The sequence below is a fragment of the Amphiprion ocellaris genome, chromosome 20, assembly GCF_022539595.1.
Source record: "Amphiprion ocellaris isolate individual 3 ecotype Okinawa chromosome 20, ASM2253959v1, whole genome shotgun sequence".
NCBI lineage: Eukaryota > Metazoa > Chordata > Actinopteri > Pomacentridae > Amphiprion > Amphiprion ocellaris.
In genome coordinates this window covers 27,000,018-27,066,575 of record NC_072785.1, presented here as the reverse complement: position 1 = coordinate 27,066,575, position 66,558 = coordinate 27,000,018, and the positions used below count along the sequence as shown (strand labels likewise).

Below are 66,558 nucleotides of genomic sequence, written 5' to 3'. Positions count from 1 at the left end.
GAAGGAACAGTTTTAAATACTGCAGTCCCACGATGACAAGAACAAAGTTTCTCAACAAAAACTAAATCTGCTGGTGGATTCCATGAAAGTCCTAATAAAGGATAATAAAGTGTGATACTAAAGGTTTGTGGCGCTAAAAATGTCAGAGTAAAGATATCAAGTTGAACATCTGGACGGAGGGTGATAAAAGTTGACCTTCTTTCATTTCTCTGGAGTCGACTCCATGGATTTTATGGATGGTGGTTAAAGACCTGCTCTTCTAGTCATCGTCCTTCTAGTCGCTCTAAAAAGTCAGTCCATCCTGGCCGATTTCAACACCTCTTCATGACAACTTGTTCTGCCTCCGACCTGGTGGAAACTCCAGAAACTCGGGAAAACCTGTGGAGACTCGAAGGACTCGTGGAGACTCGAAGAAACTCGTCGGGCGGGGGGAAGGTGTGGTGGGCGGTGGGGGGAGGTGGGGGAGTAGAGGGGGGAGGCCGCCACCCACCTCCCCGACCTACTCTCCGCCCTGACTCCACCCAGACTCCGCCCTTGGCTCCGCCCATGTGGTCACTTCAGGAACTTCGATGCCAAAGGGACGACGAATTTATTTCTTTTCATCTGATCTGTAGCTCAGTGAGTTAAGGATTTGCCTATGGAGCTGCAGGTCACTGGTTCAAGACCAGACACTTCTTAAATTTTCTCAAAAGTGTGACAAAGACAAAGAAAGAAAACTGCCACTGGCAGGTCTTGAACCTGCGACCCTCCGCTTGGTAGTCCTCTTCTTATCCTCCTGAGCTACTCGCTCAGATACTAATTCTTCTTTTTTTTGCGCATTTATCATCTATTTTTTGTCGTTTTCGAGTTTTTTTTTTTTACTTTCTCTTTTCTCGACCGTTTTTCTCAGGAGGTTGGACTTCAGCCTTTGTGCTGGAGGGTTGAACCCTCAGTTCCAAGACTTTCCAAAGCCTCCACACCTCCCGAGTCCTCAGGACCTGAGCTTTCACACAGTCTGAGGGCTGAAATTTTCTAAGTCCCACAGTAGATCTCTGTTAGTTTGAACCTTCACACAGTCTGAGGGCTGATATCTTCTCAGTTCCTGAGTACTTCTCTGTTAGTTTGAACCTTCAGACAGTCTGAGGACTGATATCTTCTAAGTTCCTGAGTAGATCTCTGTTAGTTTGAACCTTTCCACAGTCTGAGGACTGAAATCTTAAAAGTTCTTGAGTAGTTCTCTGTTAGTTTGAACCTTCAGACAGTCTGAGGACTGAAATTTTAAAAGTTTCTCAGTACTTCTCTGTTAGTTTGAACTTTATGGTTAACAGAAGCCTTAAAACTTGTGACCATGAGTCTTGATTTCACATTTAGACCATCCATCTGAGTTCTTCTCAGACCTTCACCTGTGGGTTTTTTAGAAATCCTCAACAAACTTTGATTCTCTTCACTGAACAGTAAAGTTTGTGGAGATCAGAAGGTAACATTAGTTTGATAAATGCCTTCAACTACTAGTAGACTTTATCTGGAAAGCAGTTTTCTCAAATGAGTTCTTAGTAAATCTGTCCATAATCAAACCAAGAACATAGAAAGAGGAAATGTTTGAAGAAACAACTTGATGTTTTCATTTCAGACTAGAAAACACTTTATCTGTTTTTGCTCTTTTGATCATTTTATTGTTTCTTCTGTTTAATTTGATCTTCTAAAGTTTAACTGGTGCCCTTTCAAAGGTTTTATCTTAAGTTTGATTCTTCTTAAATGTTTAGTTTTGCTGTTTTCTCACCTTTTATTCTGTTCTAATGTCTGATCTGATTTCGAAATGTTTTATCTTTTTAATGTTTAATTGTTGTTTTTTTCAAATGTTTTATCAGCTTGTTTGAAAAATTTCCTTTTCTTTCCCAATGTTTAATTTTTCGATTAAATCTGTAAGGTTTTTCTTTTTAAATGTTTTACTACCTTTTAATGTTTAATTTTCTTTTTTAATGCTTCATTGTATTTTCTGTTTAATTCCTATTTAAAGTTTTATTGTCTTTAAGATTTAATTTTCTAATTAAACATTTAATTTTTTAATTAAATGTTGTGACTTTTAAAGGTTTAATAGTCTAATTAAATGTTTTGTATTTTTCTAAATGTGTACTATTCTTCTTTAATTATATTTTTTAAATGTTTAATTATCTAAAATATTTCATCTTTAATGTTTAATATTTTTGTTTTAAAATTTTTGTTTAATTTCATAATTACATGCTTTGTATCTTCCATTTAATTATCAAATTAAATATTTTGTCTAATATAATTTAATTGTATTTAATGTTTAATTTTCTTTTTAAAAGCTTTATTATATTAAATGTTTTTTTTTCCTTTAATTGCTTCTTTTATTGTAGTTTATTTCTTTAATCTTTTTTTCTGTCAAGATTTTAACCCCAAACTTAAAAATGAAACAAACCCTTAAACCACAATGAAAATACTTCTGTTGTCATAATCATGAGTTAGTCAATTATTCAGTTTATCAATAAGCTTTATTTGTTTAGCACCTTTTACACAGATGACAAAACTAAACAAGCACAGAGAAAAAAAACTATGCTAAAACTATGATTAAAACTCAAAAACATTAAAAAAAAAAAAAAAGATTTAACATGGTAATAAAATATGTCGTGTCCAGGGGATGGAGGGAGTTTATTGAAGTCTTCTTGGGATCACATGGGAAATCATTTAAAATATAAACTTGATATTCAGTCTAAGGAAACTGCAGAGCGACAGAAGAACCAACAATATCTCCTGTTTTCTCCTTTAATGAGTCGACTCTTCTTGTGCTTTCAGACCAAAGAACTACAGATTATTCACAACCTGCTCAAACTCTTGGTACAGGACCTCACCACATGGGTCAAGAAGGTTTCTGTCTCATTTCTACTCTGAAGCTCACCTTCTCCTGCTCAAACTGCTGACAAATGTTTCTGCTGCTCTAAAGTCTGGTCTCTAGAACTTCCTAAAAACTCTCAAAGTCTCTTCTGCTGCAGGTTGCTTTGTAGAACTGTTCCAGAAAACCTCACTAAACCACATGGAGGAGCCTCAAGATAGTCGTCCAAATGAAACCATACAAAAACCAAACTAGCACAACCCAAACGCTAAAGTCTCCTGCAGCCTACCAGAGAACCTCTGAGAACAGAGAATCAGGACAGGAACTCTTACCTTCTGGACAACCAACGTTGCTTCACAAACAAGAATACAGAATGTGTCTGACCAGAAACCTCTGAAGACTCACTACAGCCAAGATAAAGACACAACTCAGCTGCACCAAATCCACTAATCACTGCACACATTAGCACCATGTGCTAACTGTGGCTGAAGAACCTCATTTACCAAGACAACTATCCAGTATAAAGCCCTAAAACACAGCAAGAAACACATTAAAGACGATTTTACTGCTGGAAGCTGCAAGCCAACGCCTAAAGAACAAACTGAAGCAATGGAGCCAAACCCGGTTCACTGGTGAAGAGAAGCAGAGGAAATGTTTGTCTGCAGCTAAACAAAGCAGGAAGACACTGAGCTGCTCAGGTGTTCCTGATAACACCAAGCAGCCACCTGGACAGCCAATAGGAACACAGCTTACTGGAAGTCCAGAGGGCTGGGTTAGTGAAGGAAGTTTAATTTAAAGTTGAAGCAGAAAGTTAACAAAGAAAGTTGAAAACCACCTTCTGATACCTGAAATCTCTGAGTTTTCACACAAAGAACACCTGAACATGTCAAACTGGTTCCATAGTAGAACCATCATTGTAAAAACGTCATAGTATGGTGTGTTGCTCAAAAAACATTAGGACCCTGGCTGTCAGGGGACAAACATGTAAGAAACATGAGAACAGAGAGAACCCAACCAGTAGGTCACAGTTTATCATCCCCCAGTCATCTCCTGAAGTCCATATGGTGAGAGACATCAGTATCTGGTTGTTCATTTACCAGAGGATGCTTATAATCATGCTGATGTGGTCTGTACTCTACAGTATTTTAGTGACTCAATAAATGCCTAAGTTGTTTTTTTTTAATGCTTTTCAGTTTTTAATAAACATTTAAGAGCCTATATGTAATCAATAAATGGCCTTTGCCTATCTTAAGAAAAATTCACTCAGAACTCTATGTTAACAGTACTAAATAAATCAATAAATACATGCATACACACAAAAATAGGTTAATACATTAACTGTAGTAAGATAAGATTTAGATTTTTAAAAAAAGTTGTTTATGTTTTTGCAGAATCCAGTATTGCTGACTGGTTGGTCGTTACATTTTATTAGTTTGATTTCACTGTTTAAAATGATGCCACCTCTTTTCAGACAGAACCTGTGATAATAAAACAATACAAAATTTTTAGTTCCGTGTTAATAAAGCACTTAAAGCTTTAAGTATGGCTAAATGCTTTTTTCAAAATTAAATATATCACTCCTTAGGTGGTAGTGGCCCCAAGTTCAGTAAAGTTGGAAAGATATTCACAGATTCGGACTTCCAGCATCAATAACTCATTAGATATAGGTTGTCAAAACATAAACGGTGCCTCTTTCCCATTGTTGCAAGGCAGACAATGTGCTACAAGCCCAGTTTTATCAAAAGTAGCTGTCTTTCAAGCTACAGGAATAACATTGGTGTCTATGGAGTGAACAGGGTCCGTCTGCAATTTGCAAAACCGCTGCAACAGTAAAGAGAGACAAATATTCAATAACTTCACTCTTATACATTGTAGTGTCACTAAAATCACTGCAGCCTTCAACTGGCTCCTGTTGACAAAGTGTTTTAACAGAAATGTAAATGCTGTAATGTGATTCTTTTAATGAACCATGTAACTTGAATGGATGTGATGCTGGTGTGACCACAGTGACACGTCTGATGTTGCTCACAGTGGTCCAAGGAACTACTCAGGGAGTTTGTGTGTTTGCTCACACTCAGGAAAAATTACAGGGAACATTGATTGCAAGCTTTGTCTATTTTCTCTAATCCCTACATCCCAGCTGGTTTTTGCTTCCGTACTAATAAACTGAGAAGGCAAAGCAAAAAAGGTGTAATCGCAGTGTTTGTGAGGCCTGTAGTTGTCAGTAACAGCTCAGTCTAACAGAGCAAAAGCACTCCATAAATACTGAGTTTAACATAACCGCAAAAGTCCAGTCAAGGTTATTTTTGTAGCATGTAAAAGTGTAGAGTCTACAGTGTAATTTATGATGTGAATTAAAAGGAGTAAATTACATATTATGATTAAAACTCTACAAAATTATACAGAATACTAATTTGCATGACTACATTAATAGTAAGGCTAAGATCCTGTGGAACACACATACATACGCTACCGTTCAAGAGTTTGAGGTCACTTAGAAATGTCTTTATTTTTTGAAAGAAAATCATTTATTTTCAATTTTCCAAGACATTAATCAGAAATACAGTGTAGACATTGTTAATATGGTAAATGACTATTCTAGCTGGAAACAGCTGATTTTTAATGGAATATCTCCATAGAGGTACAGAGGAACATTTCCAGCAACCATCACTCCTGTGTTCTAATGCTACATTGTGTTAGCTAATGGTGTTGAAAGGATAACTGATGATTAGAAAACCCTTGTGCAGTTATGTTAGCACATGGAGAAAAGTGTGAGTTTTCATGGAAAAAATGAAATTGTAAAAAAAAAAGTAAATTAAAAGAAAAGTGTAGACTATATATACTACAGTTCAAGAGTTTGGAGTCACTTAGAAATGTCCTCATTTTTGATAGGAAAACAGTTTTTTTTTCAAGATAACATTAAATTAATCAAAAATACAAACTTTTGAATGGTAGTGTAGGTGCATTTTTTTTGTGTGTGTGTGCAATTTTACATTTTCAACAGAACTGGATCTGGTTTAGAAAGTTTTAAAGAGCTGCTGAAAAGTAGTTCATTTAATCCTTGTGCATCCTTTTTATACTGTAAAAATGCAGCAAACAACTTTAAGTAGCAGAAGAAGAAAGGACAAGAAGAAAAACAACCAACTAATTTAGTTTAATGTCTACTTGAATGTTTAGTGCAAAAAAATAAGAAAGTTCTTATTTTACAATCCAACTCTGAATGCAAACGTGAAACTTCACTGCAAACAAAGAAAGAACCACCACCAAGCATACGGTGAGCAAGAAACACAAAATATTCTTTATTAAATATACAAAATTTGTGAAACAGAATTGCATCACGGATTGTAAACGTTCCAATCTCACATACTACCTTAAGCACATTCCACCAGCTACACAGTCCAGGACAAAATACAATCAGTAGAAACTTAAATAAGAAACCTTGTAAAATGGAAGACATGAACGAGGATGTTTATTTTTTGCACTCCGGAAAGTGCTGAGTCACATTTAAAAATGTCTCTACAGTCATCTACGCACTTGGTATTGCGATCGCACAGCAGAACTGAGATGACGAGATGGTTTTTAGATGCGTTTTGTATGCGTTGAGCTCACTGGCTAATCATCGTTGTGGTGTCAAAAGTAGGCCGAGTGCTGGAATCACAGAGCGATTAGAAAGTGCAGTACGGTGTAAAGTACATCTAACTATACCGAGATCAGACAGACGGGTACAGCAGAGTTTTCTTCTGACGATTAAGTAGTGCAAGAACATCCACAAATGCTGTTAAAAGTGGCATCATATCAGAATACTTTATGGTGTATCGATCTGCTCCATAGATTAAGTTTCAAGGCTTTGTGTTTTTTTTTTTTTTTGTTTTTATTGCATTTTTTTTGTCAGTTTTTTTTTTTTGGCATTTCACAGGAAATCACTGTAACTACTCAGGTTCTATTGGTATGCATACAATTTATTATTGTGCAGTGGCCTAAACAATATCATAACAAAGCTTTAGAAGAATTTTAAAAAAAAAAAACAAATAAAGGGAAAAACTTTCAGTGAACAGATGGCTTTTCTACTTTTTTTTCAAAACCTGCCCCGAGCCCCGACAAGTAAAATGAAGTGCGAGATTCTCGATGAACGGAACAAAAATAAGGCAGCGTTTGGCATTTCAATACGGCATATATGCTGTAAAATGCGGTATATATTCCTTTGTAACACCTGAAAGCAGTGGAAGCGATATGCGTGCTCGTGTAGAAGCGAGATGTGACACTGAAAGGAGGGAAGTCGAGTACCAGCATGTCGCAGGCATCTTCTCAACGATAACGCACATGTGGGAAGGCAAGAAGCATGAGATCAGAGAAGCTGCGATGGCTGATCTTGATACTGACTGGATACTGAGTGATACTGTCTTCACCTGATAACACCGTGACCCATACGACAATCGAGTTAGCTTATGTGGCTGAGCATCATGGGTAAAGTTTCAAGACATGCCCCGTCGAATGGAAAGAAAGGAAAGAGGAAGGAACGAGCGAAAGATTAAACAGCACTTGTAATGCGTCGAAAAAGTAAAAACCATTCACTTGCTGGCTAAGAACACTTTTGAACATTCGGAAGCTACGATCGGTTCCCAGTGTTGTGCACGTGACCAAGCTGAACTCTCACACAGCTCATTTTGGTTTGTAGGTTCGAAAACTAGTCAGAGCACTCGGTATTTATCATCAGGGAACATCTGTAGGGCGTCAATCCAAAATAGAACACGTATATCATGAGAAAAAGTGACAGAAGCACACCAGTGGATTTGCACATTTGTATTTGCTTGATATGAATTTTCCAAAATGTACTCAAAGATTTTACTTTAAATTCTAGTTTGTGGATCACCTCAGTCAAGCCTTTAAATCCTTTGCAGGAAACATTTTGTTGCCTTTGTTATGATATTAGTAATGTGTCACTATTGTATAATACAGTGGACTTCATTTTGAGGGCATTCTGACTCACCAGATGTACACTTTTGGGTATAATTCTGCCATTTCTGCTGCGCTTTTACACATTTTTCTGCTCCTATTCTGCTAGCACGCCACAGTTTTCAAAATCCCCTTTACTGCAGGTAAAAACCTCAGAGCAGCAACCAACATGCTGAAAATGACAAGTTTTGAAGACGATTTGGATCGTCAAATAACGCACGAGTGCTTGGGTTTTTCAGCGAATTAGCAGTTTCAGTCATTATTTTGCAGGGGCACCATCACTGCATCCTGGGCTTAGCTTCGCCCAAGACAACTGGGATTGATCAGTGTTTTTAAATCCTCCTCACTACATGAAAAACCTCCAAGCACCAACCTACATGCTTAAAATGGTAAGTTTTAACACTTGCACGTGATTTTTATAACTTGCTTGTAAACTCATTTTTTTTTCGTATTTTAATCATGTCTTAACTGTGTAATTTCATAACTGTGTTTTGTATTTGCTGCTGCCTATCTTGGCCAGGACTCCCTTGAAAAAGAGGTTCTTAATCTCAACGGGATCTCTCCTGGTTAAATAAAGAAAAAAAAAATTAAAAAATTAGGTGAAAAGCGCAGTACATCCTGGACAGGTTTTCAGTCTATGATTAATCTGTTAATCATAAAGTAACGAACTGACATAAAAAAAGGCAACAAAATGGTCACTGTGGAAGATTTTTGTCTTCAGCAGAACCTATGGTTGCCTTGAAAGAGGAAAATCAATCTAAAACCTATTGATATGCTGTAAAAACGACCAAAAATTGATCTGACAGTTTTAGTTCATGGACTACAACATGCATAATCACCTGAGTGGCTCCTCAGACTATCAGCTTTCCTCAACACTTTTGCGGAAGTGTTGTTGGATACACGGAATTCTGGACCGAAACCCTACAGTTTTCTCTCTTTTGTGATACGGTGACAGAAGTGACAGGTGAGGTGAAAAGGAGGAATCAATGTTTCTGCAACCAGGATCCCAAAAAATGGAAGCATCCGGGCCGTGAAGCCGCCACCTGGCTTTGTGAACCTGAAAACAACCTGAGGACGCGCTACATTCAAAACCCCCTTGGACTGAACCTTTTTTTAATTTTTTCTCAACATGTTTCAGTACAGTAAAGCATGCCGGCCGGAAAAAACGTTGCCTCGACATCTCTCAGTGCCTAAATATTTGTATCAAAAAGGACAGCATAGCAGTGAAAAGACTAAAGAGCTGTTGTGGAGGTTAAGAGTGAACAGATGCGGACTGAACTGCAAACCCTTGGAACCCCCCGACGTCGTCACTTGAACTTGGAGCGGACTTGCAAGAGGGTGGGCTTCTGCTCCATGATGCGCACCAGCAGCGTGTCAATGTAGTCCTCCAGATCTTTGACCTGCGGCTTCAGCCTCCTCAGCTCCACCTCACGCTTGGCCAACAACAGTTTCTGACGCTCAAACTCGGCCTTCTGCCTCTCCAGCTCGGCCTCGCGCTGCACCAGCAGGGCCACCAGTTCGCTGTGGGTCAGGTGGTAGTACGAACCCGCTCCTTCTGTCAGGGACTGAAGGGAAACAAACAAACAAAAGCAAAAATATATAAAAGAAACAACAACTGGTGCAGCCTGATATCCTTTTAATGCATTTAAATTTGATGCAAAAGACAGTAAATTCACATGAACTGGACAGAAGCGCAGTGAATACTCTGTAAGGCTGCGGCTAATTATTAGTTTCATAATCAACTAAAGTCGTGTAGTCAACAAATAAATCTCATTACTTTTTAATTACGACAAGCAATTCCAGAATCATTTGCCTGAAATCAAACCCAACTGAAATATACTAACATAAATTAAGAGCAATACATTATGAAGATATGCTTTCTAAAGATCATAAAAATACAACTAGCTGCTGTTCATATCAGCTATTATTAGTTATTAAATTTGACTTTTTAATTACCTTTTTACTTATTCCCTCATTGCTGTGATGAGGTGAGATGACAGAAGACATGAGAAAAGATGAGATGACAGACAATGAAAGATGAGATCACATGAGATGAGATCAGAGAAGATGAGATGAGAGAAGATGAGATGAGAAAAGATGGGAGAAAATGAGATGAGAGAAGATGAAACGAAGAGAAGATTGGATGAGATGAGATGAGATGAGAGAAGATTAGATGAGAGAAGATGAGAAAGGATAAGAGAAAATGAGATGAGAGAAGACTGGATGGGATAAGATGAGATGAGGGGAGAGAAGATGAGATGAGAAGATGAGATGAAAGATGAGATAAAATGAGAAAGGATAAGAGAATATGAGATGAGAAGATGAGATGAAAGAAGATGAGAGAAGACAAGATGAGAGAAGATGAGATGAGAGAAGGCGAGATGAGAGAAGATGAGATGAGAGAAGACGAGATGAGAGAAGATGAGATGAGAGAATCTGAAAGAAGGTAAGATGATAGATGATGAAAGAAGATGAGATGACGAGATGAAAAAAGATGAGAGAAGAGAAGATGGGGTGAGAGAAGATGAGAAAGGATGACAGAAGATGAGATGAGACTATTAATTCCTGGCACAAGATTTTCCTTCGGGATTAATACAGTTTTATCTAAACTCACAAGTAAAGTTTGCATCATTATTGCGTGCTTTTAGTAAATAGCACATCTGAGTTACAATAAATGGACAGCAATGAGGGAATAAGTAAAAAGCTAATTAAAAAGCAAATTCTAACTACTTATACCAGCTAATATAAGCAGCAACCAATTGTATGTTTCTGATCTTGTTTAAAAAAACATACCTTCATAATGTGTTACTTTATGTTAATAGATTTGAGTCAGGTTTGATTTCAGGAAGATGATTCTGGAATTAATGAAGGAGATTTTGTTGATGATTTATCATCGATAAACTCAGGAGTAAAGTTGCCATCATTGTTGCCATCAGAAATCAAAACGCAGCAACTGTGGGAAGCTAAACTAAGTAAGTGCATATCTTTTGCAAAATCTAATACAAACCTTAACACAACTCATGACCGCTGACCCATAAAATACACATTTATCCTGTTGTTTGCCTCTGTATGGCAGCACTGCAGTGTTACTCTTGAGTGGAAACCAGTTTCTAGGAGCTCTGCCAGTATTTGTAGTACTACACAGTACTATTAAAACATACCTTCTTCCTCTCTGTCTCGTGCTCGCTGATCTGGCTGCTCCTCCCAGGATTGATGGTGGATTTGAGCTTCTCCAGGCCGGTGGCCAGCACTGACCGCTTCTCCTCAGCCGGCATGGCAGTGGTCAGGGGCTTCACTAGGTGGGGGCTGGACGACAACAACAGGTGCACACAGTACACACAGTCAGGTATTACACTTCATACAACACCTGTCCAGCTGTTAGAGTCATACAGAGGAGTTTAAAGTAATAAAAGGTGAAAAGCCTGGTTGCCAAACTGGAGGTCCCTCAGTTTTTGGACATTTGAGGCTATAAAATAGTCAATCATATTCCAGGGAAGTACATTTTGGTCAATTCTGTCTAGGTTTCATATGAAATTAATAAAGTTTTTCTATTTAAAAAGTAGCACAAAAAAGTAGGGTCAGTCAAACAAAGCTGGTGGCTGTAGGTGACACTAAGAGCTTATTGTAGTTAATGTGGAATACATATATTTTAATATATGGAATAAAATATTCAAAAGATTTTAGGTATTTGATTTGTGACTTAGATAGGGTTTTGACCATATTTAATGGTCCCTGAACCTGCTCAGTTTCAGGAACCAGGTGACACTAGATGTCTCTGCACCTGTAACTGGAGTATTTGGATCATGAGATCAAAACTAAGCAAAAAAGGCTGTGAGATGTGGCTGAAAGCTCTGAAAAACACAAGTTAGATGACCGTAAATTCTAAATATTTTGTCACAGACTTATGGTCCCAAGGTTAAGATGGAACTGTTTAAATACACTGTAATATATTACTGTAAAAACACAGCCAAATTCAAACAATAGTTGCTTTTTTGGAGCCAAAGACAAGAATAACTGTAAACAGCAGGTTACTGTATCAACTGATGGTATGAACTGAACAAAAAGATCTAGTTTGTTTGCACAATTTTAGAATTAGATTCAAACTATTTACAATATTTAGAAATTATTTAGGCAGCTAAGAATATTATTGCAGTGTATTAACTTTACACTAATGCCCTGAGAAAGGCCATTTTTAATTTTTTTTTTCTTTTTCAAACATTATTTTTCATTTGTTTCTAAAATGTGTTTTTAAACTACAGTTTTACCTCACATAGCTGCCTTTGAAAGGGCATGAAAATGTAACTCGCCTTATCCTTTATCCCTTGTTGTTTTAGGTGTTTTGGTGCTATCTGCATTTTAAAATGTTAGACAGAGTTCAATTCTGGATAATAAAGACTAAAAACACGTGTTTATTATTTATATATGCCTGCAATTCACAGTTTTTACATTTTAAAATGATGTCATTTACAGGCAGCTACAGTTTATGTTAATTACAGTGGCAGCATTTACCTATATTTTTATAAATATACAGCATTTTACTGGAAAGTGTAGTTGCAATACTAAACAGTAAATCTTATTTTCTACTGCAGACTACTGAAATCAACTGTATAGTAATCAAAACACTTTAAAAATAAATACAGTGATAAAAGTAAAAAAGTGGCAGCTGTAGTCTCCAGTGTTGAACTGTAATTTTTGCAGTAAACTACGAAGTAACCTGCAGAAAAAAATAGCTGCAGTGTAATTTTACTGACAATCAGAGACTATTAGCATTCAAATGCTATTATTAAAACAAATTAAAATAAACCCTGAGTATCTCTTACAAATAACCACCAAACTACAAGCGTTTTTTGCTGTTATTATTTATTCATTTAGAGTTGAGATCCACATTTTTAAAAAAGGATTAAAACTGATTAAAATTAAGAAAGCAAATGTTTCTGCAACAGCAGATTAAAAGCACATTTTGCTATACAAAATTGTTTGAATATTTCTAAAATATCTGCATTTTTCTGGTGAAAAACTGCATTATTTCCTTCAGGCCTAAACATTCCTGAAATGAAGGAGTTGAAAAAGCTACAATTGAACTTTTATTCTGAAAATCACAAACAACACAACTGTAGTTTGTAAACAAACAAACATCTAAAAAAAATTGTTTTTCACACAGATGGGCTGAATGGTGCCACTGTTTATCTGTTTAATCAAATTAGCTATTCAGTTAGCTAATAACTGAAGTTTCATCTGAGACGAAGGCTCGACATTAAAACAGGAAAGAGAATTTCCTGTGTCAGTGACCTACATTTACAAGGAAATCTCATAAGACTCACTGCAGTCGCACGTATCTGTGTTTTAGGTTCACAGTAAGAAACTGTCCTGTGGACCTCCAGGACAACACCAGACATGAAACATGTCTTCCCTTTAAGACCAGAGGAGGTTATGCAGGTGTAAGAACCCTCATTAGAAGAAACACTGGTGAAAATTGAAGTGATCTTAACCCCCCCCAAGAGACTGAATTGCATGCATTGGTGCGATCAAACATGTTTAAAATGTGTTATTACCCCGAGGTGAAAAGGAAATGCCCTCAGTAACAAAACAACACCTTTTCTGTCCCGTAGAAAAACCACATTTCTGGCTGAGATATCTGGCAAACAGTTATGTGAGAGAGGGGGGAGGTGTGTATGTGTGTGTGTTTGTCAGGTGGGAGGGGGTGTGTGTGGTAGGAATCTGGGGCAAAATAATAACTGCTAATTGGCCGGAGGTTTAGTTTCCCACAGCCAGGACAACGACAAGACACCTGCACCAGACTCCTGTTAGCGCCGGCTAGCATGGTGTGTTTTCACAGAAACCCCCCAAGAACAGAAGCAGGCGGAAGCTGGAGCGGCAGGAGGAAGACCGAAGAGGCGACAGGGTAGAAACATTTCTGCGCTTCCCTTTTTCCAACCTTTTTCCTCACCAAGGCGACCTCACCTGTGCTGCCGATTGGCTGCCTGCTGCTCGGCCTCCTGCGGCATTGGCTCGGCGGCTTGCGGCGGCTGCGACCTCGCGGAAGCAAAGGGAGGGAGGACAGAGAGCGCTACGGGGGAGCTTTGAGGAGTTAGAGAGGGGGCAGAGGAGGTCAGAGAGGGGAGGTCGGAGGAGGAGGGTTCTTGTAGCTCACCTGGATCACTACCGAAAGACGTCAGGAGTTCGTTGAAGGCAGGTGCGAGCGATCCTTCGGAGTGGGAGCGATGTAGTGTAGCGTTTAGCGCCTGAGGGCATTTTGCATCAGCTAAGACGCCATGCTGGTTTGTTGCAACTCCTTCGCCCACGTGGGTCTCAGTTTGGCTGTTTTCTCCACTACATGCTGCATCTGTGGAATCTAAAGGGCCTGCAGCGACACCGCTAGCTGTTCTGATCACGCTCAACTCGCCACAGAGCGTCGAGTTCGCGGAGTGAAGCGTCTCACTGGGTTCTACGGAGGCCGGTCGAGACTCGCAGGTTTGGTAACCCTGAGAGTCGGTGCTGACGTACAGGCTTTGGAGGAAGCTGCTGGAGCTCTGGTCAGAAATCAGAGTGCCGTCTTGGCCAGAAGTGTTCAGGATTTGACTGATGCTGAGGAAATCGTTGGAAAGTGGTGAATCCTGCTGCTTCTTGACACCAGGGGAGGAGGTTGTGATGTGTAATGATGGCGGCGGTGTGGAGGAAAGTTCATCGTTTAGGCTTTTTTCTCTACTTTCATCAGAATTTGGTTGTGTTTCGGGGAGTTTCAGCGAGAGATCGGGGTGCAAAATGCTTGAAATGTTGAGTGTCTGAATATCTGCAGCTTCAGTTCTTGTCTCATCAGGGGGCAGATGTGAAATCTCCGTGGATCGTGGTGCGAAAGTTCTCTCCAAACCGCTCAGATCTGCAGTTTTCTGAGCATCATCAACTAAAGTCAGATCATTTGACCTGTCAGCGACGTCGTCCTCACACTCTGAGGGCCTTTCATTTTTCCTCACAGCTGACTCAGAGAATTTCTCAAAGCCCAGGATGTTGCTTTCAGCTTCCTCAGAGGAAGAGGATGCAGAGAATTTGTCAGAATGAGACGAGAGACATGAGAGGAAATCTTCTTCCACCGAGCTGCCGAGACCCGAGGAGCTGGGATCCGGAGAGCTGCTGTTTGGTTGTACGGACGGCTGAGTTTGATGCGTGTTAGTGAAATCATTAGTAGAGTCTTGTTTAGTTTCAGTGCAAGCTAAAGAGTTAGTGGAAGTATCTAAAGTCGTCTCAAAGCTTCTGTGTTCTGGGATTGTTTCGAGGAATTGTGGGAAAGCGTCAAGGTGATGTGCGGTCTTCATCTGGCTGGTGGATTTATGGGCTTCAGAGAAATCCCTCGTCCAGTCCTGGTGATGTAGCACCCCGTTCACATTGGTGTTTTGATCTGTTCTGGGCAGAAATGCTCCTTTATTATTGCAGCGTTCCAGCCGATGGTCACTGGCTCTGTTTTGCTGTGTTTTGCAGTCTGTGGTGAGATCCTCAGGAGACTGCAGCCTGCCAGCTGCAAACGCTTCAAAGGACTCGTCCCACTCTGAATTCACTTCCACAGACATAAAAGGGTTGGAGGACTTCTTGACTAGAGGCTTCTTGGCCTCCGTGGGAGCTGGAGGAAGGGGTCGCTCCCAAACTTTGGCCATCGCTCGGCTGTTTGAGTCAGCGATTGAGTCCTCTGCGGGGAAGAGTCGAGCTATGGGGGGCCGGGAACTGGAAAGAAAGGGCAGAGGAGGCAGCGGAGGGTTTAGCTGCTGAGTGGTTAGCATGTCCTCATAGAAAGGGTTGTGCTGCAGGAGAGAGAAGAAAGGGTTGCAGGGGGAGATGGGAGGCGGAGAGGTCTGTGAGGGGCAGAAGGGGTTAGTGTGGTGCAGAGAGGAGGCAGCTTCTACTGGGGAACCCGAGGGGAGGTGAGTGGGTGGAGGTGGAGGTGGGTGGGGGTCAGTGCTGGGCTCTAGTGTAGGTGACACCACCGGGCTGTGAAAGGAAGGACACAGTCCTGACGATTAGGATTGTTCACACAGATTATCAAAGCCTGCAGAAGGTTTTTCAGTCTTAAATCACAACTCAAACATACAGAATCCCATCCATCATCTATACACCCCTCAATCCTCATTAGAGGGCTGGAGTCTGTCCCAGCTGACTTAGGGTGAAGGTAGGGGACCTGTAGAAAACCCACGCATGCACAGGGAGAACATGCTAACTCCATGCAGAAAGATCCCAGGAAGGCCGGGACGTGAAACGGGGACCTTCTAGCTGCAAGGCGAAAGTGCTAACCACCAAGCCACTGTGCAGAAACATACAGAATGCTTCTATAAAATCTTTTTAAAAATTTCTTCAAATGCTATTTTCTTTGACCCTGGGCGGATATGTTGGTTAACATAGCTGAATAATATTCTTATTAATGCTCTTTCATTGTCCCTTAACACCCAAAAAGTTGCAGTTACTGAATTTTTGGCCACTTGTGCATTTTAAATAATAAAAATCCCCTAAGAAAACAGCTACAAAGACTAACATTACTGTGAAAATAACTGCAAATATCTGTAAAATAATTATATTTAAGCTAATTTAAATGTGGTAATTTTATAGAAACATATTGTAAAATTAGAATTTGTAAAAATATGTGAATTATTCACAGTTTTGGTCTTTTTTTTTTGCTTTTTTTCTGTAATTTTACTAGATATTACCTGTAATAACAGTCTTTTAATAAAACATAAATAAAGGCATTTTAACAAAGTTTTGTGTTGGAGTTTGCATTTTTACACATTTTGACACCTAGATTTTCTTTTTAAATTGCAAATACACTACCGTTCAAAAGTTTGGGGTCACCCAAGCAATTTCATGCTTTCCATGAAAACTCACACTTTTATCCATGTACTAACATAATTGCACAAGGGTTTTCTAATCATCAATTATCCTTTCAACACCATCAGCAAACACAATGTAGCATTGGAACACAGGAGTGATGGTTGCTGGAAATGTTCCTCTGTACCTCTATGGAGATATTCCATTAAAAATCAGCTGTTTCCAGCTAGAATAGTCATTTACCACATTAACAACGTCTAGACTGGATTTAAGATTAATTCAATGTTATCTTCATTGAAAAAAACTGCTCTTCTTTCATAAATAAGGACATTTCTAAGTGACACCAAACTTTTGAATGGTAGTTTATGTATCAGTTCCACACATCAATTATTAACCCTATTATTTTATCACAATATCTCTATAATAGTTCCTGAAATATTGTTGTTTAAACATAGCGTCAAATTTAAATGCACGAACAAACATGCTGAAAGTATGTTAATTTTGAAATGTTTTTATCTTAGTAAATATTTCATACATCAAGCTGAAATTTCAGAATTATCCTTATTAATATCCTCATTTTATGCTATGAAAATTTCAAGCAAATCCAATATAGGTGAGCAGAAATTTTCCCCAAAAAATCTGATGATTTGAGGTGACAAAACTCTATTTTACACCTCCACACAGATAAACAAACTTAAGTTTTGAAAAATCTACACGCCATTTGCATGAGGATTAGACGCCCAAACATAGAGGAATTAATTTTTTATCAGTGTAAACAAGGCCTTGAACTGACTGAAAAAAACAACATGGAACGTCCTCACACTCGTCATCCTGTGCATCTAAAACTTCGTGCGTCTCCTGTGTTTTTTCGTTGGCCCACGGTGTAATATTTTAGGAGAAAAGTTGATGCAGCTGGTTGGAGTGATTACTTAGTGCTACTGCTGCCAACTTGGCACGTTTCCCTCCGGCATCTAAGAGCATGTGGGGGTGTGTAGGCTGTGGAAACGTACAGTTACAGCGCTGGCACAAAGGCATTGTGTGTACTATGGTGGAGAACAGCTGACCTCACTTCAATCAGCAGCTGCTTATCGGGCCAATATTTTGTTTACGCTCCGTGGATGAAAATATAATGACCCTGACTTCTATTTTTTTCAGCCATGATTCAGTAAACTGCTTCAAAAATAAAAATTAAAACTTGTTTCAGGGATTTTTTTCGGAGACGTGAATTTAAGATGAATTCACTGCGGGGAGCAGTACAGGAGAAAGTAAAGTGCAGCAGGTGACACCTCCAAAGTAAATTACCCACTTAACCGTGTGCTCATGTCAGAAGTGGAAATAAAATTAGACGGAGCTTTCTTCTCTCTCTCACACACAAACACACACATCACAAACACTGACAAACACACAACCTGGAAGAGAACAGCTCGACGTTACAGCCGAAGCGTATTACAACATGCACCAGGCTTCAGGTTTGATGGAGCTGATCTCACACCAGCGGCTCCCCTCCTCCATCTGCATTGCAGATACCTGCTGTAACCAGAGACTGAGACCAGGAGGGACCAGGGCAGAGCTGGAGGCAACTTCTGGATGAGATGCTGGCAGACAGGAGCAAAACAACTAGCTGAAATTTAACCCTTTGTCAACGGGTAAGTTTTCAGCTGCTCTGATTTCAGTTTTATAGGAGAATTCTGGTATTACGCAATGCAAATACTACCCTCTAAAGCAGGGGTGTCAAACATGCAGCACGTGGGCCAAAACCGTCCCACCAGAGGGTCCAATCCGGCCCGCAGGACGACTTTGTAAAGTGTAAAAATTACAGAGAAGACATTAACTGCAAATTGCAAATTTGTAAAACTAAAAATCTGAAATCATTTCTAGACCACGACAAGTTGTTTTGCTTATAAAGTAAAATACCAGATTGCTCATTGTTCTTTTGTCATTTTGTGTCTAGTTTTTGTAATATTTTGTCCTGTTTTTGTTGTCGAAGTTTTGTCATTTGTCTCATGTTTTTGTCGTTTTGTGTTTCCTTTTTGTCTCGCTTGTGTTTTTTGTCTTTTTTTGTCACTTTGTGTTTTGGTTTATTCATTGTTTTTTGTATTGTTGGAGCCATTTTGTGGGGTTTTTTTTGTCTCGCTTGTGTTGTTTGTCTACTTTTTTGTCGTTTTGTTTCTCGCTTTTGTAATTTTTGGTCTCATTTATGTAATTTGTGTAGTTTTTTTGTCTCGTTCTTGTCATTTGTCCATTTTTTTTGTCACTGTAACTTTTTTGTTAAATTTTTTGTCTCTTTTTTTTGTTTTGTTTCATGTCATTTGTCTCATTTTTTTGTTGTTTTGCATCTTAATGTTGTAATATTTTGTCTTGTTTTTGTTGTGGCCTTTTTTAGAAAATTGTTTGTCAGACTATTGTCATTTTGATCATACAGTAAAATCTATATCATTCAGTTCCAGATACCTGTGACTAAATGTTTGTTGTAGATAAACTGTGATCTGTAAGTTGTAAATGATAAACTGAGGCGTAATGTTGTTGAAATTGAACTTATTTTTCTTCAGAAATTTTAGGTTGTTCAAAAATGCTTTGTAAGAAGGCTGTTCATTAAATGTGAACATTTTCAGAATGTGCTTTTCTACACTAAAACAAAGGAAAAATTAGGAGTTGTGGTTATTTATGGGTTGTAATGCTCTGATTTTACTAGTCAGGCCCACTTGAGGTCAATCTGGCCAGTATGTGGCCTCTGAACTAAAATGGGTTTGACTCCCCTGCTCTAAAGGAATAGCTAGATTATTATCAGCATATATATTAAAACATCAACAGCGCTATCATGTATGGTTGCTAATTATCTGAAGCTACAGCCAGGAGGTGATTAGCTTTGTGCAAACAGCTAGCTTGGCTCTGCTCTGAATTCTAAAATATACCTCCCAACTTGTGTTATATGTACACAAACAGACACGTAAGAAGGAAATTTCTAGTTTTAGGGGTGATTAGGAGGTTGCCAGGTTTGGTAGCACGTTCGTGCCTGGGCCAAAAACCTGGATATATCTGGCAACCTGCGCTGTCGCTGGAGTTACAGCACAGAAAGGGTGAGTGTATAAACGGATATTGGTTAAAAATAAGACAAAGAAAAGAACAGCATGTGGCTCGCTCTACAAATAACAAACGATCCTATTTATATTTCTGATGCAAATACAGTATTTTAAACAGGGATTTTGCCTCAAAGTAACGCTACACCTCTATTTTTAGGGAGCTTGTCTGATATTTTCTCCTTCAGGTGAGATCCAAAAGTGTTCCTATGAATCTATGAGTGAAAATAAAGTTGCATTCTGCTCAAATTCTGCAGTCAGTAAGGCTGGATAATGTACTGTTTCAGCATCAGAATTGCAAACTGAGCATGTGCAACAGTTATGTTGCAGGAAGTGCAATGTGCAGTAGGGAAAAAAAAAATAAATGCATCATGCTACAACTTTTTTTGCTGCTTCATACAAAAAGAAAATACACAGTTCTTATTTTCTAAGGCTAGTCCACAAGAAAATCTGTCTGTTAGAACTTAGTTTATTCTGATTTAAGGGTTCTAAGGGAGTTTTTTTTTCTTTACTGTTTTCACAAGACATGGAGTTTGTTGACAGGCAAGATCCACATGTTCACAGCAAAATGAGTCGTGTGGAAATATTTCAGCTACAGAAACGATTTGCTGACAGTGTTTTGTGATTGTTGCCGCCACACAAGGCAACACAACTAATTTGTTTGACTATTTAAATCAGCACCGCAAAGCCAAATCTGACATCCATCCAAAGCTAGACTATTCTGTGTGCCCTTGCCAGTATTACACAATATGAGAAAGGCTTCAGATGTCTATTTCAGCTTTTTTTTAAAATATTTTTTTATTTTCTATACAGATTCACTCCCCTGAAACCTCCACAATCATTCTAGAATGATTATTTATTTCTCAATAAAGTTAATAAAATCATCTGGATAGCAGAAAAATTATATTTGCATTTATTTTTCAAATTATTTCTCTTTTAAAAATAGAAAATCTGCATAAATTTCACTGTTATACAGACATGTTTGTGTTAAAAGTAGATAATATGGACAAAGTAAAATTGCAATGATTTTTGTAGTATTCTGTCTACAGTGATTTACACTAAAATTAAATGGATGAAAAAGATAAACTCTAAACTAAATATCACAATTTGCATTTTTTTCCAAATTATTTCACTTTCAAAACTAGAAAATCTGCATCATTTTTGATGATTATAGCGACATTTTTGTGTTAAAGGTAGGTATCATGGACAAAGCCAAATCTGAATCATTCTTGTCGCAACTTTGTTTACACTGATTGTCTTAATATCAACTAAACATTCAAATCATTGGGTGGACAAACTCTAAACTAAATATCACAATTTGCAGTATTCCTCCAAATTATTTCACTTTCAAAACAACAAAATCTGCATTGTTTTTGACGATTAAAGCAACATTTTTGCGATAAAAGTAGATAGCAAAGTAAAATTGCAATAATTCGTGTATTTTGTCTTCATTGATGTGTCTTAATATTAAGTAAAAATTCAAATTAAATGGCTAGAAAAGATAAACTCTAAACTAAATACCATAATTTGCAGTTTTTTTTCCAAACTATTTCACTTTCAAAAATAGAAAATCTGCAAAATTTTCACTGATTATAACAAAGACAAATTGCGATAATTTTTGTAGTATTTTGTCTACATTGATGTGTCCAAAGCAAACGGGTAGAAAAGATAAACTCTAAACTAAACATCACAATTTGTCTTTTGTTTCCAGTACCATGCAGCCATAACCTGCACTTCAAAAACATTCTTTCACGCCGTTATTTGTGCCAAAACAAAACAAAAGTATGCGGGTCGGATGCAATTAGATGCCTCAGTGTGTGACTGATGATGCGAGGAATCCAAACACACAAACTCTCAGCAGGCTCCTGCTCCTGTCTGACCTTCTCCATTCAAATTGGATTCAAACGATGTGTGATTAGTCTCCTCACCTGAGTTTGCTGTGTGAGTCTTTTGATCCGAACCATCCCTTGTGTTTCTCCTCGGCGGCTGCGGGGGCCTGTTCAGACTCATCCTTGGGCTGAGCTTTCCCGGCGGACTCGTTCCTGCCGTGGGAGAACAAGTTCCTCCTCTGCTTTTTCCCCTGAACCTCCGGCTCCGACGAAGCCGACGAGGACGAGGCGGCTTCGGCCGGAGCCGCTTCCCCGGCGTCTTCTTCGACCACCATCGGCCCGCTTTTCTCCAGCGCCGCCGCTATGGCAGCTTTCTCCTCTTCGCCGGGTTTGTCGAAGGACCAGCGGCGGCCGTCTCCCGCCGGGCCTCCAGGGAGGTCCGAGGAGGCCCGAGGGTTGAGGTTCTGCAGAGACATGGACAGAGGCAAAGACTTCTGCAACAGTCCCAAGCCTAAAGAACCCGAGGGTTTTCCTGAGCCTGGGTCCAGCGGCTGGACGTCGTAAGCATGGCTTCCGTTAACGCAAACAGTGGGCTGAGGCACTGCGATGGTGATCTCACCGGCCTCATCACCGAACTCACATTTGAGAGACGACGACTTGGGCGACGTGTTGGCTGTGTGCTCTGCAAAAACAAGAGGCAGGAACAGAAAATGAAAAAACTGAAAAAAAACTAACTACACTAAATTAAATTTGCAGGCAGTTGAATCAGGTGATAAAAGCCGGTAATGGCTTCGACTGACAATGTTGTGACTGATGGGTGTCTCCTGCAGACACGGGTGTAGGAATGAATGGAAATGGAGTAATTTAGCTCTCTCTGATTGCTGAATCTGTTCTAGAATAATGAGAAGTGTTGCTCGGTGCTTCACTCTTTAATCCTGTTCTGCAGTCAGGTGATTTAACAGTGCAGATGGCTCTCAGGGGAGCAAATGTCTCCATAAAGTCTGTACGAATGTCAGGATATGGAAAATGAGCCCACAGTGAGTAAAAATGGAACAGGAGCATAAATTAACGCCTCACCTTGAACTCTAGGAGGTGGCATTTTGCATGATTTCACTTTTCTTACATTATGTAAACTAATGATTGATTACTAAATCAAGAAAACATCGGTAGATGAACTATTTTTGACAGTAATTTCACGGTTAAAGAGACTGCAGGTTTGTCCCACAAGAGGGAAACCTGAACCTGTGAGTTTCCACTGTGAAGACAAAGATAGCAGACAGCTGTGAAACTGAGAACAAGTGCAGGTGTTTGAGTCATTCTCATGAGGCAAAGATCGACTATCGGCCTGGCTGATTATCGTAGCTGATATTTGGCATTTTTCTGCTTATCAGTATCGGTATTTTTATTAACTGATTTCTGATAAATTAAATAAGCTACTTAAGGTGTGATGCAGCCTCCTCTCTCTGTCTGTCGTCACTCTGTGGTCTTAGAAATGTCAGAAACTGCAAAAACTGAACAAGAAACACAAGCCAGGAAATTAGCTCCTCTCACAGTGGCTAAAGTTATGCGAACAGCTAGCAGCTAAGTCAGCAGGCTGATTAACCTGAAACAGAGTCATTTGAGAATGTCCAAATTTAATTGAAATTACATATTCAGTTACAGTTACCCTTATTAATGAAGAAACTGAGTTATGAACGACAGCTTCTCTGCTGTCAGATGCTGTTAAAAAAATAGATTTTATCAGCTCCAAATATCGGTTTTCAGCCTTTCTTGAGCACCAATAATTGGTATCGACCCCATAAAACCCATATCAATCCCTGACTCTCACCTGGGCTGTTGTCTGCAGTCAGGTTGCTGCTGTTACTGGGGGAGTTGGAGAGGTCAGAGACCACCACACTGATACCAGCTGTGGGACTGAGGCTTCCTCCTCTGGATGAAGACTCGCTGCTCTCCGAGCCTAAAGACGTGCTGGAGCGAGTGTCGGATGATTTCCTCAACTTCCCCCTCAGGAAGAAGGTCCTCATCTTGCTCCGCCGGGCCTCTCCGCCCTCGTCATCCTCGTAATCCTCCTCGCCGCCTCCGTCGCTCGGCAGTCTTTGGCGCATCCGGTACAGAGACCCGTATCCTCCGGGCAGGATGGCCGACGAGGAGTCCTCATCGCTGGACCTCCTCTTGCCCCTCATTCGCTCCTTTAGCTTGCTGAAGGTGGAGGCTCCCTTGTCCTTCATGACCAGGTCGTACATGCTGGCCGTCAGGTTGTTTCTGGTGAACTGGACGGTGACCTGGATGTCCCCTCGTTCCTTCTCCTTCTTCCCCGTCTTAGAGTTGAGTCTGTACCACCTGCAACCCACAAAAGTCCATTTACACAAGAGTAACAGACACACAGAGCATCATTTAGTGGTGAATGACTGATCATTTAATCATTAATTTTATCAGGTGCAATAGTCTCACCATCAATATCATGATGATCAAAGGCAATGCTTTTGTGCCATGCATCTGTTTACTTTCAACTTACTTTCTAGTATATGTCTGTTTGTTGTTATTTAGTTTACATTTTGCACTTTTTTCTATATTTAAGACACTATTCCTTGGTATCCACTTAGACACTTAACACATTAAGACACTTTGCGTTTTGGACTTTGCATTCTTGTTTTTGATTTCTATCTAATTACTAACCTCTCTGTAATTGTGTCTATTTCACTAAGCTTTGTTTATTGTACTCTGGCAAAACAATGTCCTTCAGGATGAATAAAGCTGAACATATCTTATCATAAGTTTGTGACAATTATGAAAAATGATTCATTTAAGTCGTTTATTGAGCAAAAAAGCTGAACAATTGCAAATTTCAGCTTCTCAAAAGTGAAAATGTGCAGCTTTTCTCTGTTTTATATCATTATAAATTAAATCTATAGATTCTGTTGCTCAAACACGTCAAGCACTTTTAAGTTGCAAGTTTAGTCTCTGTGATGCACATTTCTCCTAATTTTCTGGCATTTTATAGCATTTTAAGTTATTATCAACTTAATCAAATAGAGCAACAGCTTGATTGCTAACTAAAAAAACATTACTTGAGCATCATAGAAAGTTATTTCTACTCAGTCTGTACCCAAAAGCACAGAATTATAATAAAAATGAATAAATATTGGTGAACCATAGCTTTCTAAATGCCAAAAACTGTCAAACCTGCCACTAAAAAGAATAACATATATTAAAAGATAAACAAAAAATATGATTAAGTTTGGTGATTTTTATGTAAAATCCTGTTTGTTGTAAATGATGCAGAATTTTGAAGATATTGCTGAAAAAAACTTAAGTTGTAGCAGCCTTAATGTCCCACACGTGTCCAATACTTTTCTATAGATAATGAACAAAAAATTCCATCAAAGATTACCAAATACATGAGAAAATATCTCATTCTTTGATCAAAAAAGTCTAAAGAAATAAAACCATTTAACTAGAGGTTGACTAAAATTTCCAAGTTGCATTTTGTCAAAAAACATCCAATCACTGCTCTCTTACAAGTGCTAATAAAACTAAATAAATTAAAGTCTTGTCACTTTTAGATCAATTTAACAACTATGGTGCAACGTTTTCCCCTCAACTATAAAAAAAAAAAGCATCTCAAATGCAATCCGACACATGACTCTGACTGCCTACTTTCAAGTTCTGGAAGTCTGAAAGAATAACGTGAATTCTCAAATCCAGAGCAAAACTGTGAATTTGCAGCTTTTCTCTGCTTGATATCGTTACTAATTTGAGTCTGTTGGTTCCGAGTGTTGCTCAAACAAATCAAGCACATTTCAAACCAGTGGGAATTTTCAAGGCTCATGACTTTGACATTAAATGAACAATTATAGTCCAACACTTCATCCTCAATTTTAACAAAAAGAAGAATTTTAAATGTACTTTTCCTAATTGTGGCTGAGGTTTCTGAAGCCTAAAGGCAAAATCTGAATTCTCAGCGCAAAAATGAGAATTTGCATCTTTATTTTCTCTGCTTTATATGATTATAAATTTGAGTATGTGCGTTCTGACTGTTGCTCAAACAAACCAAGCACATTTTTAATGAACCGCTTTTCAAATCTCATCACTTTTAGATCAGTTAAACAACTACAAAGCAGTGCTTTGGGCCCAATTATTACCAAAAAAGTATCTTAAATGCACGCTGATTCATGCCTGTGCAAAATGTGAACTCTCAGAACCGGAATTTAAATGATTTTTCTTTTTTAAAGGACATAACATAAACCTATTGGACTGTTAAATTATAAATTAGAGTTTTATGTTTATATGTTTAGCAACACTGAGGACTTCAATTACAGAGAGAATTGACAGTAATAGTAAAATAATGTAATAATATATAATAGTAATAGTGAACATGGAAAAATATTAGCATTTAGTTCCACTTTGCAACTCTATTATAACACAAAAAACTGACATAAACTGTTTAAATGTAATATTGGTTTAATAGTAACTTTGAAAAACACAGTATGAGCTATAATAATGTACACATTTTTAGTTATTTCAGTTACAAACAACACTATTTGTAAGGTTTAATAATTTCGTAATAAATCATAAATTTGTGCAGCAACAAGTGTGCTCATGCAGTAATGTGAATGACTGTATTGTTGTGATGAATGGGGCTAATCTGTCCTCACACTGGGGTGACAGTGTGCTTCAGTGTCCTACTATAAGACCTCACAGCTGCGTGTGGCCAGACGTCCCACAATGCCTTGGGGAGGCCCCTTGTTTTTACCACTAGACCCCGGTAAGCAAGAACAATGCCGGAAAACAATGCTCATGTCTGATTTATCTGCAAGTGCCCCACATGCATGTGGCAGAAAGGAAATCTGACGGGCAAAGAGGTGTGGTTCTTAGAAACCCACCACACCGTGACTCATGGGAAAGTCTCATCTGGGAGAATTTTTTTTTTTTTTTTAAAAAGAAGATATGAGTGAGAAAAATTCCCCTGCTTGATATGTGTTTCTGCTGCCAATGAAAGATCCTAAGTGCAATGAGGAAGACAAAAAAATAGGCTTGAAACCAATATACGCTTTTAGATTTTTCACTTCCTGAGCTGCTGGGTTATTTTCACCTCACACCTCGACCACAACGCATGGTTCACATGTTACACGTAGCTGCCCAAAGTTCATATGAACACAGTGCAAGTTTCACATGACTGTAAGTAAAATATCCAACTACATGTATAAGAATGAGCTGCCTCCATTTGCAGTAAAAGCCATATTTGTTCCATAAATCCTCTAGACGACCTAAACGACCACAATTACACCACAGTAACTGTCACTAAATGTGCAAAACCACGCACAAATTGTTCGTGAAAATTAAAACAAAGAAGCAAAATGAACTGTATTTAGCTAAATTAAGTGAAATTACATGTAATTACATTGTGTGGTTGTGAAACTCAGCCTTACTGCAGAAGTATAAATAAAAACAGGATGCTACAAACACTGAAGGAAAACCCAGATGCTTTTTCATCAACGACTACAGTGTCGTTTTGTGTCGAGTCAACTAGAAAACCTAAATGTCACGCTCTGGAAACAAGAACGGAGGTTTAAACATCAAAGCCGAGACATGAAAGCTCCCTACATGAAAGAAAACAAAGACTAGAGCAAATGCACTTATGCATATATGATCTGAGGAGAGGAACCCCACACTTGAGCTATCTGAGAAACCAGACGGCTTTTTATTTCCCCCCCTACGAGATCTCTTCCTTTTTCTTTATAAACCTACAGTATGACGAGGCAGAAACACCACAGGGCAGGAAAGCAACACAGGCCAAGGTGCAAATGCTTGTTAAATAAAGGTTGTAGCTCATATGTTGCTTGGATTCAGAGGTCAAATTGTGTTGTGTTGTCTTTTAAAAAACTGATGCAGGAAATTAATATTGGGTATTGCCGCTACCAGTATTTTTTTTTTAAACAAAATATTACAAGTTTTGCATGTATCCTCCATGGTTTTGGGGTTATAAAAGCTTGCAAGAACAACATTTAGACAATCACAGGGAATAAAGAACCTAACAAAAAAACATGCTCATGTGCATGTTATGTTAATATCAGTTAGCATGCTAGCATCCTTTTTGTAATGTTTCCCAGGATAGTATAGTAGGGCATGGTGAAACTATTAACTTGATATCAAGCTAGACAGATGTTTTTAAACCAATATTCCATATATTATAATATTGTGAAAGTATTCAAATTCCACATCAAATAATCAAACTGATGCTTAAAGTATGAGTTGTACATTAGGATCAGCTATAAAAATTTAGCAAATTTAGAATAATAACATGCAAATATTATATTCTACATGACCGTTACATGATTTTGTAAAAATCTATTACATAAGTTTGGAATGCTTAGCATATTAGGAAAACATTATAAGCTAACGTTGCAAATTTAGCATTTATCTAATGCTTAAAATTAGCATGATTTGTCATACTGCTTCTTTTTTCATTTTGAAGGCAGAAATGTTGACTGATAACATGATAAGAATATAAAATTAGAATGATGAAGATTTTGTTGAAATTTACAATTAAATTACAGCCAAGGCTAAACATTAGCATGTTAAGTACATGGTGAGCATCAAATGATTAGTCAATTAGCTCACATTACATGCTAATGTAATGTTCCAAATCAGCAATTGTTAGCATACGTACATGCTAACATTATGGTGTTACTATGCTACAAAGTTCTTTTTATTTTGAAAAATAGAAATTTATAACAACAGCATAATAAAATCATGTTACTAAAGCATGATTTTGTTAAAATTTCTAACTAGATTACAGCCAAGGCTAAACATTACCATGTTAAGTACATAGTGAGCATCAAACGCTTAGCCTATAAGCTCAACATTACATGCTAATGTTCTAAATCAGCAATTGTTAGCATACACGCATGCTAACATTATGATGTTACTATGCTGCAATGTTCTTTATGTTTTTTACAACGAAACTTTATAACAACAGCATAAAAATATCATGTTATTACAGTATTATATTGTTAAAATTTCTAACTAAATTACTGCCAAGGTGAAATATTAGCATATGAAGCACAGAGTCAGCATCAAATGCTTAGCGTATTAGCTCAATGTTACATGCTAAGGTTCCAGATCAGCAACTGTTACTCATGTTACTACAGTACGATTTTGTTCAAATTTACTACTGAACCAAGGCCTAACATTGAGATATTTAAAAGAACACACTAAGTATCTAACTAAACATGTAAACATTACATGCTTCAGTATCAAATTAGCATTTGTTAGCAAACATACATACTAATGTTATGATGTCGGCATGCAACACATCAAAGCATCAAACATTTAGCTTATTAGCTAAACATTACATTGTAACGATCCAAATTAGCACAACACACATGCTAATATTATGATGTTGCCATGCTATGCCATGTTAGCCTTAATCTAAAACTGCAAGTTGATAGGTGTGTTATAAACCTAGAAAAACTGAAGCACTCTATAAAATTGAAGAGACATTTGGGATATATTGTACCAGTAGCTACTGAGAGAAATATAAAAATTATAAGGTATTTTTGCTGCAGTCTGTACCAAACAATGATGTTTGGAGAAGATGATTTATAGGCCAGGGCATCACTGTATAACCATAACAGTTAATTTATAATGATATTTTGCTTTTATTTTACCCTTATCAATAAATTGCATTGTAGGATTTGAATATTGCAATTGTTCATATTGCGATTTCGATAACATTTAGACTAATTGTTCAGCCCTAGCTGCCAGTGTGAATAAAATATCTAACCAACTTTAATATGTGTAAATGAAAAAACATGAAATAAAACACTAAAACAATCTTTTTAACGGTGGCCTGAGAGAAAAGTTTAATTTACCGGTGACTAGAGAACAGGACAGGCTGCCTGATAAAATAAAACAGCCTTCCAATCACATAAACCCAGACATTTTTCCAGGTCCCGTTAGGTTTAAACTATCAAGCTGTTTGATTACAGAGGAACAGAGACAGGAAAGTTCCCTGCTCCAGCAAAAACACTGGAGTAATTGCAGGCTGCAGAGGAGAAGTCCTATAATTCACTGTGCAGCCTCTTATGCAATCATCGCCATCCTGCCGCTGACCTCAAGTCCGGCCCTGAAAACACGGTGACACCCAAGACGAACGAAAACGATTACCAAACAAACTCCTTCCAGTACAACTCTGAGAGCCAGCAAGCAGGTGGACCTTGAAGAGAGGAATGTTTTTAATGGCTGCACAGGGACAACAAACATCTCACACAAACAGGCAACAATAGAAATGACAGCGTGCTGTTTTCACTAACTAATTCAGATACCTATGCCATGCATTAAAAGACACATAGGAAGGAGTGACACTCCCCTGAGGCAGGAGCATACAGTATACAAGCTGTGGTATTATGTCTTTGGATTTGCATAAAAATCAACTTGACATAGGGTGAATTATTCTAATCCAGATTTGGTATTAACATCGGAGCATTTAATTAAATCAAATCCTGTTAGCGGATTATCAAGCTACATGTAAACAGAGTAAATTCCTCAGCTCCAAGCCTGTCTTTTTTCTTCTATTTCTTGTTTGGAGGCATCCAAACAACACAGATTTTCTTTCTGCCGCCACTAACATTGTAAAGCAGCGCTGCTACCTCAAGTGCCTGCTAGGTATGGACTCGAGTTTCACAGCGATGCTCCAACAATAGTATCAGTCCTCCTCCTGACACGTCAGCCAACTCCCTGTAGCCGAGGTGGGGTTCACATTCCAAACACAGAGCAGGGAGGAGGCCTACAAGCAAAAATCCTTACTACTGCCATCATCACACCACTGACCACGCAGGGACTGAACTCACTATTCATTAATTCATTATTTGAGAAGATCAAGGAGAAAAAAATAGCTGTATATAAGCCCAAGTTATAACATTTTGACCTGTTTTATTAATTTTTACAGATTACACAAAATTATTCTTACAAAAGTAAAAAAAAAAAAAAAAAAAAATTAGAATGATAATATGATAAGACTCCATTGCTACAATACAATTTCGGTAAAACATATGACACAGCTTAACTACTGCGTGTGTCTAATTATATGTTATTTAACAAACATCAAATGTTTAGCTTATTAGCTATAAGCTGATGTTCCAAAATAGCATTTAGCAAATAGCTAACTAGTTTTCTTATTGTGGAAAAACAGAAACTTGTTAACATGATACTCTTATATTATTGCAATATGTTTTTGTTCAAATTTACAACTTAATTACTAAAAAGTCCTAATATTAGCATGTTAGTAAGCACATAGTGATCATCAAATGTTTAGCCTTTTTGCTAAACTTTATAAGCTAATGTTCCAAATGAGAATTTAGCTAATGTTTAAAATAACCACTGTTTTACAAAACTGGTTTCTTCTAATGTTCAACATAACCACTGATTAGCTACACTGGTTTCTTACTTTGGAAAAACAGGAGTTTAGACTGCTAACATAATAATATTCTAACATTATTATTATTATTTTGTCAAAATGTATAATGTAATTACTGTAAATTCCTAACAGTAGTGTGTTAACAGGCACACAGTAAGCAAATTTTACCCTATTAGCTAAACACTATAAGCTAATGTTCCAAAATGAGCATCCAGCTAATGTTTGCTAAACTGTTTTGTAAAATAGAAATGTCATTCGATAACATTTTAGGATTATATTAGTACAATATAAATTTGGTAAAAGTGAAAGTTTAATTACTGCCAAGGCCTAATATTAGCCTGTTAGTAAGTACACAGTGAGCAACACACATTTAGCCCATTAACTTATTATTACAACTTTAAACATTAGCATGTACATGTTTTCTTATTTTGGAAAATTAAAACCTAAAGTGCTAACATGGCAATATATTACACTACTATTATTAATATTTTGTTACTTTAGCAGATCTCTACATAGTGACCATCAGATATTTAGCTTATTGGCTAAATACGACATCCCAGTGTTTAACATTTACATTTGTTAGCATACACACATGCTGTTGTTATGATGTTGCTTTGACAAACAAAAATTCTGAATGATAGCATGATAAAATGACATCAGTACAATACAATTTTGTTAAAAACTACATCTTACTTACCCCTAAAACTATTTGAAATCATTTTTGAGAAGCTCAAGGAGAAAAAACTTGCAAAATTATGATTTATTTGCATTTCTGTTGTCAGATTTTGGCATTCTAACTGAAGCTGACTGGATTTATGACGCAGCTGTGCATACAAAAATACCGAGACAGAAAAAAAGGCTTCTGCTGACTAAAAATATTTACAAAAGCTATTCTTATAATACCCAAACCATCTTCTGCTTTTGAAAGAAGATGCAAAGAACTTAAAGTCCTATCTCTGCACATGCACCTGTGCTCGTGGGTCATGTGACGCATGACTAAGTCTGACAATAACAAATGTGAACGTAAGTAAACAGACAAAAGGCCTAAATACAGAAACTGCAACACAGACAAAAGCAGCAGCCCACATTTGGGAGCCCACGTACTCTTGCAGAGCACAGCTTGTTACCGAAGAGGACCCAGTTTCCCAAAAGCATCATCCCACACACAAACTGAACAGTTCAGCAAGGCCAGGCTGATCCGGTGAAGCTTTTTTTGGTTTAGAAGCATCCGATGCACCACAGCCAAACGTCCTGCCTGTTTATTGGAATTTGTGGGAGTCTGCGCTCATTTTTATTGCCATAAACAATCCCATTCCAGAGCTGCAGAGCATAACTGCATATCTGCTTCCCCATCTTGCCAAAACAGGAAATCACAACACTCCACCCATCCCAGCGTGACACCATCACCTCATCTCCCCCTCGGCCTGATCCAGCGAGGAGCAAGCTTTCTCCTCCTCTAGCTGCCGTCTTATTGCAAGCTTCTGCTCAAAAAGTATACGTCAATCCCCAGAAACCACCCTGCCAGGCAGAACAGAGCTGAAAGTACTCCACAAGTAGGCTATCGGTCTATTTTATCCTGCATGTCTTCAGTCTCTGTGGGTTTTCGAGAGCCTCGGTGGTATCAGGGCCAGACAGAAGAGTGAAATGAAACCAGTGCCAAGGGCGCAGGAGCTGTGTGAATATAGCAGCACACTTTATTCAGCAAATATGCTGGTATTTAAGCTTATATCACTATATCAGACTCAGAGTCTCCAGGGGTTGAGAGAGCTTCATGCACTGAAACTTCAGAAAACAAAAGCACCTGAAGTTTATCACCGCTTTTAAACATTTATCATTTAAGAACAGGCCTAACAGCTAGCTAGCAGTTCAGGAGGCTGTGCTCATGCTACATTTTCAGGAGATATAATGTGTTCTGCATTTGTTATGTTAGCTTAGCATGCTAGTATGCTAACACACAAGGTGCAGCTGAGGCTAATGGGAATCTCCAGTGTTTTGCAGGAATTGCATTGCAAGCATTAGACAAAATATACTGAATATACATTAGCAAATAACACACCAGACAAGATTTCATAATTTTTTAACCAGTTTAAGTATATTTTTTAAGAATAAAGTGAAATTTCTCTGTTTCCCGCCTCTAAAACTTGAATATTTACTGGTTTCTTCACTCCTCTGTGACAGTAAACACAAAGATACATGAATATTTTTGAGGTTGTAGACAAAAACAACACATGTAAGAACATTTAATTGCCATTTTTCACCATTTTCTGATGAAACAGACAATTAACCAATGGACAAAATAGTCGAAAGACTAGTCACCAAAAGGAAGTAGTCATTAGTTGCAGCCCTACTTATCTTTTATTTCATTTTATTAATTTCACGCATCCATGCAGGCTGACATTGTGTTTAAGTCACCAGTTTCTGTTCTAGGAAGGCTTGTTGCCATTTTTCTGTTGTTATTTTTCATTATTGTAGATACACAGGTAGTTTTCTATGAGGGCTGAACAATTCATCAAAATATTCTCAAAATTGCAATATGGCCGAGTTCAATATTCCAAGAGCAAGACCTGCAATTTTTTTGATAAAAGGTAAAATGTATGAGAGAAAAATGTAGAAAACCTACACATCATATTCTCTACACAAAATATATGACAATAAATTCCTGAGGTTTATTCCAGTCACTGATTATTTCCATCACAATAAGTGTGGAAATGTCCACATAATTTAAAACAAAATGCGCTTTGCTTTCAGTTACAAGACTTTTGTACTTTGAATTTTAATCTTAATTATTTTTACTAGATTATGTGCCAATATTTGACTTTTGGTGAATTTTTGAATGTAGAATTAAGTTATTTTTGTTAAATATCACAATTTTGAGCTAAATTTGATCCCTGTTCCCCACATGATTTTTGAGGGCCATCTGATCTGACTATTTTCTCTGTTTATTGGAAAATGCACATTTTACATTTATACTTACACTCTTTCTACTTAAATTTAAATGTTTAGTACATATTTTTCTATTTGTGTTTATAATTTTAGGGCATATTATTCTATTTATGTTTATATTTTAGGGCATCTTTTTCTACTTTCTACTTATGCTTATCTACACATTTTGTAGTGTGTATATTTCTAAGACTTTGAACAGGAGTATTTTTTCAAGTGAAAAAGAAATTTAAAAACTACTTTTCCCACTAAAATTGTCAAAAAATTGTGATAAAACAGCAATAACTGTCAAAACAATCACTCTATCATTGTTTATATTTGTATCTATGCTTTACATTGACACCTCAATTCACAATCCAGCATAGAAAGCTCTGTTTGGTGAACTAAAATTCAACAGAAAAGCCGTCAACAATTGCTATCTGAAGCCGGAGCTGCAGTATATTAAACAGTGGACCATGATTAGCCAAGACTTCCTCAACAATGACAGCAGACTTTCTCACTGACATGCAGAAAGAAGCGAATGATGCTGCTTGGTTTGAGTAACCGAGTGGACGTTTCCCATAACAGCCTTTTCAAGGCCAGCAGACCCTCCAGGAGCATTGTGGGTAACGGTGGTAATGTGGCCTAGATTCCTGCCTCATCAGCAGAAGCAGAAGAAGACAAGGCCGCGAGGCCGAGACCACATTCCACATCTGGATGCGATGAGCTCGAAGCTCACCACCAACTTCCCTCGTCAGACTTTCTCACAGCCGAGCATTGTGTTTTAAAACCGCAAATAAGGGATCAGAGATAAATAAACGACACATACGGCAGCTCTTATGCAGAAAAGGCCAGTTATGAAACCAGTTAATCAAATTTTTATTAGCTTTAAAAAGGTGTGGATCAAGTCTAAAACACACATGAAGACGTGCTGATGCCATGTAAGACAACAGAGTGACAAATACAAGCTAAGACAAACTGCAGAGTAAGAATATGTAGCTAAAAAAGGTTTAAAAGCATTAAAAAACAATGAGATTACGGTGCACAAACGCAGGTGAACAAGGCAACTTTCTTTCGTTCGCTTCAAGAGGTTGCAACAAATAATACAGAGTAATCAGCTTCCAAATGGACTGAGGTGCTGTTACATAAGCAAGGCCATCTCATGAGAAGTTCAAGGACAATTTCTGCATTAATTCCTGCTAACTTTGTGTGTCTAAATAAGTAGAGAAACTGCCAAGGTCAAGTGTTCCGCCTGTTGGACATTAACGTACAACAAGCAGTGCTGAATAAGTGAGATTCCTGCAGGAAGGCAGAGCAAATATTTAATGAATGAATCATAGCAAATAAGATTAAATGAGACAAAAGTCAGGACTGGAATGCATGTGGAGCTATTTGAAAGCTTAAGTACATCTCTGCCCAAATAAGATAATACAAAACACTTATTTTCTGTGTTGATATTGACTTGAGAGGGCAAACAACCAAGCTAGCATTTAAAATTATTATGTATTAGACTCACAACAGAGCCAGTGATATTATTTTACCCCCTGAAAGTCCCAGTTTCACATTAGGATTTATTAGTCTCATGAAAAACCTAAAGGATTGGAAGCTCGTATGTGATGCAGATGATTTTTACGGTTCAATACCTATGTTGTTAGTGTGATTTAAAGTCATTTACATTAATTAAAGGTCTTTTACTGTTGCTCTTTTTCAACAAAGACAACAAGGACGCTTATTTCTCACTAAGTTTCAACATATATGAAGCTAAGAAATTGTGGAGACGATTATAAATTCTAATTTTGTAATTGTCTGTACTGATTAATTATTTCACAATTCTGATTTATTATCTCACAAGATGAGTCCAAAACTCCCAATATTTACATTTTACAGGAAAATAAAAGCCCACATAAGCTTGATTTACAGGCTTACATGTGGGTTGTTAATGTTTTGTCATGTTTGAAACTTAGAAATAAGGAGTTTGTTTAATTTTGTGAATAAAAGATAACATTATAAAATAAGCAATGAAGGCAATGTTTACAGAAAAGTAACAAGTATTTAACTGTCATTCTTGATTAATCATTTCAACAGTTCCCAGACTCCTCTGCAAAAAAATCAACCAAAATCCAGCGAATTTCGCTGGATTTCGGTAGATTTTTTTGTGAATGTTCTTAAGAAACATTTTTAACATTTCTTTTTTCCACCAAAAAATTTTCAAAGATTTCCCAGAAATGTTAACAATGTGGACAACAGAAGTTTCACTGTGAAAATATTTTTTTTTTCCACATTTTCAAACTTTAAAACGAGTCAACTGTGACCCGCAGGACGTCACGAGGGTTAAGAGGCTTTGGGAATAAATTAAGAATAAAAAACAGGATATTTTAGGTTACAAGTAGTTTGCAGGCACACACTTGCTACTTTTACATGCAGTTAAATGTGCTCCGTGAACAAAAAGAGCAAAAACAACACAGTTTATGCTCCTGTGTCACAGTGACCTAGTTTCACAAACAAAGCTACCTCTCAATAAAGCCAGATGGACCAACGAGAGATTTGTGATGCAACAATTCAGCCTCTACATGACTCGGGAACACAACCGCGAGTTAAATACGGCCTGCTGCTGCTGTATATCCTGCTTCCTATATGATGCTTAATCTGATGCATCTCCACAGAGGACATTTTCAAAAAGCCAAGCTGCCTATATGTCATCCAGGATGGCTTGTCAGGTCAGTCTGTTACGTAACCTAGAATGGAATGTCCATTAGAGTGTATTCCCTCTCTCTCCAGGCTGCAGCTTCTGAGAGTCTGCTGGCTCTTAGCAGAGGATTTTTCTGGATGTACATCACACACACACACACACACACACACACACACACACACACACACACACACACACACACACACACACACACACACACACACACACACACACACACACACACACACACACACACACACACACACACACACATAGTGTTTCTGCTTCACTCAGCAGATGGAGGTTCAGTTCTCAGGCCTGAAACAACATCACAGGTTTGCTTCCTACCTAAACAAAACACGACGAGGGATGAGAAAAATAACAAAACGAATATATCAAATCTACAGCCAGACCCGTACAGTAAAAACTCCCGTATCTGCAGCAAGAAAACTGCTGAAATTTAAAATCATTCTCTAGGGAAGAAACGTGCACGACACATTTGATATTCAGCAATAAAAGCGAAGTTAATTCCATGTTATCTACATGGGCTGCCTGCTGTGGAGGCTGATCTGGAGGTGTTGTTGTAGCTTCCTCCTCGCAAACCAGGCTGGGGAATTCACCAAACGCCCACCTTTCCAGTAATCTGCCCTACACCAGCATGCAAACACATCACTTTAAGGTCAGCTGTGCCTTGTTCAATGATAAAATTGTTGAATACGATAAGATATAATTGGACGTGTTTATGGTTGTGTTAATTCCCTTAATGCTAATTTGTGAAGCTAAACTGTGCCCTAGAAAATTCATGAATAACAGTCAGCGATAGTATTTTTGGATATAAGACAACCCAGACAACTAATTTGGTCCAAAAGCTGTTTTTTTTTTCAATCTAAAGGAATATAAAAAAACACATAAGCAACAAATCCTATTTAAATGATTAACCAATTATCAAAATTGTTCGCAATCCATGAATTTCAGGATTATGCAGATGGCTCAGGTCTTAGCTATGAAGCACAATCAAGAGAGTCCTAAGTTAAGTCCAAGTGCTAAACTGTATTTCCAGTAATTTATTATTTGTCTGATCATTTAGGGGTCATTGGAGTTTTTTTGTTTCCTTTTTTAACTCTATTCTCGACATATGGAGTTTGTTGACATACAGACTCCACATGTGCACAGCAAAACTAGTGAAGAACAGGAGAAAAACACTGAAAAGTAAGATTTGGTTTTTGTTTTAAGATTTTGGTTTTAAAAACAAATGCAGCATCAGTTCTGTGGAAATATTTCAGCTACAGAAAGAATGATGTTGACCCAATACATGAAGCTACACAACCAACCAGCCTGTAACAAATTTTAAATCAGCACCACAAAGCCACAAAAACATCACAATATGTTTCACAGAGAGTCAAAATATCACAATATCAAGTCCTTTCAAGTTCCAAACTCATCATTTTGTACCCTTCAACCAATTTAATACCATTTTAAATATTTCAACAGTTAGTATAATACATTTACCCACAACAGCCATTCAGTTTTGTCAGCTAACTAACTAATGTGATGCAAGTCAGCTACTGCTAGCAGATATTAGTAGCCACAGCTAGCTAGCTACCTAAGCTAGTGTGCTGGTTGAAAACAGCTGAGGTATGTTAATGTTTGTTGTTGTTATTATTGTTTCCAGCTAGTTACTTTTATGAAAAAAATGTAAACAAATGTATGCACTTGATGACTACAAACATGATAATGAGCTACAAGACAAGAGGCTAAAGCTAACAACAAGCTAAAAGCCAAGCCACCACAAACATCACATTATGTATCACAGGAAATCTAAATATCCCAGTCTCGAGTCATTTCAAGTCGTAAAATTTTGTACCCTCTCACAAATTTAATGCCATTTTATACATTTGAACAGTTACTAAAATAAGGTTACCCACAGCAACCGCTCAATTTTGATGACTATCTACTTTGAAGACAGTTAGCTATGGTTAGCAGATAATAGGAGCTGTAGCTAGCTAGCTCTATGAGCTAACCTTCTTGAGTTTAGTTGAAAATGCTCTTAGCCGATTTGTTTGAAAAAAAATTCAAACAAATGTATGCACTTGTTGTCTACACACTTGATAATAAGCGACAAGACAAGACGCTAAAGCTAACAACAGGCTGGCAAGCAACCTTAGCTAACCTTCATGAGTTGGTTGAAACCATCTGACTTTTTAATATTTCCAGCAAATTTGTTTTAAAATAATTTCAAACAAATAAATGTTGATGGCTGCATACATGATAGTGAGTTCAAAAAAAGAAGGTTAAAGCTAACAACAGGCTAAAAGTGAACATCCTCACCTGCTGATGATAATTCAGACAATGTGGTTTTCCAGTCGAGAAATAAGACACTTTCACACCAATTAGCTATTGCTAGCGGATAGTACTAGGGGCAACTAGCTAGCTAGCTAGCTACCTTAGCTAACCTTCATGAGTTGGTTGAAACCAGCTGACTTTTTAATGTTTTCAGCTGATTTGTTTTAAAAGAATTTCAAACAAATGTATGCATTTGCTGTCTACATAATGATAATGAGCAATAAGACAAGAGGCTAAAGCTAACAACAGGCTAGCAAGCAACCAACCTTGAAGATGTCTCTAGCTGTAGCTAGCAAGCTAACTTAGCTAACCTTCATGAGCTTGTTGAAAACAGTGTAAGCGGCTGACTTTTTAATGTTCCGAGCTGATTTGTTTTAAAAGAATATCAAACAAATGAGTGTACTTGATGGCTGCATACATGATAATGAGCTACAAAACGGGAGGCTAAAGCTAAAAACAGGCTAAAAGTCACCAACCTCGCTAGCTAATGATAGTACAAATGATGTGGTAACATGGTACAGCATTGTGAAGGAAAGTCATTGTTATTTATATAGCGCAATTAAAACAACAAACACTGACCTTAAGCGTTTCCCTATAGAAAAATAAGATATTTGCTGTCCCTAGCAGATATGACCAGATGCAACTAGCTAGCTACCTGAGCTAACATTCGTGACTTGACTGAAAACAGCGTAAGCAGCTGACTTTTTAATGTTCCTAGCTTTTATGTTTTAAAAGAGTTTAAAACAAAATGATGCGCTTAATATCAAATATTTATAATTTATAATATTGATTGTGGAATAGATTTAAAATGTGACATCATCAAAATGTTAACCGTTCTATTTGCATATGGAAAGATTTAAAGGTATAAATTGCTTCCATTGCCTATTTATTACATTTTTTAAGTGGCATCAAGAGACAGCAAAATACTACAGAATCTTTGTTAAGTTACGAAAATAAAGTAATATTGTAAATAATTAAATAATAATAAATAAGCCTTAAGTCACACTGAAATGTCTGTATCAAACTGTATATATCCCAAATTGCAGCTTTTTTTGATTTGCTAATTGCATTTGAAACTGATTAATTGTTCTGCCCTACAATATTATAAAGAGAAATCAAACAAATGCGAAAATTCCCTTTGAGCAAGCACTTGGAGGAAGAATGCCCTTGTAAAGCTGAATTATAGATAACTATTTCTGGTATTATTACTGAGAAAATAAGGCTAATTAGTAGAAGCAAAGACTGCTTTGTTGTCATTTTGTTTTTCAGTGTGTTTCTACTTATGGTTGACAGTAAATTCTTTTAGGATGAAGACTAACCCGTGTGTTTGGCAAAAAAAAAAAGAAGCAAAACTCAGGTAATGACTCAGGTGTTTTTGGAGTCTAAAACTATAGAGAAGCGAACAGAGCAGCTTTTTAACATAACCTCTGCAGCAAAGTATTATGTCAGATGCGCCAAAGGTTGCAGATTAACACGCAGTTTAATTAATTCCCGACACTTTTGCTCATGTTTTTGGTTATGAAAAGGCTAATAAAAGACCTTCTCTGTAAAGAAAAAAAAAAAAAAAAAAGAGGTCAGATGCGACTCGTGTGCAGAATTAACTCCAACATAACGACATCCAAATTTAAATTTAAAGCTCATTCCTCATTTCCAGCGACTGTGACTGGAACATGCTGATTCAGAAGTACACTGTGTGGAAAAATGATGAATCCTGGAGAGAATAAAACGAGCCTGAAGTGCAGAAGAAAGGGGCGAATGAAGCATGTGAACCTGGAGCTGTAGATCACTGCAAAGCCTGCAGCTCCTCTAAAGGCCTTTATAAATATTAGAATTAGGAAAGTGAAAGAGTGTTGGCAGAGCTTTGGCCCACACACACCTCAGTCCTTAACCTCTGCAGAAAGAATTCAAACACTTCTATCATCCAGAAAAAACCCCACTGAGGACATTTTTTGTGTTTTGGCATGAAATATTACACATTATTCCATATATACATTGAATTGAACTTTATTTTTGTTGAGTTATTGAGCTTCGTTCCACCTGAGCAGCTTAGTGGCTGCACTTATTCTTTGTCTTTATTATCCGATTTTACTGCCACATCCATCTCTTCTTCTACGTTTTTATCACCATGCAAATAAAGCTCAACTTAAACAAAAGACGAACCCGAAGAACCCATTATTACTCCATCACGGTGCCCGCAAGATACCACAAATCCCACAGGTTTAGTTTAAAGGAGGCCACTGGGAACAGCCCCAAACCCACACATCACAATGAAGAAAAACTGAAAGACTTTCTGGTCATGTTTCATGCAAAAATGTGACATAATTGTCCATTTTTCACATATGAAAAAGCAAAATAAGTGCTGTGTCACCTCAACATGTGACTTGACAGCTGTGCAAAATGGCTGAAACTCATATTAGTACATTTAATAATAATTACTTGTCGAATATCGGCATGCATCATTAGCATTGCATGAAAAATATGTGGAAATTTGCATTATAAATGATAAAATTATTAAAACAAACTCAACTCCAGATATAATAGGTTATTTATTGTGGCGTCCAGATGTTTGGTAAAGGATCAAGGAAAAATTGTTAAACTAAAATCAATCAAAATTCAATTTATTGGACTGTAAGTCTATGTTTTCTGGTTCTAATTAGAGTTTAAATTGAATCAGTGCTATGGATAGAAGAATTTCGTACATACAATGTGATATGATAAGATTGGATCAAAAATAATCTGTTTATATTGTTTTTTATTAGCCATATTCTTTGGCATATATTAACTGAGTCTTTAATTAGTTAGCTAGTAGTTCATTTTTTAAGTCTTTATTTTATAGTGGCAGTGCAGAGAGACAAGAAATGTGGGGAAAGAGAGCAGAAGAATGACTTGCAGCTAACAGTCCTCTAAAGGAAATCAAACCACCCGCTAGACACCCCAATTAACAGTTAATTTTATACTATATTAAAGAAATGTTAAGCAAAGTTCTCATGCAGGCGTTGCTTTAAAGACAACTCTAAACACGGATGCATTTGTAGTTTAGTCGAAGTTTGGGCTAAAATGCACAAATATGCAGCAAACTAATGCATTAAAGCAACACTATTCAACTTTAAAAGGACAAACAGAATAGAAATTATCTTACAAAGTGAAAGTCAATACACCAAATGGCTCAGGTGCAACAGGCTTAGATGATCTATTGCAGCACATTTTAAATGGAAATTTTTGTTTTGGACTCTTCTCCACTTGCACTACAAGTCAAACCTCTGGTAGCTAATATCCAGTTATCTAACAGTTAAATTATAAGACATTTGGAGTATATCGGTTAATACTGGGACCAAAACTTTTAATGTTAAGAAAATGAAACTTACTGAGGCTACTGGAAACATTTGGACTGTATCATGACTGTACTCATTATGCTGATTCTGTTCATATTACAGTTAATTTAATTCTAACATTGTTTAAACTTTATTGATGAATTAAACTGTGAAAATGATGGCGAGGAAAGCAGACATTTCTTCATTAATCAGATTCTAGAGAATCTGAGATTTTCAGCCTTATTCTTTTTGTTTTTGTCTACGGGTCAAATTGTATTTTTCTTTTTTGTCTCTTAAAATGTCCAATCCTATATATTTTTCCTATTTTTAACATGTCCAAATTTAAATATATTTCTTTTTTCTACAGGTCAAATTCTATATGTTTTTTCTATTATTAAAAGGTCCAATCTTATATATTTTCCTTATTTTTAACAGGTCCAATTCTATAGATTTTTTCTTAGTTTTAATAAGTCAAATTGTATATGTTTTTTCTATTTTTAAAAAGGTCAAATTCCATACATTTCCCTTATTTTTAACAGGTCCAATTCTATAGATTTTTCTTATAATTAACATGTAAAATGTTACTTTTTTCCTATTTTGTTAATAGCTCAAATTCTAAATTTTTTCTTATATTTAACAGCTCAAATCTTATATTATTAATATTTTTTAACAAACCAAATTCTTTGAATTCCTCTTACTTTTTAAGAAATTTTTTCTCATTTTTAACCGGTCAAATTCTGTATATTTTTCCTATTTTTAAAAAGTCAAATTCTACATTTGTCCACTATCTTTGATAGATAAAACTGTATATTTTTCTTATTTTTGCAAGGCCAAATTCTATATTTTTTGTACATTTAAAAAATTCCTAAATTGTAAACTGTCCTAAGCAAATACAGTTTTCACCAAATGAAACTACACTATATACAGACAGGTGACATACTAAAGGAAAAACCAATATAAAGTGTCTTGGTAGGTTATTGAGCCCATTATGTGCCACCAGAACAGCTTTAATTTAGCTTTTCCCCAAGTTTCTGAAATTCTCCTGGATGGATAAACACCATTCTTCTAAAATCTATTCTCTAATTTGGTGTTCATTTTCTGTCTAACATGTTGGTAGAAAACCTGCCTCAGATGTTCAGTTGGGTTGAGATGTAGTAACTGTGAAAGCCACAGCGTTTATTTACATAACTTTTATTCTTATCAAACCAATCAGTGACTCCTCATGGATGAGGTATTATCATCCAGGAAGAGCCCCTCATATCAGGATATAAATGTTCTATCTGAGGATAAAGGTGATCGCTCAGAACCACTTTGTATTGATCTGCAGTGACTTTTCCCTCTAAGGGGGAACAGTGGATCCAAACCAGGCCAGAAAAAATGCCTCCTACAGCATAAGAGAGGTAGCAGGTCTCCTCAGTGGAGAGTCAAAGCTGAGGATTTGTCTTTAATCTGTGACCCGGCTCTATTTTAGTCGATATTTTAGAGATTTATATCTAAAAAATATCCATACTGGGGAAGATAAGACTACAGTAGAGAAGCACAGAGAGACAGATAAATGGAAATATCAGCATTAATTTTACATCAAGACTCCTCCAAAGCAGCAGATTCTCCTGGCTAGAGTTCTCCAGAATGTTCTTCACGCAGCTCAGGATGCTTTCCGTGTGTTATTTAGAGGTTGAGGAGGGTTGTCGAGCGTTCTAAGTGTTGCTATTGACCAGCCCAGATTCACCGAATATCACACGGAGACACTGAATGTACCAAAGCAGCCAGACTGCTGACACAGCACAGCCGCCTCTAACCTTCAAGTGACCAACCGGGCCGACGGGAGGAGGCTGGTTCCCCTTTCGTCTCATATTTAAGGGTCTGTCTGAGCGGAAACGTGGTAAAGTCGGATGAGAGTCACTTCTGTTAAACTGCTTCACAGGAAATGTACCAGTTCTAATTAATATTGGACAGATTTTAGTCGTTTTTTCCATCTCAAATCATAAGGATCCTTCTGTTCGACCATCTTCTATTGGCCCATTTTTTGAATTATATTTAACAGGTTAAATTCTATACATTTTCCCTATTTTTAACATGTCATGTCATCTCTGCACTTTTAAACTTTATTTTTATTTTTTCTGTTAAAAAATTTTGCCACCCTTGTATATATTGTAAATAAAGCTGCTGTAACAATGTAAATTTCCCCTGGAGTGGGGAGAAATAAAGAACTTTATCTTTATCTTATCTTATCTTATCTTATGTCAAATTAAAAAAAAGTCTCACTTTTAGGAGATCAGTTTTTATATATTTTTCTTATTTTCAAAAGCGACAAATTCTTCATATCTTTTTTCTTTTATTAACAGGAAAATTCTACATTTTTCTTATTTTTAAAAGTTCAAATTCTATACTTTACTTATTTTTAACAGGTCAAATTCAACTTTTCTCATTTTTAAACAGGTCAGATTATATATTTTATGATTTTAGAAGCTTCTGGGTTTTCCTTTTAGTTTTTTTAACATCTTCATATTCATCAAGCCTCAGTTCATTAACATCTTTTGGATAAGAAAACTCCAGACAGACAAACGCCACATCTGATGCTAACTAGGAGGGTGGAACTTCCTCTGGAGACTTGTTTACCACCAAACTTCTGTATTCCAGTGGGTTAGTAAAACAACATGTTATGCTAAAAATACCTTGAAGCTTTGGGGGATCATGAAACTGCTGGTTAATCCCTGGATTTGGGACAGCCATTAATCCCTCTCCTCCTGCTCTACGTCAGGCCTCGGCCGTGGCCACATGACGTTTTTAGGAGCACCTGATGTAAACAGACGAGGAGGTGAGGGTTTTTGGAAAAATCTGGCTGTATATATGTGTTTTATGGTGATATATTTCCTTTTTTAAATCATATTTTACTGTTTATCTTTACCAGGATTTCCTAAAAGAAGAGATATTGTGTCTCAGTGGGCCATTCATGGCAAAATAAAGGACTAGTAAACAAGAAAAACGTATCTTGTCAATATTTTATACTGCTGTGTGACTGTGTTTCATAGGAAAATATCGCTTTTTTTGCATATTTGCATTAGTTTCACAAGTTTGCAGATGCACGTGAAGCTTTTTACATGTATGCTTCCTATTTTTATCATTTATCAAAAGAGATACTGTATGTGAATGGGATATTTATGGCAAAATAAAGGACAAAATAACAATAAAAACAATGTTTTTTCACGATTTTAGGTAAATATTGCTCTTTGCATAATTACAGCAGTTTCACAAGTTTGTTGCTACTGTAAAGATGCAGATGAAGCTTTTTGCATGTATGTTTCCTAGTTTTATCATGTATTTCGCTGTTTATCTTCACTAGAACTCTCCAAAAGAAGAGATATTGTATGTTAATGAGACTAATACACAAGAAAATACTGTATTTTTCCAATAATTTTTGCATCTGCTTTACTGCATTTCATGGGAAAATATTGCTCTTTTTGCAAAATTGCATTAATTTCACAGGTTTGCAGATGCAAATGAAGTTGTTTTTTTTTTTACATCTAAGTTCCCTATTTTTAAGCACATTTTTTGTAACCAGGACGCTCTTACAGAAGAGATATTCTATCTTTATGGCAAAATAAATGTCAAATGACTAATAAAATTATGTTTTTACAATATATTAGACTTAGGCTTCACTACATTTTATAAGCAAAAACTGCCCTTTTCACACAAATGCATCATTTTTCATGAGTTTGTTAATGCTATAAAGATGCAGATGAAGCTTTTTACATGTATGTTTCCTATTTTTATCATATTTTGCTGTTTATCTTAACCAGAACTCCCCAACAGAAGAGATGTTGTATCTCAGAGGGATGTTTGTGGCAAAATAAAGGTCAAATAAAAAATAAAAACGTATTTTATACATCTGCTTCACTGCATTGTATAGGAAAGTAGCATAAGTTTCACAACTTTGCACTTGCAGATGAAGATTTTTACATGCATGTCCCCTATTTTTAATGTATTTTGCTGTCTATCTTAACCAAGACTCCCTAACAGAAGAGATATTGTACGTTAATGGCACAAACAAAAAACAAAAATGCATTTTCCCAATATTTTTACACTACATTTCACGGGAAAATATTGCTTTTTTTGCATAAATGCATTAGTTTCACAAGTTTGCACGTGCACATGAAGCTTTTTACATGTATGTTTTTGCACAGCTGGATGAGCTGATTGCAGATTTCTGTTGGCTTTAACCCATTTTTCATGCATTTGTTTGCATTATTTGGGTTTTAATGACACAGGAGTGTTTCCCGGAGAGCTTGTCAGGTTTTCTGGAAGTTGTTTGGCCTCGGTGTTGATGTGGAAGATGTGCTCAGAGTTAGTTTGGAGGAGGGAGGGTGTGTCTGCAGGGCCCTGATGCAGCAGCACGGATCTGACAGCTGGCTTTATGTCTCACAACAAAACCGTGCTGCAACTACGACCGAGTCAGGAGCACGAACGAAGACAGAAAACAGCAGAAACACACGCAGCTTTCCTCCCTCCGCATGCCGAAAACACATAAACACACCCACACGCGAACTTACTCGTTTTTCACGCATCTGCTCTCGTGAAACACTTTGTCCAGCTGGATCACCGCCTGTCCGAGGAACACGTCCAGCCCCATGAGCGCCCGGTGCATCACGGTGAGGACGAGCTCGTTGCAGGCGGCCGGGTACGCGCTCCTGCCGGCCGTCCTCTCCAGCACGCCGGGCTGCAGCTCGAAGGAGCACTCCTCCCTCCACTCGGGCTCGGTGGTCTTCTCCGCCACGCAGGTCGAGTATTTCTCCTTCCCCAGCTGGATGATGGTGTACACGTCGCTGGTGCCGTGCTTGCCCTTGCCCCGTAAGCCCCTTCCTCTCAGCACCGTCACCTGGACGTGCGTCGGTACCCATCTCTGGTCCTCCTCCACGGTTAGCGAGGACATGTCCACCCGCCCTCCCAGCCTCCACCCTCCCTCCACCGGCCTGCGCTCTCCAGACGGCACCGAGGACGGGGCGACACCGGCGGGGAAGAGGCGCTGCTGGCTCCCTCCCTGTTCCGGGGGTGAGGAGGGGGGAAACAGTCACATCAGCTCCGGGGTCAGCGGGCGATGATGCCGCATTATGGCCGACCGCCGGTGCTCGTTGCCCCGCTGGATGCCTGTGTGCGTTTCGGCGGTGGGGCTCTGCAGCAGCGTCCGTCCTCCTGCCTCCTCTCGCCGCCGTCCGGGCCTGTCTGCGGGCAGCGACGTCACGCCTCCATCCTCCAGGAAGTTGAGCAACACATGGCTGCCTGAGAACACGCCTGTGCAGAGAGCAGGGCGGGATGTTCCCCCTTCAGACGGCCGAAGTAAACTCACAATGCAGACATCCTGCTGCAAGGCCTCCGAGCTGCAACACAGAGACACAACAAGGAAGATAAATCAGGTTTAATCAGAAATCAGAAAGCCTTTATTGCCAAGTGAGTACACACGAGGAATTTGACTCGGTGTATAGTGAGCAGTGCCTAGCAACAACAACAGACCTTGAAAGAATAAATAAACAAATCTAAATCTAAGAAATTACAGAAACACTGATGCATCACTCCAATCAGCTGCAATAGAAACGAATAGAAGATTTCCTTTATTGTCATTGCAAATATAAAAAATATCAAACATAAAAATCTATTAGAAATATGCTGTGTAGTAGTTTGGAGATGCACATGGAGTGTTTTACATGTATGTTTCCTACTTTTAACATATTTTTGCTGCTTATCTTAACCAGGACTCCCTAACGGAAAAGATGTTGTGTGTCACCGGCACTAACAAACAATAAAAATGTATTTTTCCAGTATTTTACGCTACACTTACCGGGAAAATATTGCACGTTTTGCATAACCTATGAAAACAGTGATGTGGGTCATTATTGTAATTACAAACAGTAATGTAGTTGATGTTGCACATTGCTGAACATGCACTACCAGTCAAAAGTTTGGACACACCTCCTCATTTAATGTTTTTTCTTCATTTTCACGACTATTTACGTTGCGTCATACCTTCGAGCCATAATGAGCATCTCATGGAGAGACAAGACAACCAACATAGAAGTGCTGAAACGAGCTGGTCTACCATCAGTGGAGGACATGTTAATAGAGAGGAACCTGAGATGGCTCAGACATGTTGAGAAGATGGACCACCAGCATCTCCCTCGGCAGTTACTCTACTCACAGGGCAAACGCAATCAGGGTAGACCAAAGCTTAGATTTAAAGACGATGATAAAAAGTAACTTGAAGAAGCTGGGTGTAGACAGGAGACTGGTTGTGTTGTGTAGAAGTCAGGTTAGTACACAGTTGACAGCCCTATTTGACAACTGTTAGAATCCATATTATGGCAAGAACCAATCAGCTAAGTAAAGAGAAACAACAGTCCATCATTACTGAAGGTCAGTCAGATTTGAAAATTGCAAAAACTTTGAATGTATCCCCAAGTGCAGCCGCAAAAACCATCAAGTGCTACGATGAAACTGGTTCACATGAGGACCGCCCCAGGAAAGGAAGACCAAGAGTCTCCTCTGCTGCTGTTTAAAACCTAAATATATTCCGTATTTTACTTCTGAACGTGTAAAACCTGAGACGATAAAAGGATTTAGATGAGCTGCATGTTTTTGGTGCGAACTAGAGGTTACAATTGACAACATCATAACAAATGTGCTTTTATCCTGCACAAATCAGGGCCAAATTCTTTCTCTGAATGTCTTTAAAACTCGCAGCATCATTTTTTTGACTCTCAGCAGCTTCACAGAGTCTCCATCAGTGGGAGGAGGTTGCTCTGTTGTCATGGAGACGGATCTGTTGTCAGGCATGCTCAGTAGCTGTTTCTCCACACAGCAGTTTTTTGGTTTCTTCTTCCTCCTTCCTCCTCCTCCGCACCGACATGAACACTTGATCTCGACAAGACAACTTACTGGCTTTTAGGATCTTGAAACATTTAGGCCAGAAAGCTTAAATTTTAGCATAATAATTGTACATTTTTCAAGGTATTTCAGAGTAAAATGAATAGAAAATGTGACGTGCTTCCTTTTTCATTATTCTTAGCTAATCTTATTCTTGTTTTGTTAAAAAAAAATAATAATAATAAAGGTATTTTTGTGCCTTTCATGAAGAATTCAGGGCTGTGTAACCTCAGATGTCCGAACTTTAACATACCTGTGTGTATGCCAGGCAGGTATTTGTTCAGCTCGGCTTCACTGTCTCCTGCTACATTTCACTTTGACAGTTTGCACTTCAGTGTTCAGCACATGTAGTAAAGTCAGACTTTTGCCAGAACAGATTCCTCCAAACTGTCTTATAAATAAAAAAACTTACAAAGAAGGAGCTTTATTGAAAACAGCTGCACAGTGGTGGAGAGTAACTAAGTACATCTACTCTACTACTGTATTTAGGTACAATTTCTGTGTATTTTACTTGAGTATTTCCATTTTATGCTGCTTTATATTTTCACTTCACCACATTTCAGAGGTAAATATTCTACTTTCACCTCTTCTATGTTTATTTTGCTGCTTTCAAAAATGAAGATTTTACTCAATAGATTATACAAAAAGCTTTCACAATACAACACATAGTTAAAGATAGTTTGAAGTACAAAAACTATTGTGGATTCAGGCTCACATTTCAAATACTGATGACTTTTTAAGAGTCTCACATTGTTAACTTCAATAAAATGATTCAAAATCTCAACAAAAATCAAAGATTAAAGTAAAAAATGAACACAGATTTATATATTAGAACTTTGAGGGCAAGTCAGTTGTGCAAATGAAAACACCAGCTCACCCCGTCAGGGTCCCCCAGTCAGCCCTAACTATAAGCTATGTCAAAAAGGAAGGTTTTAAGCCTGGTCTTAAAAATAGAGAGGGTGTCCGCCTCCCGAACCCAAACTGGGAGCTGGTTCCACAGGAGAGGCGCCTGATAACTGAAGGCTCTGCCTCCCATTCTACTTTTAGAGATTCTAGGAACAACAAGTAAGCCTGCAGTCTGAGAGCGAAGAGTTCTGCTAGGGTAATATGGTACTATCAGGTCTTTAAGATATGATGGAGATTGGTTGTTAAGAGCTTTATATGTCAGAAGAAGGATTTTGAATTCTATTCTAGATTTAACAGGAAGCCAATGAAGAGAAACCAGCATAGGAGAAATATGATCTCTCTTGCTAACTCTCATCAGTACTCTGGCTGCAGCGTTTTGGATCAGCTGTAGATGTTTCAGAGAGCTATTGGGACAACCCGATAATAAGGAATTACAGTAGTCAAGCCTAGAAGTAACAAATGCATGGACTAGTGTTTCTGCATCACTCTGAGACAGGATGTTCCTGATTTTTACAATATTTCACATGAGCGCTCCATTAAGTTATGTGAACTTATTTGTTTTCTTTAACTCAAATTGTCATAGTAAGTTTTGAATATTGAAGTCAAGTTTATAAGTTTTAGAAAATTAAACTAAAGTAATTAATTGTCTTGACTATTTGTAAGTTTCATCAGGACTGTCAGTGTTGATTTAACTTATTTCTGTAAATCATACCTTGAAAAAAGAAACGGGGTGCTGGGGGGAGGAGGGAAGCCAGGCCCTGCAGAAGAAATACCATAATTTTGGGATTAGTCAAAAATAAAACTGTAAAGCTATGATATCTAAGAACTATCGACCTCACCTGTTGTCTAAATTGGACAAACCACAGTATTTCAACCCCAACTTAGTTATTGACGAAACAATATAGAAAACAGCAGTGGACTACTTCCAGCTGCGGAGGGACACCCTTTTCCAGCTAGCTGCAATCTGACGCAGTGACGCAGCAGAGTGTAACTGACCAGGGCGGAGAAACACGACATTCTGCTGGGAGAAGAGACACCGAGGAGGTAAGTTATCTTCTGAAAGGTGCTTTTGAGTTTTTGTCGCTAAAATTTAATAACAATGACAGTTTCTTCTGTGATAAAATGGAATAAAATCAGCACATTGACAGAGCTTTGTGAATATGACTACATTTCCGTGTTTTTCTCTGTGCTAATCCATCGCGTTAATCAAAGTTTGAAATGGCGCATTAGTAAATTACACCACTGTTGTCCATGGGGGACATTTTGGTTGACTGGCGTTCATTTAGGTTAGAAATGCTTCCGACGTGACAGGAGCAATAAAAAAAACTTCTGAATTGAACATTTGCCTGCAAGCAACTGCTGGCTAACGCTACCCTTTTGTTAGCTAGCTAGTTTGCAACACAGTTAAAGTCGTGCCGGTATGCCCGCGAAACTGAGCCCCCCTCCCCCACCCGGATCAAAAGGGCCGCTATTTGTCCATCTGCACTGTAGGTTTTAACTTGTGAAATAACACGTTAATGAAGTCTAAAGACTTGGACGCTTATATTTACTGCATATAGTCAACGTATTTGTCGATGGTCCGAGTGTTTGAGGGGAGGCATTTGTGTTTGTACAGCATATCGTAATGAAAAGAGCTGAAATACCATGAATTTCTTGCATTCACGCGCTGCTGTTTATCTACCATCGCTCGCGCTCTCTATTCATCCTCTTGCTCGCTCTGTCACAACCGAGCTCCCTCTCCCAAAGCTGCTAGATCCCTGTGTGTGGCTTGTCTAGTTTATCTTATTCTACTTTTGCTAATGACCCTACAGTCTACAGTTAATTTAATCTGGTGGTTATTAAATTGATTATTCCATAAAAGATCAGAAAATAATATTAATAAAATTCTTAATCACAGTTTCATTAAGCTCATGGTGACACCCTCAAATTTGTCCCAAATAGATTATTTCCAATCTCACATTAAACAGTGTAGCAAATTATTTTTAATTTGGAAGCTTGTAAAAGGGAAATTTGGGGAAATTAATTTTATTTATTTTTATTGATTGAAATACTGGAATTTATTTTCTACATGACTTATCTAATAATATCAGATATTTGTAAGATCCAATCTCTGTCTTTTTTTAATGTTGTACTAGATGTTTTGGTTCTTTGTAGAAATACTTGATAACGTAAATACAATTTCATATAGAAGGACCCAAAATATCTCTTTCTCTCACTCTTACTCACTCATGCAATATAAGATGATGCAGATAGGTTAAAAATTGATTCACATTATCCTTTTCAAAACATGCAGCTCATTTTAGTTTTTTTTCTCTTGCAGTTGTATAAAGCAGCCATTTCATCAAGCAGGAGGTTGACCCTTCAAAGTGTTATGCAGTGCCTTGATAAAGAGGTATGTATATTGTGAATTTGTCAATGTGAACTTCCGTAACAACTCTAATATTGCATGAGCTCACTTTTGTCTAACTTTATGTAGGACACAAATCAGAATAGGACAGCAGCTGCCCTTCTTGGTCTTCCACTGGTCTTCTTGGAGGATTAGAAACATGGAAGACCAACGTCAGGATGTATGATGTAAGAAAATTAACATGTTTATATAATAATAATGATTGACTAGATTTACTGGTATTCATTTTAAACAGAAGTAAACATTCCTTATTTCCACAACACTGCAGAACCTTTTTCATTCAATGTTTAGTACATCAAATGTTTTAGGATTAACTGATAGGCAGTTTTAAAAAGAGAATGTGTGATATGATGATATAGACTGCTGAACTTCATAAGTCAATCACAATAAATGCATAGCCGAGTATGAGCTGTATTTTAATGCAACCACAATTTTTTACCACTTTAAGACAGTTTTTATTAGGTCACCTGAGACGAAGTCAAGGACCTAAATTAATTACAAATTTCAAAGATCTTCTTAACATCCAGGTATGGTAGAATCAAATACACTTAGTGGATGGAAGAGTCCAGGCCCCAGGGTTTCACGTTTCCCCTTAGGGAGTGGGCAAAGTTTATTTAAAAATTGTAATCATAACCTTGATGCCCCAGAAATTAAGGTCTTGATAAGTTTGTGAAGTTTGCATTCAATCCTCAAGTAATGAAGCCGCTAAAGTGGTGATAAAACCTTTCTAAAAATTAAAAGAGCTCTGAATGAAAAACATTGGCTTAATCTATGATGCAGCTGAAAAAATACGACCTACAAGCATTAGGTGTTTGCTTCTTACATGACTGTAGCAGCATAAATCCTAAAATCACAAACTTTGTTGAATCTAAATTGATTTAGTTACGTGGTATACCATTCAAAATGTGGATTCATATTTTTTTTCCATAAACAACAAAACTGACTACATCAAAAATTCAGGTGACCATGAAGGCCCATGGGCCTCTGGTTTTTGTTTTGTTTAAGCTTTGCTCTCCATGCTTCTAGCCGGCTCCTCGGTACCTTTAAGGTAGGTAGTCCAGCGCTGCAACTCAATGATAGAACTAAAACTAAGTTTGAACGGGGTTGTGTGGGGATCTTTCTTGCATCAAAAAATTGTCAGTAAAAGTGTTTATTTTGTTACTAACCAGCTCAGATTGCTGTAATAAGTATCTGACAACATTATGGAGACAAATTCTACCTTTTTATTTACCTGACGTCGCTTCTTGCCCTCGTTTACATCCTGTTATGTAGTCTGTCATTTGAAGCAGGGGAGTGTGTGTGGGGCTACAGACACAGAAACTTGTTATTTGTTTCTGAAGTGATGGCTGAGTATTTAGAGGATTTTCAACAGTTGTCAGTGAGTTGGATGAGGTATTTGAATTTGATGGCCTACATTATGTATTTGACTGATGAGAAGCTGCAACAGAAGAAGGGAGGGACAGGGAGAGGGGCAACAGGCTGCAGAGTTTCAGCCAGCCATGCTGTTGTGATACTCAGGAGTTGGTGTTGTTACTCATATTAGTTCAAGTATTTGACAACATTATGGAGAGAATCCACAAATCAAATTCAAATACTACATCAGAGTATTCAGAATCATCTAAATATTCAGCCATGTCCTATGAAATAAACTATGAATTCCACGTTTAAACTTACTTTTGGTTTCAGGCAAAAATTCACCTCAGTGAATACAGCATGGATCAGCCTGATTTTGGTTCCTATCATTCAGTTGCACCACAGGACAACCCAAAATACAGCCCAGGTTCCCTTCAGGTGTAAATGATGAAGATGAAGATGAAGGTTTTCCTGTCAGGTGTAACTGATGAAGATGAAGGTTTTCCTGTCAGGTGTAACTGATGAAGATGAAGAGGAAGATGAAGGTTTTCCTGTCAGGTGTAACTGATGAAGGTGAAGATGAAGGTTCCTGTCAGGTGTTACTGATGATGATGAAGGTTTTCCTGTCAGGTGTAACTGATGAAGGTGAAGATGAAGGTTTTCCTGTCAGGTGTAACTGATGATGATGAAGATGAAGCTTTCCTGTCAGGTGTAACTGATGATGATGAAGATGAAGCTTTCCTGTCAGGTGTAACTGATGAAGATGACGATGAAGCTGTCCAGTCAGGTGTAACTGATGAAGATGAAGGTTTCCTGTCAGGTGTTACTGATGATGATGAAGGTTTTGCTGTCAGGTGTAACTGATGAAGATGAAGGTTTTCCTGTCAGGTGTAACTGATGATGATGAAGATGAAGCTTTCCTGTCAGGTGTAACTGATGAAGAGGAAGCTGTCCAGTCAGGTGTAACTGATGAAGATGAAGGTTTTCCTGTCAGGTGTAACTGATGAAGGTGAAGGTTTTCCTGCCAGGTGTAACTGATGAAGATGAAGATGAAGGTTTTCCTGTCAGGTGTGACTGATGATGATGAAGATGAAGCTTTCCTGTCAGGTGTAGCTGAGGAAGATGAAGATGAAGCTTTCCAGTCAGGTGTAACTGATGAAGATGAAGGTTTTCCTGTCAGGTGTAACTGATGAAGGTGAAGGTTTTCCTGCCAGGTGTAACTGATGAAGATGAAGATGAAGGTTTTCCTGTCAGGTGTGACTGATGATGATGAAGATGAAGCTTTCCTGTCAGGTGTAGCTGAGGAAGATGAAGATGAAGCTTTCCAGTCAGGTGTAACTGATGAAGATGAAGATGAAGGTTTTCCTGTCAGCTGTAACTGATGAAGGTGAAGATGAAGGTTCCTGTCAGGTGTTCCTGATGATGATGAAGGTTTTCCTGTCAGGTGTAACTGATGAAGATGAAGCTTTCCAGTCAGGTGTAACTGATGAAGATGAAGATGAAGGTTTTCCTGTCAGTGTAACTGATGAAGGTGAAGATGAAGGTTCCTGTCAGGTGTGACTGATGATGATGAAGGTTTTCCTGTCAGGTGTAACTGATGAAGGTGAAGGTTTTCCTGTCAGGTGTAACTGATGAAGGTGAAGATGAAGGTTCCTGTCAGGTGTTCCTGATGATGATGAAGGTTTTCCTGTCAGGTGTAACTGATGAAGATGAAGATGAAGGTTTTCCTGTCAGGTGTAACTGATGAAGAGGAAGGTTTTCCTGTCAGGTGTAACTGATGAAGGTGAAGATGAAGGTTCCTGTCAGGTGTGACTGATGATGATGAAGGTTTTCCTGTCAGGTGTAACTGATGAAGGTGAAGGTTTTCCTGTCAGGTGTAACTGATGAAGATGAAGGTTTTCCTGTCAGGTGTAACTGATGATGATGAAGATGAAGCTTTCCTGTCAGGTGTAACTGATGACGGTGAGGATGAAGAGGAAGATGAAGGTTTTCCTGTCAGGTGTAACTGATGATGATGAAGGCTTTCCTGTCAGGTGTAAATGATGATGATGAAGCTTTCCTGTCAGGTGTAACTGATGAAGGTGAAGATGAAGAGGAAGATGAAGGTTTTCCTGTCAGGTGTAACTGATGAAGATGAAGGTTTTCCTGTCAGGTGTAACTGATGAAGGTGAAGATGAAGGTTCCTGTCAGGTGTGACTGATGATGATGAAGGTTTTCCTGTCAGGTGTAACTGATGAAGTTGAAGGTTTTCCTGTCAGGTGTAACTGATGAAGGTGAAGATGAAGGTTCCTGTCAGGTGTTACTGATGATGATGAAGGTTTTCCTGTCAGGTGTAACTGATGAAGATGAAGAGGAAGATGAAGATGAAGGTTCCTGTCAGGTGTTACTGATGATGATGAAGGTTTTCCTGTCAGGTGTAACTGATGAAGATGAAGAGGAAGATGAAGGTTTTCCTGTCAGGTGTAACTGATGAAGGTGAAGATGAAGGTTCCTGTCAGGTGTGACTGATGATGATGAAGGTTTTCCTGTCAGGTGTAACTGATGAAGGTGAAGGTTTTCCTGTCAGGTGTAACTGATGAAGATGAAGATGAAGGTTTTCCTGTCAGGTGTAACTGATGAAGATGAAGGTTTTCCTGTCAGGTGTAAGTGATGAAGGTACAGATGAAGGTTCCTGTCAGGTGTTACTGATGATGATGAAGGTTTTCCTGTCAGGTGTAACTGATGAAGGTGAAGGTTTTCCTGTCAGGTGTAACTGATGATGATGAAGATGAAGGTTTTCCTGTCAGGTGTAACTGATGAAGGTGAAGGTTTTCCTGCCAGGTGTAACTGATGAAGATGAAGAGGAAGATGAAGGTTTTCCTGTCAGATGTAACTGATGAAGGTGAAGATGAAGGTTCCTGTCAGGTGTGACTGATGATGATGAAGGTTTTCCTGTCAGGTGCAACTGATGAAGGTGAAGGTTTTCCTGTCAGGTGTAACTGATGAAGGTGAAGGTTTTCCTGTCAGGTGTAACTGATGATGATGAAGATGAAGCTTTCCTGTCAGGTGTAACTGATGAAGATGAAGATGAAAGTTTTCCTGTCAGGTGTAACTGATGAAGATGAAGATGAAGGTTTTCCTGTCAGTGTAACTGATGAAGGTGAAGATGAAGGTTCCTGTCAGGTGTGACTGATGATGATGAAGGTTTTCCTGTCAGGTGTAACTGATGAAGGTGAAGGTTTTCCTGTCAGGTGTAACTGATGAAGGTGAAGATGAAGGTTCCTGTCAGGTGTTACTGATGATGATGAAGGTTTTCCTGTCAGGTGTAACTGATGAAGATGAAGAGGAAGATGAAGGTTTTCCTGTCAGGTGTAAGTGATGAAGGTACAGATGAAGGTTCCTGTCAGGTGTTACTGATGATGATGAAGGTTTTCCTGTCAGGTGTAACTGATGAAGGTGAAGGTTTTCCTGTCAGGTGTAACTGATGAAGGTGAAGGTTTTCCTGCCAGGTGTAACTGATGAAGATGAAGATGAAGGTTTTCCTGTCAGGTGTGACTGATGATGATGAAGATGAAGCTTTCCTGTCAGGTGTAGCTGATGAAGATGAAGCTTTCCAGTCAGGTGTAACTGATGAAGATGAAGATGAAGGTTTTCCTGTCAGGTGTAACTGATGAAGATGAAGATGAAGGTTTTCCTGTCAGGTGTAACTGATGAAGGTGAAGATGAAGGTTCCTGTCAGGTGTGACTGATGATGATGAAGGTTTTCCTGTCAGGTGTAACTGATGAAGGTAAAGATGAAGGTTCCTGTCAGGTATTACTGATGATGATGATGATGATGAAGGTTTTCCTGTCAGGTGTAACTGATGAAGATGAAGAGGAAGATGAAGGTTTTCCTGTCAGGTGTAACTGATGAAGGTGAAGATGAAGGTTCCTGTGAGGTGTAACTGATGATGATGAAGGTTTTCCTGTCAGGTGTAACTGATGAAGGTGAAGGTTTTCCTGTCAGGTGTAACTGATGAAGATGAAGGTTTTCCTGTCAGATGTAACTGATGATGATGAAGATGAAGCTTTCCTGTCAGGTGTAACTGATGAAGATGAAGCTGTCCAGTCAGGTGTAACTGATGAAGATGAAGGTTTCCTGTCAGGTGTTACTGATGATGATGAAGGTTTTGCTGTCAGGTGTAATTGATGAAGATGAAGATGAAGGTTCCTGTCAGGAGTGACTGATGATGATGAAGGTTTTCCTGTCAGGTGTAACTGATGAAGGTGAAGGTTTTCCTGTCAGGTGTAACTGATGAAGGTAAAGATGAAGGTTCCTGTCAGGTGTTACTGATGATGATGAAGGTTTTCCTGTCAAGTGTAACTGATGAAGAGGAAGAGGAAGATGAAGGTTTTCCTATCAGGTGTAACTGATGAAGGTGAAGATGAAGGTTCCTGTCAGGTGTGACTGATGATGATGAAGGTTTTCCTGTCAGGTGTAACTGATGAAGATGAAGGTTTTCCTGTCAGGTGTAACTGATGATGATGAAGATGAAGCTTTCCTGTCAGTTGTAACTGATGACGGTGAAGATGAAGAGGAAGATGAAGGTTTTCCTGTCAGGTGTAACTGATGAAGATGAAGGTTTTCCCTTCAGGTGTAAATGATGAAGATGAAGATGAAGGTTTTCCTGTCAGGTGTAACTGATGAAGGTGAAGGTTTTCCTGTCAGGTGTAACTGATGAAGATGAAGATGAAGGTTTTCCTGTCAGGTGTAACTGATGAAGATGAAGATGAAGGTTTTCCTGTCAGGTGTAACTGATGAAGGTGAAGATGAAGGTTCCTGTCAGGTGAAACTGATGAAGGTGAAGGTTTTCCTGTCAGGTGTAACTGATGAAGATGAAGGTTTTCCTGTCAGATGTAACTGATGAAGATGAAGAGGAAGATGAAGGTTTTCCTGTCAGGTGTAACTGATGAAGGTGAAGATGAAGGTTCCTGTCAGGTGTTACTGATGATGATGAAGGTTTTCCTGTCAGGTGTAACTGATGAAGGTGAAGGTTTTCCTGTCAGGTGTAACTGATGAATGTGAAGGTTTTCCTGTCAGGTGTAACTGATGAAGATGAAAGTTTTCCTGTCAGGTGTAACTGATGATGATGAAGATGAAGCTTTCCTGTCAGGTGTAACTGATGAAGATAAGGATGAAGCTTTCCAGTCAGGTGTAACTGATGAAGATGAAGGTTTCCTGTCAGGTGTTACTGATGATGATGAAGGTTTTGCTGTCAGGTGTAACTGATGAAGATGAAGGTTTTCCCTTCAGGTGTAAATGATGAAGATGAAGGTTTTCCTGTCAGGTGTAACTGATGAAGGTGAAGGTTTTCCTGTCAGGTGTAACTTGATGAAGATGAAGGTTTTCCTGTCAGGTGTAACTGATGAAGATGAAGGTTTTCCTGTCAGGTGTAACTGATGAAAGTGAAGATGAAGGTTCCTGTCAGGTGTTACTGATGATGATGAAGGTTTTCCTGTCAGGTGTAACTGATGAAGGTGAAGGTTTTCCTGTCAGGTGTAACTGATGAAGGTGAAGGTTTTCCTGTCAGGTGTAACTGATGAAGATGAAGATGAAGGTTTTCCTGTCAGGTGTAACTGATGATGATGAAGATGAAGCTTTCCTGTCAGGTGTAACTGATGAAGATGAAAATGAAGCTTTCCAGTCAGGTGTAACTGATGAAGATGAAGGTTTCCTGTCAGCTGTTACTGATGATGATGAAGGTTTTGCTGTCAGGTGTAACTGATGAAGGTGAAGGTTTTCCTGTCAGGTGTATCTGATGAAGATGAAGTTTTTCCTGTCAGGTGTATCTCATGAAGTTGAAGGTTTTCCTGTCAGGTGTAACTGATGAAGATGAAGGTTTCCTTTCAGGTGTAACTGATGAAGATGAATTTTTTGTGAATTCTGTTCACACAGAAATGCCACAACACAGCCTCAGTGCTTTGCAGTCAGTTGTATGTAGTCCTAACTAACAATTACTAGCGGGCTAATAATTTTGAATTAAAATTATACCTGCAAAACTTTAGCATGTTAGCTTGCTGATGTTAGCACTGCACCAACATATAACGTCCCAGAGCAGCTTTCATAGCTTAATTTACGTCAAATTTACAATACTGTATTACAGAGAAAACCAAATGATTCCTTTTTAGGAGTGATTTGGCAGCACTGGGAGGAAAAAAAACTCCCCTTGAACAGGATGTAACATCCAGTGTAACCAAGCTCAGGGAGGTTAGATGTCTGCCTCAACCAGCTGGGGTGAGGAGTAGATCAGAAACATATAACTTCTAAATCAGAGAGGACAAAACACAAACTACAACAGAGAGAAGACACAAAGTTAGTGACATGCAATGCTGACTTATATCGTACACTGAAGACTAGCGAGAGTCTGCTCAGGCTCATCGGCAGAAGCAAAGTGTCCAAGCTAAACAAGTAGTTTATGCATCAAAAAGCATATTCATGGTTTAAAATATCTTCATCAGCATATCGAAATATGTTTGCTGTACTTCTTACACCTCACAGAACATTAGATTTTTGGTTGATATTGCTGCCAGGTGATAGACAGCGATACAAGCTCTGGTCTGTGGTCATTAAGTCTCACTGAAGACTTTGTCATGGTGGCCATTGCTAGCTAAACCCCATAATGCTCTCTGCTTGCAAACATGAACTGCCTATAGTCTGAGTGGATGAATTATGTAAACTTATAGCAGGGATGAATCAGGGTCATCCGAGCATCTCTAACTATAAGTTTTATCAAAGAAGAAGGTTTTAAGCCAAATCTTAAGAGTAGAGATAGCATTTGCCTCCTGAAGCCAAACTGGGAGCTCATTCCACAACAGAGGAGCTGATAACTGAAGTTTCTGACTTCATTTTTACTTCTAGAAATTCTGGGAACCACAAGTAAACCTGCAGTCTGAGAGTAAAGGGCTTTTTAAAGATCATATGGTAAAATAAGATCTTTAGGAAAAGATGGAGCTTGGTCATTAAGAGTTGTATAATTCAATAAAAAATCCTCTTGAGTGTAGAGTAAAGTCAACTTTGCCCTATTCATGTTCTGTAATGGGAATATTCTGTCTCCGATAATTAATTCCTCAGTCAGAGCTGCCTTATGTTTGCTGCATGTTTTAATTACTCGCATCCTCGTGGTCATTCGTGCCATTTGTCAATCTGTTTTCAGTCTACAGCTCTGTACTTCTGCCAATTTAGTATTTCTAAATTCTGCTTTCTTTTGTCTCATACATTTTAGCAGTCGTCTTATCCATCCTCCATGTTTTGTTTTTGTCACCACTGAGACCCTGTTTTCTTCCAACCGGCTGTCACTGTGAAGAAGAATCTGCTCCCAGCTGACTCTCCTGCTTCAGTCTGTCTGAACTGACCTGACCTGCAGCTGAGAAACGCCTCATTCAATCAGCCGATGTGAGGCTGTCTGCTGGAGAGTGACTGATGGGAGGACCGGCCCGTGAATGTCGGTGATGAAGCGCTGAACTGTGCACAGCTTGTATGTGACATATATAAAGAGGGAAGATGTTGCCAAAGCTTGAGCCGAGCAAAGTGCACAGCCTCCGCTTTATGTCAGTTTATTTACTGATAAACGAGTTAAATGGTTCATTAATTTAGATTAAGTGTAATTAATTGGCTGTTTTACACTCAGTAATGACATTTGTATCCCTCCTACACTAGAATTAAATGTACACGATCCCACAGAGACCAGACTGTTCAAAAAAAAAAAAAAAAGTGAAAGTCTGGCTGTAAAGGTTCCAGAAAAAATATGGAAAGAAATGGTGGAATACTTTCAGACATAAGAGATCTAAATAGTAAAAATCTAAGTTTGTATGAGTAAAAATTTATTGCAGAAACATATTTGCAATAAACATCTGGTCTTCAAATTTGCATATTTTTAATATAAAATAATTCAGAGTTAGAAATCTATATTTACGTAACCTATATGTGTCTCACAATCAGACACACACTGTAAAAAATAAAATTTTTCAAAATTAATTAAAAGATGGTGAAAATCAGGCAGTCAGAATGCCAGAAAAACCATGTTTAAAATGTTGGAATGCTTTTACTTTTACTTAAAAAAAAAAAAAAAAAAAAATTAAAATGGTGAAATTAATAGAAAATATCTTAAAAATAATACGATTTTTAGCTGTTTTCAATACAATTATACTTTGTAATTTAACAATTACACTTTGCAAAAGAATTAATTTTGGGATTTTTGATTGGACGTTATGTACTGTTTGGCCCTTTTTTTAAAATTTCATTTTGTTGTGTACAGCAGCAAGAACAAAAGAGAGTTTTTAAATAACAAAGGAGGAAAACCAACAAAGTTTCAACTGAAATTTCTCACAAACGAAACCAACCAAAATTCAGGCAACTACAAGTACAAGAAGATAGAGCAATGCAGTGTAACAAAAAATTAAATATTTTGGACTAGAAGATAAATCTAAGTGCACATGAATATAAATACTGCTAGCAGGCAGTTCATTTAGCTTAGTCTAGCCTAGCCTAGCTTGCCCTAACTTAGCCTGGCCTGGCCTAGCCTTTAGTTTAGTTAGCCTACCTTACCTTAGCTTAGTTTAGCTTAGCAGAAAGACTGAAAACATGGGGAAGCATAGCTAGGCTCTAGCTGATGCTAACATATCCATCTGCCAGCGCCTCCTAAGCTAGTTTTTAATATTTTTAATCAAAAAAGAAAACATTCACCTTTACACTATGGTTTTGTTAAGGTTAAAGTTATTTTTTGGCCTTTTGTTGGCTTTACTTGACAGGTTAGTAAGGAGAAGACCTGCAGCAAAGGGCCATGAGCTGGAATCAAACCCAGGCTGCTGCACTGGGGACTACAGCCCCTGTTCTTGGGTCACCCATTCAACCATTTGATCTATCTGGACACCCCTGAAGGTGAAGCTTTTGCTATTTTACTCTAAATTTTCTGATGGATTTATTGAAACTCGTGCATCTTTGCCACATAAAAAACAATCCTCCATTTTGGCACTTTTTGTTGATTTATTTTGTATCCTCTGGGAATCTGACAATATCTGATGGTTTGAGAATATACATACAGAACTGCTAATATTTAGTTATTTTCACTTCAACTAGGCACTTTTGGTAGGCATCTACAAGCATCTGGTTGTATCTTTGACCCTCCTCTTGACAAAATTGGTGCAGATCAACTAAAATTGTTGTCTTTCTGATACAGACTTTTCTTTCCATCACAGTCCACAGGTTCTTGATGGGGTTTAAGGCAAAACTTTGGGGGAGACTAAAACCTTAAGTCTAAAACCTTAATTCCAGCCTGATTTAACCATTTCTTTACCACTTTGGATGTTTGTTTGGGGTCATTGTCTTGCTGGAACACCAAGATCCAACCTTATGGCTGATGATTTTAGGTTTTAAAGAAGAATGTAGAGGTAGTCCTCCTTCTTCATTATTCAGTTTACTTTGTGTAAAACACCAAAACATCCCTTATCCATTCCAGCATGATACTGCCACCACAGTGCTTGATGGTAGGTTTGGTGTTCTTGGGGTTAAAGGCCTCATCTTCTCTGCTCCAAACGTATTTCTACTCAGTTTTTGTTCCATTTGACCACAGAACTTTCCCCCAGAAGGCCTTTTCTTTGTCCATGTGATCAGTGGAGCTTTAAGGTTCTGTTTCTAGAGGAAGAACTTCCTTCTTCATGGAGCCTCTCAGCTCATGTTGATGTAAAACACTGTGGACACTGACAGCTGTGTTCCAGCAGCTTATCATTCATTCGGACCTGCTTTGTAGTGAGTCTTGGTGACTCTTGACCATCCTGACCAATTGTCTCTCAGCAGCAGGTGATAGTTTGTGTTTTCTTTCTGACGGTAATATAACTGGACCATGAACTTTACACTTAAAAACAGATGATTTTGGGATCTGTAGCTGCTGAGTGCAATTGCTGGTCTCTTTGGGGAACTTTTGGCAAGAAGTTGGTGGAGATTCAGCAAAAGATAGCTTCATACAATAAAAAACAATTTCAATATATTCATTTAATCCTCCAAAAACAAAACAAACATTATAAAAATGTCAAAATTTTTGCCATTTTAATATTCCTTATATATCGATTATGAGCTGGAACAGAACGGATTTACTCTTGAACTTGAAAAAACAAACTGTCACCTATTCATCTGACAGACGAGAAAATTCCACTTAATGATATCTAAAATAATAAGTGTGAATGTTTTAGTCAGTAAAGGTGCGTAATGACTGAAAAGTTTCCCAAGAAGCACCATTTCTGAAGAGGACGCTGATTTCTCAGGTACTTGGCTTTTGTTGTCCTGCCGCCCACATGTGAAATATCACTTTATGTGCCAATTCCTGTTGACAGGAAAACACGTTTTTTCTTCTTTCTTTGAGGGGGTTTTCTTGGTGGTATTTTGACAGAAGCACTTGAGATTTTCCACTCAGGTAAAGACGGAGTAAACAGAGTGAAGAGGGATGCAACGTGGCCTCTTAACGAACCTTTGAAGTGGAAAGAGAGGCTCAAAATGTGTCTTTTATGAGCTCTATTACCTCGGCTAAACTTTTATTCCATCCTCTTTCTGGCTTTTTTACAGTGTTAAAAAGTAGAAAAGAGATTTTTCAGACTAATATTAACAAAGTTTTGACTGATTTTGACCCTAAAAATCAATTTGTCTGTGTGGTCACTTTATTTCAGATACCAGGAAAGTGTCCAAAATGAAGTCAATAGTGGCTGCAGTAATGAGGTTTGGGGATAAATTAGTTTTTACACAGTCAGGAATGTATGTTTTAAAGCAAGAATAAAATAACTAGAACCATATTTTTCTCTTCAAAGAAATGAAATATAGCCTGAAAGTGTTTTTGATGAAATTTATAGAGGTTTTTCTGGAAGATGCTGCAGGACTATTTTGCCAAGATGAAGTTTGGCTGTGGGATGATGTGATTTTGGCAGAAAGGCATCAAAGCAGATAAGTATGAAGATAAATATGAAGGATTTTCTGCAAAAAATGACACTAAAGAGTTTAAAATGGAGCCGATCTGTATGTGAACTGTGCAAATGTAATAACAACAGGAAAAAGACTAATAGGCAAGATATTCTGACCTCTCTGTGACCTCAATTACATCCTTGTGCTGCGTTCATGCAAATCAAAACACAGTGGAACGGCTGACATGGTTTGCATGAGTTATGAGGGTTTGCTGAGGTTTCACCCACGCAGTGAACACAAGTCTGCATTTGAAGTTTGTACAGTTCACACAGAAGTACAGTTTCATGTAATACACAAACATATGTGGCATAATGTCTGTAAAATATGATGCAGCATCAAAAAACATATGAACTAATGAATAATTTGGCACTCAGGTGGCATTTTTATGCATTTTTGGGACCTTTCATTTTTTTAAGTGTATTTTCCTATTCAAGCCTAAATAGTTTCACTCAAGTGACATTTTCAATTCGGAACTTCTACTTATAATCATTTTATATTAAAATTTAGTTACTCTTACTGAAATAAAGCAGTTTCTCTAACTAGAAAACATGAGTATAAGACAGGAGTTGAAGCCTACAGCGCCCTCTGTTGGCTGACAACAAGTCATCTCTGATTAAAGTGCAACACTTCAGGCAGTCATGTGTGCTCTTTAGTCATTATTCAAACATTTTTACAGCATAAAACCTCCAAACAAACACCAACCTCAGTCCACAGATGCTTCACAGCTCTACTGAGAACATTTAAAGGTCAACACGAGGCTGAACGATGCAGATTAAACGGTCAGATTGAAAAAAACTTTCTGGAAAGTTTAGTTCTGACCTCCACCAGTCAGTTTATCCCATTAAAGTGTCCACCTGAAGACAACTACTGCTGCTGACACGACTGTCAAAGTGTTAAGAACAATAATATGCTACGCGTTTAAATGAAAACGGTGTCAAAATTCCCTGTGTAGCTAATCTATGGAATAGTTTAGAAGGTTTGCTCTTTTGTGCATATTTAAGCACAAACTGAAACCTCTTTTTCAAAGGCCAAGTCAAATGCACACTGCTGGCTCTGTTCCCTAATTATAATATATCTCTTTAAGTCGTCCTCCACTCAAAAAGTTCTTTTTATTGTGATTTTACTAGCATGTTTGAGCTTCACTGTGCAGAAACATGTTGATGATGATGGATTTGTCTAATTTAAAGTGCAATAATAGAAGTGCTTTCTAACAAAATGTCTTAAACATGTATAAATGGAATTTTTATTTAATTATCTTGTCCAGTATTCCAATAACTGTGTTTGGTCTATAAAATATAAAAGACAAAAATATATTTCCTTAACTGGTTCAATAAAACTAAAACTATTATGTGCATAAAACAGACTTGAGATAAACTGCCTCAATTTTTCTTCATAAATTGTCTCAACAGTTAATTAAAAATAAGTCTTTAATTAAGTTATTTGCAAGAAAAGTCATTAAAGTGCGCATAGAAAATGGTCTTAAAAATATATGTACTTCTGTAACAGCTGGACAAACTGCAAAAAATGAATAATAATAAAGACTCAAAATATGGTGGAAAAAAGTTTTTTCAAATAATGTCAAATATCTGTAAGATACTGATTTTTTTTAAACTGACATTTGTGTCCCTCTTACAGTAGATCTGAATGTGTCTGATCTCAGAAAGAAAGGAAGAAAAATGTAGCAGCAAGGGTGCCAAAAAAGATAGATAGATAGATAGACAGACAGACAGACAGATAGATAGATAGATTTTATGGACAAGTCAATTTCCTGTCTTTTTATTATCTGTGAATTAACAAAACAGGCAAATTTTTATAAAACAATATTTTTCAAAAATTTCCA

The 66,558-nt window shown here is 37.9% G+C and overlaps 1 protein-coding gene across 3 annotated transcripts; it reads right to left on the bottom strand.

Annotated features, from left to right (window-relative positions):
- Window positions 1-6,100: 6,100 nt before the first annotated feature.
- Window positions 6,101-49,793, bottom strand: rab11fip5a (RAB11 family interacting protein 5a (class I)). Of its 3 annotated transcripts, none has more exons than XM_055005783.1 (6): window positions 46,725-49,793; window positions 23,323-23,834; window positions 21,594-22,176; window positions 13,745-15,496; window positions 10,945-11,089; window positions 6,101-9,348 (listed from the first exon to the last, which is right to left on the bottom strand). In XM_055005783.1, the coding sequence occupies exons 1-6, from the start codon at window positions 47,102-47,104 to the stop codon at window positions 9,091-9,093; spliced, it is 3,630 nt and encodes a 1,209-aa protein (XP_054861758.1). In that variant the 5' UTR covers window positions 47,105-49,793; the 3' UTR covers window positions 6,101-9,090. The 3 variants fall into 3 exon arrangements, with proteins under 3 accessions (XP_054861758.1, XP_054861757.1, XP_035803913.2); XM_055005782.1 differs by having other exon boundaries at window positions 13,745-15,760; window positions 46,725-49,786; XM_035948020.2 differs by lacking the exon at window positions 46,725-49,793 and adding an exon at window positions 44,850-44,999 and having other exon boundaries at window positions 13,745-15,760.
- Window positions 49,794-66,558: the final 16,765 nt, after the last annotated feature.

Coding starts and splice junctions, on each gene's coding strand:
- rab11fip5a (XM_055005782.1), bottom strand. CDS start 47,104: ATGTCCTCGCTAACCGTGGAGGAGGACCAGAGATGGGTACCGACGCAC. Junction 23,835..46,724: donor AGCAGATGCGTGAAAAACGA/GTAAGTTCGCGT, acceptor TGTGGGTTGCAG/GTGGTACAGACTCAACTCTA. Junction 15,761..21,593: donor GACTCACACAGCAAACTCAG/GTGAGGAGACTA, acceptor TTCCTTTCACAG/CCCGGTGGTGTCACCTACAC.